Raw genomic sequence first — 72,089 nt, forward strand, 5'->3', positions numbered from 1 at the left:
GCCAGAATGTAGCACATTTTCCTTCTTGAGCAAGAAAGATAAACATTACCAGTCACTGAAAGCAATTCTTTCATAAATCAAAATATTTAAACTAGTAAATTAAACCATTAGACAGCTTTCTCTAAAGGAAAGAGTACATACATTAATTCTTCTTCCTCAATGTAGAGGCAAACAAACAAACAAAAAAAAAGTGTTTCCTTAAACGCTGTGTTGAGATACCAAGATACAATGAAGAAATCTCAGTCATTCAGAGACTTGGATATATGTCTAATAACTCTGTGGCCTCCCACTTCCTTCCAAATTGATACTGAGTACAGATTCTGCTCCCATCATGAAACATAGCATCCATTCGCAGCCAAGGAAGTAGCAGAACCCAGAAGCACTCATTTAAAAGAAAATTAAGATAAAAATAGAAACGAAGAGGAAATGACATTGATTAAAAGAAAGAGAAACCATCCAAAAATTGAAGCCCCTCATTACTATTCTCTCTGTATTAATTTCTGGATTTGTTCTCTAATAATAGCAACTCAGTGGTCTTCTATCCTGTTGCACAGCATCTCCAGTAGACACGCCCCTTCCTCTCAGAGTCTAAATCCTACAGTTCGGTTGATTCTAAACATTGTTGGTGACAGCCTGTTTACTACCCTATAATAACAGATCAGAAGGGCTCTTGTGGCTCCCTCTTAGTTAGCTCAGATTTTTCTGAGTAGAGATCACACTGAGCTAGATTCCATCCAGACTTGTAAGCAATCACCTTCTTTCTCATTTGAATTTCACTATTGAGTTGACTCAGGATATTTGCTGGTCATGATCACCCTTGGCATCCCTGATGTTTCAAGAGGAAATAAATGCTCCTACTGAACTAATTCTGGGAACCATCTGGGAGGGACACTATTTGCACAATACTTTTTGAAATAATGTCATGGCAGGCTTCCCAATTCATAGCCACAACATGAATGAGCAAAACCTTTAAAAAGCCAACAACTGCTTTGAATTAGAACACTTTTGTGGACCCTCAGGGCAGCAAAGCTTTTATTTATAGACTCTAGAGCAGATTCCTCTTACATCATAATCCAGATAGATCTGAAACAAAAGCTTGCCAACTGCGCCCCCCAAATCTCTTGCATCACAAGCACACCTTATTCTTTATTCTATTTCATTTTAATGCTGCCTGTGACCCATTAAACTGATTTCATGGCCCACTAATTGACCAAGACCCACAATCTAAAAAGCACTGCTCTAGAACATGTAGAACTTCTTTGCCTAATCTGGAGTCATTTGGAACGGCCATGTTTTAAAGATTCTAAAGCAATGCTGCACATTAGACCATCTGAGATGCTCTATAACAATTATGATGCCTGAGTCAACTAGAGATTGTTTCAATTGGTACCAAATATCAGTCATTTGTAAGAGCACTCGGGGTAATTTTAATGCATGGGCAGGATGAGGAATCATTGCTTCAGTCTAGAGCAACTAATAAGAAAACAGACAAGTTCCTTTACTGCAATACACTTTTAAAAAGAATCTCTCCTTGTAAAGTTATTTTACATTGTATAAATTTGCCAGTCAACAGGTTGTTTATCACTTTGCTATATTCAGTACAGGATATTTAAGGCACTTCACAATCTTTGTTTTTCCACTTGGGCAGCAGAATTCTTAAAGGCCAGGAAGCCCTCGGACTTGGCCTCTTGCCTTGGACGCAACACCAGGGCGGCCTGTATTATTACAGAGCTGCCTCTGGTCTGTGTGACCTTTCCCCTAGTGAGCTGTATTTCCATGAACAGAAACTAGATGTCTGAGAGCTGACGCATGGAAAGTGACTGCTGCTCCGCAGCAGTGACCCTTCACCTACTTAACTTCCCTTGTTGACTCCCAAGGGCCAGGTGGTGCAGCCCCAGCTGTGGGTATGGGAGTGACCTTTCGCCTACTTAGCTGGGGAGCGGCTCAGCATCTGCTTACAGCTTCTGCAAGACTGGCTGTGTCTTGTTGATGAAAACTGGGTGAGGCAGAGAGTAACTTAATTTTTTTAAAAACAAGAAGTGAACCTATGAATTAGTGCCATAGCTAAAGAAAACAATCCCTTTGTTCTAATACACAATACATTTTGAGGTGCCTATTTGTTGAAAGAAGGTGTGAGACAACCCTACTGTCAAGGGGCGAAAGACAGAACACAGAAGGGGAGCCCCACACCCTTCCTCTTTAGACTCAGCACCAAACTATTAAAACAGATTCCCCTTTCCAATCAAGAATATAAACATGTCACCCAAACTCAGCACTGTCAGATCCTCGAGCTTACTTTCAAAACAAAAAGACTATTGATGGGCACTTAGGTTGCTTCCATATCTCTACTATGTGTGGTGCCAGCTGGATACTAGACTAATTCAGAGGATCACTTTGTAAATTATATAAATATCTAACCACTATACTGTACGACTGAAACTAATGTAAAATAATATCGAATGTCAACTGTAATTGAGAAATAAAAATAATAAAAACATACATTATGAGACTAAGACATGGTCATAGTAAAACACCTGGAAAATACAGAAAATTATAGATAAGAGAATTAAAATGATCCATAATTTCATTACTTAAAAAAATGGAAGGACTAAATGGAAAGGAGTGTGTGTCTGTGTTATTACTGTTAAAGCTGAAAACAGTGTAGTTTTCTCTCTGGTAAAATCTAACCAATGCTCTACATGTGAAAGAACAACAGAAAAACATCAGTATCCCTGAAGAATCAAGTGCCTGATTTGGGCCAGAGAACAAATAGGGATTCTTAGTTCTAAAATGTCAGAAAGTCTAACGTAGAAAAGCCTTTAGAATTTCCAAGCCCTAGAAGAGTGTGGCCAAGATTTCTGTTTAAACTGAGATTTAGAAAACCCGTATTTTCTAGTGGCTATGTGACTTAGGTGACTTAATATTCCTCTGCCTCAGTTTTCCCTCTTGCAATGTTTGCAAGTGCAAACATTGGATTAAATGAATGACATTCATGTTCGCTGTTGACAGTTCCACTAAGAGGCAGTTCTTCCCAATGGAAAGAGGAGGGTGGAGGCCGGGGTGCTCAGCAATCCAGAACTATGAGGCTGCTTAGACGCCCAGCTTGGGAGTGACAAGAGGCTGCACCTCCCAAACCTGATTAACTGAGCCACTGATCTCTAGAGTGCTGTGTTGAGAAGAATCCTGAGGCCAAACGAGACCAAACAGGAAAAGACGTTATCATCTTTTGGTGGTGGTGCCAACCACGCTTGGAGAGGGTGGAGCTAACCACTTGTACAATAAGTACTTGCTTAAATTAGTATTTTAAAGCAAACAGAAAATTTTAGTGTGCTATCTGGGTATCTGACCTTTCACTGCTAAGTGTATAGACAGACAAAATAAGCCAGTACACATGCATCGATTGAATTCACCAGGTAGTAAGGAATGTTTGTATAACTGACTGAATTTTCCCATTTTTAAGTGGATATTCAGTGGGATGTTGATACAGTTTGACCGCCCTCTGCACTGGGTTAAGCAAAGAAAGCACAGAAGGAAGTGACCTCTAAGATTTGTCTTTCAGATGACCTAGTGCTGATTGTGTTCCTTTTATTACCTGGAACACCAGGAAAGGTTGTCTAAGGCAGCTAGTCAGTGCTACACAAACTAAGGCTGGATTTGAGCAAAACTTGGAGTTTTTCAAGTTTTTTATTTGGAGATTTTTATTTGGACTGTGTGTGTGTGTGTGTGTGTGTGTGTGTGTGTGTGTGTGTACCTGGAAGGTAGGGGGAGGGGGGACAGGGAAGCATGGGGAAAAGAGATTTCCTGTTAGAGAATCTCAGAAAATGTAGGCAATGATTACCAATCAGAGAAGAGGTACAAGCCACAGAACAGGAAGCAAAGTTTCAGGTAACGGTAGCTCAAGGTCAGTCCACTGAAGACAAAGAGCAGAAACGATAAGGGAGAGAAAGAGCTGAATGCGGGCTCCCCAGGTCCGGAATCTCCAAGCTTCTTGATATACCCCAGGGGTTAGAAATAGAAGGCAGGAGAGCAACTGACCCAATTCCCTGTCCTAATTCTGGTTTCCAGTTCGGTCAATAGCTTATTTTGAACGGATATCTGCCAAATTCTTCTGCCTGTTCTTTTGCTACATCTATTTTCATTTCAACTCTTTAATAACACTTATTTATTTTCCTTATGATTAAAAGTTACACATTTCATTGTTTAACATTTGGAAAAACACACGAAAAATGCAAATATAAATACTGATAATTCTACCACGTGAAAATAACTAGTATGGACATTCTGAGGTGTTTTCTTTATATATATTTTGCACATATAATATTCAAAGTATTAACCATGTATGTTTCTGCCAACATTTCTTATAAAACCATGATGCCCTCCCTCATTTGGGCAGCTGGATCATGGCTCACAGAAGAAGCCAAAAATACTTATATAAGTTTGGGAAATCTGCTTTACTGAGCAATTGAGATACATGTTTTCTTTTTTCTCAGATCCATAAAACCTATGTATGGTTTTTATGATCCATACACTAACCTCTCTTGGGGTTTATCTGAGCTGTTGTCAAGTTTCGTTTAACTTCTATTCTCTCCCGCATCCCCAAAAACAGAGAATCTTTTCTAGTTTGAGAGGTAATAGTGGAAAGCTTGATGTGATTTATTACATATTTACCGTGCTTCAAATCCCTTCAAGGCCTAGGCCTTTGAAATTCATTTTCTGCATCAAAACCTTAGGAACATAGCAAGAGTAGAAATGGCTGCATGGAAGATTAGGCAGACAGGCCAGAATCAGCCTTCTAGAGTTTCTCCCAGCCCAATGTTTTACAGTCACTACAGAGGGACGGCTATGAAGCCTATGTACCTAAGAGCAGACGGAGGTCACAGAGAGAAAGAAACAGACCCAAGAAAATCTTTTGGATGGAGGATAAGGGATAATGGAGCAGCAATTTATGTTAACGAACAATCTAGGACCAGATTTAATGAGAAACATCTCGGTGGATGCTAGGATGGCTAGATGACACCGAGTACTAGACGTCCACCTGCCTTGATATTTTCGGCCTATATGAGCTCCTGGGGACATGGATGCAATCCTGGGGGAGAGAATGGAAAAAATCTCACATTAACCAAAGGGACTTAGAATAGATATTAAACTGGTTTATGGTAAAGCAAAAGAAAATGTTTCAACACTTGCACATGTGGCGTTTATGGACTGAAATTTGTACTCACTTAGTATGTTCAAAATGGCTTAACTAGGGTTGGTTCACCCAGTGAGTGAGAGACAGAGAGAGAGAGAGACAGAGACAGAGACAGAGAGACAGAGAAACAGAGACAGAGACAGAGGGGGAGAAAGAGAGACAGGGAGTTTTCCCAAGAGCATAACTATGATGTTGGACCATGGAGTCCACACTGGATAAGAGAAGAGAATACTTAAGACGGATGAATGAAGGCAAATGGGAGTCCCAGTGAGTCCGAGGTATTGTACTTGAGATAATAGTTGAGTCAAATACAGTAGGAGCATGCGAAGTGATATGGTGGGAATGGGATGCAAGTATCTGATATTTTGAATGTGGTGGTATTATTTTTGAAGACAAGTTCAAGGGTGTGATCATGGAGATGGCTAGCTGATGTGGATTGTACATAGATATTGATAAGTGAAGAGATTTATGAATTGAAGGGTGAACGTGCAAATGGATGATTCACAGTAGTGTTGAAATCAATAAGAATGATGGCAGGAATCATACTGGCAAGGAAGGAGCCAAATACTTCATAAGGGACAGCGATCAAGAGGTATTGCATAATATCTTGTTTTCAAAGGTCCTGTGATTTTAAAAGAAGAATGAAAGAGTGATGTTTTGACTACAGAGAGGTCACAAATAAGGTGTGAAAGGCAGAGTACACCAATCTCACCTTCAGGCCATGAAATACTCTGAGTTGAGAAGAAAAGCTACCTATACGTAAGAGGTTGTATGAGACATGGTGTCCTCAAGTTACGCTGAGAATATAAACGGAATATTCAGAGAAGAAGTTAGGGCTTTAGGAAGTTTCAAGACAAATGCTGAGTTCCAGGAGGCAAAATGGGAGTGTTTGTAAGAAGGGCAAAAAGAGCGAGAGACTAGGTCAGATTGAGAGAATCCACAAAACAATCTGGAGAAGAAACTAGTCAAAGGTGGATGAACTGAGGGGAATAATTATCAGGTGGTACCTGAGTTAAATCAGGACTTGAAGCAAGCTAGGACTGGGCCAGGAAGGCTGGGAGATGTGACAGTACAGCATGAAGCCCAAAGGGCCATTTAGATGAACTATGTGGAACCAAACGGCCGCTGTTCACTCCTGCACCTAGAAGTGTAATGACAAGCTGAGGGAGAGGGATCCCACTAGAACATAAGGTTTAGGGAAGGCCGGGGTGCTTATTATCTCCTGTAGTGCTATAGTGTGATAAACAGGGGGAAAAAACCTCACAGGGAAAATAAAGATGCCTGTTCATTTATTACTAAGACGGAAGCAGCAGAAGAATATGAAGTAGATAAAGGTGAGAATGAAAGAGGTAATGAAGCAGGGGATCTAGGGTGGGTAGGGAAGAAATGGAAAACAGAAAATGAATGACATCATTAGCAAAAGGGATGGTGAAGGCAGAAGATTTACATGACTGCCACGACAGGATTAAAAAGAGTGAGAGAATGAGCCAAATGGAAAAAGAAGAGACGGTGTGTTCAGATCAGGCAAAGGAAACAACTGATCTTCATGTTTTCAGAGGTGAGGTGGTCCTCACTGATAATCGGCATGTGAAGTGGCCATAGAAAGGGGCAACAGAAATGTAGTAGGTGTCGAGGTCACTGGGATTAAAGAATTCAAGGAACTATGAGGACAGAAAGTTAAATAATTCATCCATCTGATCTTTGAAATTGCCTAGGATTATACTGCTTTCTAGCCCAATTCTACCTTTTAATTTATGACAGTAGGCCAAGATACCCATGGCCAGACCATCACTCACTGCATGGCATTTATATCTAGAAACACCCTCTCCATCTTACCCCCACCCCTCACTGCCCAATCCTTTGCACTCTGGCAAAACAGTCACACAGGACCACCTGAACAGGCAGTAGCATAGTTAGCAACAGCAGTGACCTAGTTCCTAGGTGCCTCAGCACGCTGTTGCTTCATCCTATAATCCCATGCGAGAAGAAAGACATAAGGGCAAGTAAGTGCTGAGAAACATTTCTCAGAGTGGTGTATTTCATACATTTTCATTGGTCAAGAACTATTACTGGCTCTAGTGTATAAAGCACTGAGAACCATACCATGGAGAATATATTGTGGACGTATAAAGTAAGAAGTGAGACTTCCTTCTTCCACATACCTCCAATATTGCACACCTCCACGACTGAGAGTTTGGCATGGTCCGTGTCATGCTTTTAACAATTAAAAAAATATAGAGGATAATTTTCTAACATGTACACTATCAGTCTAGATTCTCTGGTAAGCAAATGCCGAGATCAGAATACAAGAGGGTTTAGGGTTTCCTCGTGTTGTTGTTTGTTTGTTTTATATGTTTGGTAGAAATGAAAGTATACATTCACCCCATCTTTGGCTGTATAACATGTACCTGGAGCCATATTAATCTGCTGTAGCAAAAATACCATGTCGAGCACAACACTTGCCATCATCGCTAACACTTCATTGGTTTGTCGTAGTCTACAGTCATTCTCAAGCCAGTCTTCATAGATGAATTAAGTGAAGATATGATGGAACCACCACTCTCGAGATACTTATAAGGATGAAACTAATCTTCATCATTCTTACCAGGATACCATATTGTTTTACATTTGCTATTCTAGTCGGAGGCAATTTCAGAGGCTTATAGTTGGCTTTCTTCACTATGACAGCTAATGCCATTTGCCAGGTATGTAAATCCCACTTACATACACATTCAAGAAACAGGGAAATGACTTCTATGTAGGACTCTTACAATATAGGACTTCTGTAATGAAAAATGTTTGCTCTGGAACTCCCAGCTGGGTTGCCTGAGGGATGGCCGGTGAAAGCTTAGAGGGGGGAAGAAGTATTGAGTAGGGAAATCTTTTAGATTGTGGTGCATATATGCTGCTTGTGAAAGGAAATGGGACATAGGAAGCAGAATTGAGCAGGGACAGACTCAGACCACCTTGCAAATCTGACAAAGCCTCAGCCAACCAGGAGAGGTCCTCAAAGCAGAGAATTCCCATTAGCAGAGTCTCACATTGAGGAGAAATGGCCAGCCCTAAGCGCTTATTCGTCATTGGAGGCTGCATGTGAAGAGTGTGGCCTCAGTTCAAATACTGCGTGGATCTCAAAGGTGGTGCAGCTGGATGCTGGCAGCTCATTGTATTCCTTACAACTCACAGAAACTATTTTAGTGCATGGGTGTATGATTTATTTATTCATTTCCTCATGAGTAGAAAAGTTGTTTTCAAATTTTTGTTTTTACAGGCAATACTGCAATGGACAATCTTGTACGTATACTTTTATGCTCTCTGTTGGTAAAACTATAAGATAAGTTTATAGCAGTGGAATAGCTGAAATAATGAGGTACCTATCCTTTACATTTTTTAGGTTCTTCCAATTGCTTTCCAAAAAATTTGCCAATTTTATACTCCTGAAAATAGTATAGGAGAGCGTTCATTTCCCTAGGACTTGCCAACACAAGATGCTTTTAGCCTTTTTCGTTATTTGCCGGTCTGATGGTGGAACAATTATATCTCATTATCTTATTACTTCTTATTTTCCTACTCACTCATTAGTTTGAGTATGTTTCCATATGTTTATTATGCATTTGATTTTCTTCTTTAGTTAATATTTCATTTCCTTTGCTCACCTCTCATTTTATAAAAGCAAACATCAAACACAATTGAGAAGAGTGCGAGGCCTGTATTTGGAGCTGAGATAAAAATTCTTTCCACAAAAAGTCAAGATGTGTTAGTTTCAGCATTCACTAGCTTTTTTCTGATGACATTAGAACTACAGATGCAAACAAGAATGAACTATTTTGTTTTGGTGTTGCTTTAAAGAGGGGAAGGATTTTGACCTTGATAAGTGTAAGGAGGCCAAGAATGAAACTAAGGGCTATTCCAGAAAGAAATATTGTGCACAGGACAAAAGTGATATATGGTTGTAGGCTAATAGGAGAGGGGAGCCTTATATAGAGAAACCGGGGAGAGACTCTCCCCCATCTATCTTCACTTCTCAACAACAGCTTAATAGCCTTTGAGTTCTCACTTTCCCTTCACCAATGATGACAGCCACGACTATTTCCCCAGTGGTTTCTCATTAACTCTAAGTGTTCCCAAACAAACTCATTTGTCTTCCTCCCTTCTCATCCTTGCCCACCAAATCTAAGGTAGTTCCAGCCCCCTATAGTCTTCACGTGCATTTTCTTCATAGCCCTTGTCCTAATTTAACGTATATGCTTATCATCCATTTGCTTTTTGTAACAGCTATTTCCCCAGCAAGTCGATACTCTCCATGAGACAGCAGATCATGACTATTTCGTTCCCTGATGAAATAGCCATTTCTTAAACAATTGTTGGTATGCTACATATTTTGTAAATATTTTCTCCAAGTCTGCTAATCATTTTTTAACTTTAAATATTCTATAGTCAAATCTGTTCACCTTTCCATCATGGCTTTTGAAGTTCCTGTGATATATATTTCTAATTGCTTCCTTGGAATATGTTCCTAGAGGTGAAAAAATTGAATAGGCATCTCTTTAGGGATCTTGATGCATTTTGTCAAATTGGACATGCTCACTCCTCTAGCAAAAGTGCAACTTGCATTTTCTAAGCTTTACCAGTGGCCTTATTAGGTTTTGCCAGGCAAGCTGTATAGAATTCATTTAATGTTAAGTAAACATGTCCCTCGAATTTTCAGAAATTGAATGTCTCAAGCAGAGATGCTCTGCACTGAGTACAAGTGGAAAAACTTCGGTACTCCTCCCTGACCACTAGCACCAAATCATTTGATAATCCTCTCATGGTTTATCTTTACGCAAATGAATGCACAGATTTGTCCATACCCATTGCCCCCAAATAATTCTTTTTCTTTATTTCTGTAGCAACTGGATCACTTCCAAGATTTGTGGTCAGCCTGAAAATAAAAGTGTCACTCTCTTTCCAGGTTACTCTCTAATCATGGTACAGATTTTCCCTGATATTCAAAAGTAAAGCGTTCCTATGAATCCTTCATAAGCTGAAGTGGCATAAAGCGAAGAAGCAATTACCATTAATTTATATGGAAAAATCTTTAAGCATTCCCAGACCCAGATAATAACCTACCAGATCATACCAAATAATTGCATCCACTTAATTACATCCAGTTTTACACTAAGCATAACACCTTTACAAGCTTTCTTAGGCTCTTATGGTACCTTAGCACACATCTTACTAACAGATGCACAGAATAAATTGAGACAAAGCACAGATGTTCACAGACACAGTTCAAAGCTATGGCAGCTTGATACTGAGATGCTGAATTTAGTTCCCAGGGAAGGAGCTTGGTGGTGCCACTTGCATTGCTCCAGATATTGTTGCCTCCATAAAGCTTGCTGCAAAACAAACACTGAATGCTGTTTTTGCTTTTCTCCCTTTTCCATAAAAGCAAAAATACTCTTTGGATTTCTTTCAGTTAAGGAAAACAGGTACAGGTCTTTTGTGAAAGGGAAGTGGCATAACAAACTTTCGAAAAGCAAGGGATGCCTGTGATACATAGTGTCTTAGCCAACTGGGTAAAGAGCTTGACCTGGCTGTCCAGTTCAGCTATCATAAATGTTGCCACTTATAACACCAGTTCCCGTTATAGAGAAATGATGTTACAGAATGTAATGCTCTGTGAGAGTAACCTGATAAGTACTTTTGGTTGGGATGACATGGAGAAAAAAGTTTGGTGATCTCAGTTCACGTTTAACCCTTAGCCATCTCTGTGAACATCATAAGATTTCACATGATCCTTAATCATTGCACACACGCAGGCCGATAGTGCTGGCTAAGTCAGGCCAAGTGCTCAATGGGATTTTCCTAAATTAGAACTGCTTGTAACGCATCATTTCCATTGCCTTTCTGGGGCAGATTAAAGAGTACGATTCTTTATAATACATATTTTTTTGCCTATTCCAGATCCCATACACATGGTAAGAAAAAGCAAATACATGTTTTCCCATTACTTCTGTTCTTAGGATCTAATCCAGGAAAAGGAAGAGATTTTTACCTTAAATTTATTTGCTTCATCAGAGAGTTTTATTTAATCTTTTGGCTTCTGGAACACATTAATTTTTTTTCTTTATTGGGCTATGGGAATTTGTAACAAAGGATTCAGAATACAAAAATATAAATCATAGTGGTATCAAGACCCATCTCTAAATAGAGATGAAATTTGGAACTTTCCCTGTGCTTCCCCAACTGCTTAAGTTTGGCAACAAAGCAGGATAGGAATCACAAAGATGCATCAGACATGGTCCCAACCCTGATCTCTTTCAGGGTAGGAGGTTTTCAGAGAAGGACAATATAAGAACATAAGTAGCTATGATATAATGTCATAAGTGACAAAGGCCATATTTGAAAGTCTCAGTGAAGAGAAGCATCAGGAAAGATCTCTTGCAGCACATCGTTTATGCTGAACGTTTAAGGATAGAAAAGAATGCCTTTGGCAAAGATTTATATTAAGGACATTTCACACAGGGGAACTGAGCAAGCAAATTCTGTGATGGAGTGGGAGAAGGTGAGTCAAATTTATCTTTTTTAATTTTGTTTTTAATTAACAGAGTTAAACCTAATGGAGAGAATGTATTACTGGAGAGAAACAAATTGATGGCCTTTTATCGTTGGAAGAAAAAAATTATGTATTTGGGGCAGCTCCGCAAGACTTAGCAGAGAACTTGTGATTCCTAACGTGTGCAATTCTTAACTTGTGCTGTTCCTTTAGGCTGTTTATTCTTCTTGACTGTCCAACGGCAGAGAAGCCCATACTTTTGAACACAGCTGATTGGCTACTGTAAAAGCCCAGCTCTGAGTGAGGACCAATGAGCTCCCGGAAAGCAGATTCTTGGAAATAGTTCCTGGCCGCAATGCGCGACATTGAGACAGCCTCACACTTGTAAAAACGGAAGAATTTGGCTTGGCCTCCAACCCACGCGGTCCCGGGAGCTGTCTCAAGTGACTGATCTGGAGCCCACCTATCTCCAGATGTCCGCATTGACCTCCTCCTATGCTTTTTACTTGTCACGGCCTCGGGCACTTGCGCCAGGCCACTGGGCAGGGTCCGCCGCCGGAGGGCGGGCCCCAAAGTTCTGTATCTGAGCCAATCGGCGCGGTCCCAGGCTCAGGACGCGTCTCCAAGTCCCAGTGACTCCTCCCTGGTGGAGATGGGGGGGGGCGGGGGCTTGCGGGGAAACACATAAAACCGCAGGAGGCAGCTGGTGGTGGCAAGATGAGCACTTGAGCCTCAAGCCACTCATAGCTCTTCTGATTCACTGCTGGACTCCTCTACTTCGAAGCACCCCTGAACTTCAGCCCAGACCCGGGTGTGCGAGCCCTACAGCACACCTGCCCTCCTCGCCCCGGCGCGCCCCGCTCCTCCTCGATCCCAGGTTCTGCTCTTCGCAGCGTTAGTGCTCAAAACAGCCCCAGCTGCTGCCCCGCCGGTGGACATCAAGATGAGGGTGGCCCGCTTCGTGATGCGCAGCGCGGGCTCCCTGATTCCCCGCGAGGTCGAGCATTTCTCGCGCTACAGCCCGTCTCCGCTGTCCATGAAGCAGCTGCTGGACTTTGGTGAGCCGGGACGTAGGGCCCGGGCGGGAGCGCTGGGGCTGGGGCACTGCCTTAATTTTCATTCCCGGTGCAGGGAGGGCTAGGTTCAGTGCTTAAAACTAACCAGAGTATGCTTTCCTGCTAAACCCTGGAGCCTCGATGCCAGCACACTTGGCCTTTTCCTAGATCTACCTTCTTTCTGACAGTCTGTGCCTACAGGTTGAAGTCACTTGCAGCTCTGCTGATACTGGATGGTTTGAGCTCATCTTTCCTCTTTTTTTCTGTGCAAAGCTTCCATCAAAAAACATTTTCGCTTTCAGTCAGCATTTAACAATAAACAAGAAATTTTATCCCCTCGTGGCATAGTACTTCTTGAAGATTTCTAATATAAAAGTAGCCTCAAATTAATTGAGATTTTATCTGTTATCCACCCTCTACAGGATACATCTCTGCGTTTCTAACAAATTTCTTTACCATTATAGTTTTCCATATATTTGCATTTACTGCTGAAAATATTTACGAGCTTTCTGCAGTAACTTTAGAAGGAAAATTTCAAGGATTTAAATGCGCTGTTATTTATCACTAGTCTGGAAACATCACGACTAACACCCACCCTGGTTATCTTCCACTCCAAATTCATATCTAGAACTCTTTGAAAGATGTCTCATTGACATTGTGGTGTTGACTGAACCCTGCACCCTTATGACTACTAAGAGCTGTGGGACATTCTGACTTCTTGGAAATGAATCTTTTTCAAAAAGAAAAAATAGTAAGTCCCATATTGATCACTTAAAAAAAGGCAATGAAGAAGATATTCTTGAATTATCTACAAACAGTAATCCAACTGAGGGCGGAAATAATGTTATAATAATGTGTGTATTCAATATCAGATAGTTAATGCTATTGAAATATATCACTTAGACATGTTTCCAAAAACTAAACAAATTCTATTTATTATAGGTTCAGAAAGCGCATGTGAAAGAACTTCTTTTGCATTTTTGCGACAAGAATTGCCTGTGAGGCTCGCCAATATTCTGAAGGAAATTGATATTCTCCCTGATCAATTAATAAATACTGCTTCAGTGCAGTTAGTTAAAAGCTGGTAAGTAGTGAAGCATTCTGAAATGGCCTCTGATTTTCAGACAGTTATCTGAATATGAATTCTTCTAATATATTACCATCAATATTAGAAAACAGGCGATATGAATAGAAAATACTTTTTAAAGGTGTAAAGAACTTTAGTAATTTAGGGTAAGTTATTTTAAGGGCAGTCGTTAAGCTAGAAATGGACATTTTTACCCTGAAAAAGTAAATACTTTCATGTTATAATTTTTACTGTTAGAAGAAATATGAAAAATAATATAGTTACAATTTTAGTTTTATATTTTTAATAATAAAAGAGTTTGATATGGCTAAGTGAATCCTATCTTAGAAATAGATATAAATGACTATTATTCTGATTTTGTTATATACAAATCAATTAACTGAGAAGGTGCTGGGTTCAAATCCTGCTTTTGTCTCTTCCTAGTTGTGGAATCCTTGGCAAGTATCAGTATCTTAAATTCTCTATTCTTCAATTCCTCCATCTAATACTGAAAAGAATGAAATATATGCCTCAACGGAATATTTGAGTGTAATTAAATTATATGATGTAATCTATTAAAGAGCACTTAGAAAAGTGCCTGGCACACAGCCAGCATTTAGTGTCACTTATTAAAATCTCATTTTATAAATAAGGATACTGAAGCTTCGAGAAAGTAGATAACCCAAAGGAGCAGATTTTCAGAGAACAGAGCCAGGATATGCACTGAAGTGGATATGCACCAGAGCTTCACCCTAATCCATTGACTGTACAGCTTTTTGTTCATTGATTCAAGAAATATATGTATTACATACCCATTAAGTAATTATAATCTGAAACACATATTCAATCCATAGTATTTACTACTGCTTTCAAGACTTATACTCACCTATGAATGAAGTAGGAAAAAATATAAAGCCGTTCTTAAAAAGTTGTTTTTAAATGCTTTTGCTATAAAAAATAAAAACATTTGACAAATGAAACAGAAAACCAAATATCGATCTGAAATAGTTATATAAAAATTAATTTTAAGTTAGAAAGGTAAAGATTAAAGTTGTAGCTTTTTTTTTTTAAGATTGTTTTCCAAATGTTTTGGAGTTTTAATTTTAAACATAATACTTATTTTATGTTTTCAAATCATTTGAAAAAGACATTCTATTTTTAGTCACTTATATCTGACTATTCAATTTTAAAACTTAAAGCACACCTGTTGCTCTATAGGTATATCCAGAGCCTGATGGATTTGGTGGAATTCCACGAGAGAAACCCAGAAGACCAGAAAGTGTTATCAGAGTAAGTTCTATGCATTAGAATAAATATCTAAAACTTTTTCCAGACATAATTCTATATTAAGGGATACATATGCTTATGATACACCTATAATCTAAGGAATATAAGCGAATGAAATTTACTTGAACTTTCACTAACTGTAAATGTATTTTGGCTTAGTTTTGTAGATACTCTCATCGAAGTTAGAAATAGACACCATAATGTTGTCCCTACAATGGCACAAGGAATCATAGAATTTAAAGATGGCTGTACAGTTGACCCAATCACCAACCAAAATCTTCAATATTTCTTGGATCGATTTTACATGAACCGTATTTCTACGCGGATGCTAATGAACCAGCACAGTAAGTTAGTTCATCATGGTCATAATATATAGAGAAGGGTGTAGAATATAAGCCATACTCTAACTAGATGTTTCACTATTTATTGGGTCACATTCTTTATCAATGGTAGTTCTGATCATTATTATTCTGATTTTTATACCAATATTTTTTGTATTTTTCAACAGTTCTTATATTTAGTGACTTACAGACAAGAAACCCAAGCCACATTGGAAGCATTGATCCAAAATGTGATGTAGTAGCAGTGGTCCAAGGTAATTTCTAGATTTTTACATTTCCCTTATTGAGAATATACACTATGCGATTGACATATAGTCAGGGTGACTCTGTGAATAAATTTATATTCAGAGTGTTCCCTTTATATTTTTTAAATAATGTCATGAAGGTAAAGGGTTACACGTACATTTATAATACTATAAAAAATCCAAACCTTTAGCTAATGTGCCATATTCCTATGTTGTATTTGATTTCTGAAGTATGCATGCATATTCTTATTGCTATAGGTATAACTTAAACAGTGTGATAAGTTTTTCTTCTATAAAATATTGAAAGGATATTTTTATGTACGTAAACTTATACTCTAATGCATATTTTAGATTAAGAGTAATGTACAAACTGAAGATCACTTGGTACAACTTTATTTCATTATTATGAAAAAACTTCTATTCCAGATGCCTTTGAGTGTTCGAGGATGCTTTGTGATCAGTATTATTTAACATCTCCAGAATTAAAGCTCACACAAGTGAATGGTAAGCTATAAATAAAATATATTTTAATCTATGAAAAATTGAGTGTTCTCCTGGTATAATTACTTCTTGTAAATACAATGCAATTTTTATGTTTCATTTTCCCCTTCTGAACTTGCCTAGAATTTGTACACTTTTTTTCTTTTAAAGCCAAGTTCTCTTTATCTCAACTGGAAAGTCCAATTGAGCATATTCAGTTGACAATTCATAAAGAACAGTTTGAACAAATAATTTGGAATTTAGAGTAAGTAACTAAGTTACGATATCTTAGATCAAAGAAAGATTGCTGACTACAGAATATGGGGGTAGGGGGAATTGAAGGCAGGGCAGAAGTAGGAGGAACCTCTTGGTAGTGGAGATACCATCCTAAAGAGGTTACCCACAAGATCTGGAAACAAAAATCGCACTATAAGAAATAAGCCAGTTACAGAAGGACAAATACTGCATGATTCCACTTATATAAGGCAGCTAAAATAGTCAAACTCATAGAAGCAGAGAGTAGAATGGTGGTTGCCAGAGTCCGGGGAGAGGGGAAACAAGGAGTCACTATTCAACGGGTATAAAATTTCACTTACACAAGATGAGTAACTTCTAGAGTTCTGCGGTACAGCATCGTGCCTATTGTTAACAATACTGTATTGTACACTTAAATATATAAGAAGGTAGATCTCATGTTGAATGTTCTTACCAAAACTTCCTTTAAATTCCACTATATAAGTATATACCATTTTCGGAAGCAGAGCATATTCTAACAGCCTTGACCTGAAAAAATAGTCTTCCCATTTTGCCTGAAGTGATTGCATGACAAATGCAAGGCACTGTTTTTATCTTATCCCATAGTTGCTTCTTAAGACAGTATACTTTAATTGAAATAATATTTTCCTTTCATTTCAAAGTAAACATCTTTTCCAAGTAATCATTATACATGAACAATGTTTGTTGGTGGCAAGAGTTAAAATCAAGTTCAAACTAAGAGTAGCCTAACTCATGGATTGGAGACGTGCAAATGTAGTTGATTGCTAAACTGAAAATGAGTACAAATAAATATTGAAAAAGATCTCTAAGCATTAACAGCATTGTTGCTTAATACTAGTACATAAACTGTTTGAACTGTTTGATGAAATAAAGAGAGGATCAAGCCAGACCTTGTTATTTTCTGATTCCAACTTTGCCAAGGCCTGGGGCACCAAAGAATAATACTTTTATTTTTCCTTTCAAACAGTACTATGGGTTTTTTGTTTTTGTTTTCTTTAGCCTCATGGTGAAATTTAAGTATATTTAGCCTATTAGATTTAATGTTTAGGTGATAAAAACAAGAATAATCAGATGTGTTGTTTTCCCATGTTTATTGTGTAATTTCTCTGTGCTACCTCAGTTTCAAAATATAAAAATTATAGCTAGTATTAATTTTTATGTTATACTGTAGACACATTTTTCTTCTTTCTTACGATGCATACAATTATAATTCCGAGGTTGTCCAGTACAAAAGTTTTGGAAATAGAGACAAATAATCTATGTAATTAAATTTATAGCACCCCCATTGCACACTTCATCTGGCTCATGGATTTGTAGAGAAAGGCAAAAATTAATCATAATGCACTAGTTAGCAACTGCAGTAGCATTCTGAAAATAAACCAGTTGTGTTTGCTGTTTAAGAGGGAAGGTTCTAGGATAGGATTTTCGAGTGAGTAGGATGAGGAGTATTCCAATCCTGTTTAAGTCCAAAATATTAATGAAATAGATGTGGAAGTTTATTTTAATTCAATATTTGTTTACCAATTCTAATGAGTTGAATTTTTTCTAGAAAAATTTCCAGGGCAACCGATCCACATTGTGTATGTTTCTTCTCACCTTCATCATATGCTTTTTGAACTATTCAAGGTATGACACTTCGCAATAATTGCAATTTTTTTTTTTTAATCTACTGGTTACATTCTGACTAAACAGAAGCCTCACTATCTTCTCCCAAGCATGCTTCTGTGCTCCTAACAGGAGAGTAGAATTTATGTTCGAAAGGGTACATAGAGTACCTTGTAGCATCAATATGTATTTGAGAGTGCACAGTCCGATTCATGATGTCTCAATGCTCTCTATTCCCATTATTTTATCAGATGCCCAACAAAGCACTATTCATTCATTCATTTGTTAGGGAACGTCATGAGTGAATGCTTCAGGAATTGAGGGTTCGTTACTTCCACCCCTACAGGCTGGTTGAATTCCAAATCCAGAGATTCAGGTCCAGAATTACTATCGGTGGCAGAGCCCCAACCTGAGTCTAGAATATACTCAGAGGACAGTCTGTTCCTTCAATGATCTACTTTAACGTGCTTATGAATCACCTGGGTGTTTTGTTAAAAGGCAAATTCTGATTCAGTGGGTCTGGAGTGAGACCCGAGATTCGAATTTCTAATAAGCTAATAGGCGATGCTGCTAGTCCAGTCCACATTCCATGGCGAGACTGCAGGGTAGTGTTTTTCAGACTTCCATGTGTCCATTAGAATCACCTGGAGGGCTTGTTAAAACACAGATTCTTAGGCTCTGCCAAGGAGATTTTGATTTTCTAGGTCTGAGAATTTTCACTTCTAACAAGCTATCAGAAGATGCAGATGTTAGTGGTCTGGGGTAGCCAGGTGTTAAAATCAAATCCTATTCTGTGTCCTAAGACCAAACTATAATTCTGTACTTACACCAAAAGATAGAGAAATGCCTGAAGCTTTGTGATGCTCCCAAGAATCCCTTGGACTGGGGAGGAAGAAGTCTAAAAAAAGTGAAATCTGCTTCTAATTCTGATGTAACTCTTCTCCAAACATACTGTTTCCTAACTTATTCTAATGTTAGTGTAATGAGGTAGTGATTATACTACAAACATCTGATCTGTTTTATTTCACTTAATATTTAATAAAAACCAGAAAGCAGATAACCTACTAGAAGAAGGTTAGAGAGGAAAATGGGTAAAATAAACTAAAACTATATCTGTATGAGATTCATCCAGTTACCTGAAAACTTGTTTGGGTTTCTTCTCTTTTCAAGGACAAAAAATACTTTTTTGTTAATTTGATTTATTTTTAAATTGAGTGGTTCAACATACAGAGTTATTTTGCCATCACTGGTAAAAGTTAAGATGATAATCACATGCAAATTGAAATTTAATTTAGAATTAGGTAGTATCCTTCTAAATAGTAACAACTTTTTTCCCAGCAAATTTTATAAAAGCCAATAAATTGGTTCAATGATTCGCTGTTCATTTGTTATGTGATAGTCTTTGGTGTTTGGATATAAAATGTAATGGAAAGACAGAAAAGAGAGTGTCAGGAAATGGACTATAAAAACCAATTTCTACATTTAAATTAAGCTTACAAATGAGAACTTGACAACTAGCAGAATTGTTTTTCCATTAGACATTACTCCCAGGAGCTACATTACATGGTAAATGAATATTTTTCATTATACATCCTGTATGACACATTCATAAATAACTATTTACAGAGCTGTTTTAACTACTAAATTAAAAATGTATATAAGTATTTTGAATTGCCCTCTGTGCTGCTTTTATTTTAAACATAAAAACTAGTTATTTATTGTCCTTCATTCTTCTGCCATTGAATTCCTTACGGTTTTGTTTTCTTTAGAATGCAATGAGGGCAACAGTTGAACACCAGGAAAACCAGCCTTCCCTTACACCAATTGAGGTGATTGTTGTCTTGGGGAAAGAAGATCTTACAATTAAGGTAACCATTCTTTATTTTTCTTTTGAGTGTCTCTTGAGAGAATTAAAGAGTCAATAATAAGAAAGCTCTCTGAGCTTTGAGCAATAGTTCAAAGTCATATATACCAGGTGACATTTTTCTGTAGACAAATGTACATTGTTTATAATGTGTAGCTCTGATGACTTGTTTGTTTGTTTAGATTTCAGACAGAGGTGGTGGTGTCCCCCTGAGGATCATCGACCGCCTCTTTAGTTATACATATTCCACTGCACCGACGCCTGTGATGGATAATTCCCGGAATGCTCCTTTGGTAAGAAGCATTGTAGGGCTAAGTACACCCCAGCCACCTCGTTCTGAAGCAACAATTGCAAGGAAATATTTAAGCAAGTTATTCAATTTAGTTGAATTGGGCAACATGAGGGATATGAGAAAGAATGATAAAGCAAGCTAAAAATGGTGAAACGATTTAAAGGGTCTCTAATTGGAAGCAGAAGATGTTTACTTAGGTTCTAGGACATCAGTATGAGGGAGGATAATAACTCCCTCCTACATTTTGTATTCCAGTAGTCTTGGTTGTCTCTTTATCAATAACTGATCTTTCCCCTCTAGGCTGGTTTTGGTTATGGCTTGCCGATTTCTCGTCTCTATGCCAAGTACTTTCAGGGAGATCTGAATCTCTACTCTTTATCAGGATATGGAACAGATGCGATCATTTACTTAAAGGTATCCTTTGAATTCAATAGAAAAAATCATATTTCTGAAAAGTTTGCTTCTTTTACAGCCCCGAGTTCTTTGGTCTATGATGAATACCCCAAATTGAGTTAAATGCAAGTCATTCTGCTTTCTCTTTGGTGTGTGTAGGTATACTATTTAATGTGTAACTTACTGAAAAGGAAGTGGAGCCAGGCTGCCTGTGTCACTGAAGCAAAATTGTTGTCCAATAAGTACTTTAGTTTCAGATGCTCATGTGAATTTTTTTAAACACAACTCCTTTGGGGTCCGTGAGAAGAGCCATACTTTTGTTTTACTTAAATTTGTGGGAAATATATGCTAATAATACTCTAGGCTCAAAAACAACTGCTAGCAAGATACTCAAGACTTTAGCTGACCCTGTTAGAAATTCAGGTAAAGGAAAGCTGACTGCTCACAAGTTGTCAGTGGGATGCTTAGCATTTTCTGTTTAAACTTTAAAGCTTTTTCTATTTCTGATAAAGTTTCAATTCGTTAAAGCCACTGTCCTGGTTCTGTTTATCATTTGCCAACTATTTCGACTGAAAATGTATTTACAGATATCAGCAACTAAAATGTTAAGCTTCTCGGTTCCCATTCTGTGCCAAGGAATTATTTGTCAAATGGTCTTTGGCCATCTGAAGTAATTAATGCATTCATTTCTTAAATGAACCAAAGTCTTCAAAGTATTGGGAAAGATTAATAGATTATGTATTTATAGTATCAGATTTTAATAGATTAGTAGTATCAGATTAGGTATCTTACTTTATCACAGACACGAGAGTTTTACTTGGAAAAAATAACTTTCCTATTCAACTCTATCATATCAGTAATATCCAAACAAGGGACATGTGTAAATATTGAACACAAATTCTATTCCCTAACTTATAATTGTAGATATACTATTTCATCTCCTATAGGATAGAGATAATATTTATTTTTTATTTTTCTTTTTTACAGTGCCTAACATACTATGGGCTTTGGTGTGCTCTTATTACTAAATCAATTAAAAGAATGTATTTGAATGTTTGACTACTTAGCTCTAAATTTATATTGAATAATATAATATATTGAATAATCTCTTCAAGTATCAATTATATCATAAATAATTTCTTTGGTTTGACTTTTTTCCTCCTTCTCCTTTCAGGCTTTGTCTTCTGAGTCTATAGAAAAACTCCCAGTCTTTAATAAATCAGCTTTCAAACATTATCAGATGAGCAATGAGGCTGATGACTGGTGTGTCCCAAGTAAGGAACCAAAGAACCTGGCGAATGAAAAAGTGGCCGTGTGAAGAGAGACACTCAGGACACTTTAAGGGATCAAAGTGCGTCTACAGCAGTGCTGCTTCTTGAATGTTTGCATGTGAACTCTCGTTCTCTCAAAAACAAACAACAGCAACAAAAAAAGTCCTTGACAGGACACTGAAAAGAAGAGGAACAAAACTCATTTCCGTGACCCAGGAAAGCACAGTGCAGGACAATAGGAGTTAACAGCTAGCCAGCTCTTTATTCTTTTAGCTTAGAATAATGCTTGGGTTTATATCAAATCCTAAAGAAAATAGAAGCTTCAATATCTTCTTTATCTCTTTATCAACAAGAATGGGAAAGGGAGTGAAGTGAAGATATGGGCTAGCGGTTGCAGTAGACTGATATTTTAGACCTCCGGTTGACGTTATAAGGTATTAGTATTTATTGATTATCGAGTGTCAATTATACCAGTATTTTCCTGCCTTTCAAAAGAGTAAGGCTTAGTTTACACTGTATGATTAGACATGGATGTAAATGTACATTTTGTATGTATCTATGTGCTCTAGAGAGGAAAAACTGGTGACTAAAATAACATTTACTTTGAATGAGAAATGAGTTCAAACGTTTTATTCAAAGTTGCAGCCAAGGCACTGAGCCTATGTAAAAACTCAGAAGAAAGCCTTTTCTGTTAAATGCGGGGCCTTGATTATGCTGCGCTCCCTGTTCCCACTTCACATAATAAGTGAACACTTACTGCCAGGTGCCTAGTCTCTGACGAATTTTAAAATATGCACTGAATTCAGGATGTTGGTGGTTAGAGAGAATGCCAAAGTGATAGCAAAAATATCTTTCACCTTGTTTTGTGAGTAAGTGAAACAGTAGATTGGAAAAGCTAATGTTTGAGCAAGAAATTATACACTCAGAACCTAACTCAGTAGGAAGAGCTGTTCTCTACCCTGCAGTGGCGGTAATACAAAGACATCCATTTTCTAGGTTTAAAAAGATGTATATTTGATATGCTAAATTATACTCTCTACACTCCAGCATTAACATGTCTGTAAAAAATTCTGTTTATCAAATTGCTCGAGAACACTAGAATTTAAATACTTCTTGGAGTAATTTTAACAAGTAGCCTAGGAGTAAGAGGATTTCATGCCAGGATGTTTTCATTTGTGAATCATTGAGATTAAGTGCTAATGAATGAAAACTATAATGCATATGGAACATTTGGGAGTTCAGGTATAATATGCATGTTGACAGGATAGTCGAGTACATTACTCGTAGAGAAGGAATTAAAAAAAAAAAGGAGAGAAGGAAGGAAGGATAGATGGGAGGAAGGAAAGATTGGAGGAGGGAGAGAGAAAAGCAGGGAAGCAGAAGGCAGGGGTCTTGCTATATTCCCCACAAGTTATTTCAAGAAATGATCCACATTTTCATGGATATTTTATTAACAAGAGGACGAATTGGTGTCTTTCAAAACAGTATGACTTCTTTAAACGACTCTCTCACTCATATAAGATATTAGCCTTTAATGAGATAATAAACTCATTTGTGTCAAATTGACATTTAAACTGGGATGTAGGAAAAAAATGACTTTTCTGCATTGGAAAATAATCAGTACTGTTTATGCGTTGAACTTAACATTTTTGTTTAATTTTTTCATGGCCTAGTGTTTTGGTGCTTCTGGGAGTGGCCATAGAAATCTCAAACTATTTGTAAATTTCATTGTCAGATTTTATCATCAGAAGTCCTAGATAGTGACATCTTGATGGTGGGATTCTGGCTTATGCATTTATTGATTATACAAAACGATTTGCAATAGGTTATTTGACTTTTCAGTTTTTATTGAAATTTAAATATTTTTTTCGTGTAAATAATTGTATTTACCAAAGATTTAAAGCAGTCGATTAATTAACCCAACACTGTGAAGTATCTTTAAAACACTAGAGGAAAAGAAATGTTGGTACCTCAATAGCATCAGCTGTGTAAATGGAGTTCTGTAAAATAAAAATAGTCTACATGGGTATTTGTGAAATTTGTGAAAGAGCTTTATGATTCTAGTGAATGGATACTGAACATTCAGACCCACTTAAATTATTAATGTATAAATTGTGTTTTTGCCTCCAGGCTTTGTACAGAGAAACGTGATCATTTTTATAATAAATATTTTATTATAATAGTAGACATAGTCTTTTAAATTTTTTTTCTCAAATTAATGACAAAGTACTAAGAAGAATTTAAGGTAAAAGTTTTCCTCACTTTACATTCAAGCCTAATTTATCTACGTATTGGGTATAACCTTTAAAAAGTGTTGGAAGCAACTTAAAATCTTAATTTTTAAACAAAATTTAAGTACTTTCTGGTGGTCCATAAATTTCTAATCTTCCTATACTCCAATACTACATAGTACAGTGTGTGTTTATCCACATGAATATATTCAGTAATCATTTTTACAATGCACATTCTCAATATTTTTTGGTACTTTTTTTTAAGGTTTCACTTAAGGACTTTATTTACATAACCAATACAATGGAGTACCAAAATAATTACCTAGATAATTTAGGTTCCCAGGCAACTTCTGGATTAAATAATATGAAAAATAATAAAGTAAAAATAGGATAGAAATTAAGTGGTGACATGTTTTATCTTTGCTATCTTAATACTTTCTTTACTAAAGTAATCTTACTTTATGTTCAGACAACATCCTTTTTCCCACCTTCATAATGCCCTTATTGGTAAAATTTTGCAAATAAAAAAAGGAGGAGGAAGGGAGGTTGGAAGGAAAGAAGAAAGGGGAAATTAGAATAAAATTAGTAGAATGAACTTGCCATAACTGAATTCTAACATCTTGTCAGAATATCGTATTTGAATAAAAATATGCCATAAACCTAAGACATTAAATCCTAAACAAACCTGTGCTAAAGCTTTCATCAAGGACTTTTATTTGAATCTTCATTTCTTTTCCTGTCATGGAAGTACTGTACTATGTGTCTATGTGCACGCATGCAAACAAACACACTTTTTACCTTCACGCATGTACACACACATGTAAACGTGTACGTTCACACGAGACTTAGCTGTTAATTTCCTTGGATTAAGCTGCTTGGAAGGTAGGGCGTTCCTGCACTCCATTGGCTCAGAACCTTCATATTTCTATAAAAACTGCAAGACTTCATTCAAATCCCACAAATACATCTTTTTGACAAAGTTAATGTGTGTACCCCAAAGGATACTAATTTTCAAGGTCAAGCAGGCTGAATATTCATCAAAAATATCCATGTACTGGTTTCTCCTAAATCTCAAACTTGGCTAGAAATGGTAGAAGCATTTGATATTAGCTACAATGACATGTGGAAAGAGGTAGAGATCATTGTGAGCTCATAGCTTGGGCATTGACCTTGATAATCTCTTTACATATTTCCTTACTATACTTTCTGGTTCTGTACATACACTTAGTTGTGTAACAATCGTACAAATTACATGGAATCTCCAGGTCACTTTGGTCTGTCCCCCTGAAAGAATTGAAGGACTTTCATAATTTCACAGAAGTTTGTGGAAGAAGTCCCTAAGCCCCTCAACATGAACACTTAGAGCAGTATGCTTCTATCTCCATTAGCATTCCAACTATACATAGCTTTTTTGGATTTTTCACTTTTTACCTTACATCATGGTTACTTAGGCACTCAATAAATAGTCCCTGGATAAATACATGAATAAACACATAAATTTTCTATAGAACAGAATCCTTGCATTTAAAGGCAGATTTGTGTTAAATCAATGAACATCAAATTTTGTAAGATTTTATGCTTTAAATGGTATACAAGGAGTTTTACAATATTGTAGAAACTCTGAAATATTTTTCCAAACCAATTAGATTGCAACTGATCTTTTCTTCTCCATTGGTGGCCTTTGGCCATTGGAAATTATCACATATTTCAAAAGAAATAAAATGATGGGTAAAAGTTATTAGAAGTAAGAAAATTTCTTGAGCAAATAGGTCAGTTTTTCAGATTTTATGACTATTCTTCTTGTTTACCTTGAACTCAGATGAAAAAAATATTACTATTCATATTTCATGGCTGCTTAATGGAAATGAGCAACTGTCTTTTGATGAGATTTTTCAGTTCCTACCCAAGTGCAAATAAACATTAAATGCCACTTAAAACCAAAAGAAATGTCAGTAACCTTGAAAATATGTTGAGTTTATTAAATGATGTGAAAATAATGTGAGCTGTCTTAGCGATAAATCCAGCAACAAAGTAATAAAATTTTTCAACAAATTATGAGACATCATTTTCAGATTTACTGCTATCATTTAATATAATGAAAATAACACAAGATGGGTTATCAAATGATGCAATAGAGCTAGAAATTATTTGTTAGCATACTGTTTTTCATAAATGTAAAAGGATGGTTTAATCTCTCAGCAATAGCCAATTGAATGTTAAAGTCTTGAATTTTTAAATCAATTCCATTAAAACTATTTATTTTAATGTGTTTCTAGCCCCAAAATACACTTCGATACCTGATAGAGTTGCCTTTAACTCAGTCTTTTACATTCATTTTTAAGAATAACAAAATTTGTCTACGGCCATGACACCCTGAACACGCCTGATCTCATCCGATCTCAGAAGTTTAACAGGGTCAGGTCTGGTTAGTACTTGGATAGGAGACCACCTAGGAATTCTGGGTTCTGTAGGCTTTAAAAAATAATAACAAAATAAAATAAAATAATAAAGGATAACAAAATTTGTATGAAATTATAAATTTGTCATCTGAAAGTAAAATAAAAATTTGAAAATGAAAAAGAAAAACCTTATACCACATTTTTAGACTATTCTCTTTACTTGTTTGAGTTTCAGCTTTCTCTTCTACCTAAATGAGATCTAGTTGTTTAAGGAAGGCACTTCTAAAGTTTTTGAATCTGATGATTCTTTACTGAATACCCAGCCTCCAATCTCTCTTCAGTTCAAACTAGGCTTGTCATAATATCACTATCCAGCTCAAAATCTTTTGCTGGCTTCCTGGTGTTTAAGAATCTAATATTTACAGTTTTTGACATCATCAACCTTACAACTTATATCTTTCATTACTGAACCGTTCAGTATGTTGTTTTCTAAGTCTGGAACAAATATGTTTCCTTTTGCTTACTGTACATATGCCTTCTTGAAATGCTCTTCCTCTTTTCTCTGTTTTCTTTTTTTTTTTCCCCTCCCTATACGCTGCTTGGCCTTCTAGACTCAAGTAAAGTTCCACCTCCACGGACTGGGCACCCCACTTCAAAGTGATCTCTCTCCCAACTTCCTACTCTAAACTCTCTCACAGTCAGGGCCATGTTAGTATTTGTCACATAATTCCTAAAGTTGCTAGTTAAATATTATGGAGAGATATAATGTCCAGAAACCCAACTAGATTGTGTTCCCTGCAATCCATGACCATGAATTATATATATTTATATAAAAATCATGATGTTAAGCCTGTCTCTTGTATGGTAGACACTTAACAACATTTCCCGATTAATATATTTTTGATGAGTTAGGAAGACAGAGAGCATCAGTTGAATAATTTCTAAATGAGCAAATTATTCTATAGATCTAAAACTAAAGCAATCTATTTTAATATTTTTTAAATTGCCCTCATCATTTCTTCTCAATCTGGGAAAGAGTCATGTTTATTTTCAAATTAATCATGGCTGTAACAAATACATACAAACTAAATTAAATATTTTCTTTCTGTCTTAAAACTAAGTCTTGCCCTCATGGAGCTTAGAGTCCTAATGAAGGGTTAAAGAGACACAAACATATGAGAGTTGAATCATGACCAAAGATTTTAATAGCAGTTCAAATTAACAATGTAGGAGATGCCATAATTTCTAATATACATAGCCAGGCAAATACACTATCAATAATTGCTGTAGAAATTTAAAGAAAGAAAAGTGACTTCAGGTTGAAGTTAACAGATAGAAAAAGGATGGCTTATGTGGAGAAATGGAAAGAAGATCATGAAGAAAGTGTCTGGGAAGAGGATGGGAAGGGCAAGTTGGAGCTTAGCTGAAGGTAGTTAGAATGTTTGGATGTGGTTATCTAGGGTACCAAAGAACCTTTACTAGGATACTAAAAGGATCAAAACAGTTTGCTAAAATCTTAAGATCATGTACTTCACTGTCAGTTTATTTATAAAATACAGTGCAGCAATCAGCACAATTTTCTGAAATGAGAAATTAATTTAATATTCAAATAACTAAAGAAAGTGGTAAGTTGATTGATGAGTGAAAACAGTGGGTTTTTACCTGAGCGTCACAGTCATCAGTCTGGAGCCAGACTGACTGGGTGTCCATCCCAGCTCTGCCACTTAATAGCCATGGGAAGTTACATAACTTTTCTCTACTTTAGTTTTCTGATCTCCGAAATGGGGATAATATTATAGCATTTTCCTTATAGGGATGCTGAAAAAATTAAAATGAGTCAATATATATAAAGCATGTATAATAGTCCTTGACACATAATAAAATTTATATAGATAGTGGCTATTTTATCAATAATCTTATTTAACTATTAGGTACTGGATCCTTATATTAAGTTTCTATATAAATAAGATGATAAAAATAAAAATAAAGTACCGTTCTTCAGATATGAATTCATACAGTGTGAGCATGAAATATCAATGATAATAACAAATTGCTCTCGCATACCCTATTACTCAATTATGACCCCAGGGTTAGATTTTTAGAGAGTCAAAGTACGGTCTGTGGCCTGAAACTGCTGAGCAAGGCTGAAATCTGGTTAGTCAGAGATCAAACCCAGCCCTTGACCCCTTTGGTAATACTTTCCAAGTAAAATCTGGCTGAATGGTGGTGCCATGTGTTATCTAACGAGATTTATTAACTCTTTTTAGGTCCCTTTGAAGACACTGCACAAGGCTGAACTTCCCTGAACACCAAGGAAAAGCTAGCTCACTACACATTATAAATCAATACACTGATGGCCCAATACAGCACTTTGCCCAAAGTGTGCTCTCAGTACTTGTTTACTGAATGGATGAAAAGAGACTTAAGCCATTAAAGCAACAATTAGGTTTCAGTTGTTTCCTAGGCAGCCTCTTTGCCCTTCTAAATATCATATTTCATCTTGTGAAAGCAGCCTCCAAATGATAACAAAAACAAGCACAAAACATGAATTTTTAAAAGCCTTTGAAAACAGTTTCCTGGCTTGTTGAAAAGTAGAGAATATTTTCTTACTTATTTTTTTTTTTTTAAAGAATGCCTGACAATAGTTCTTTGTTTGTAACTAAAAATATATCTGTATTTTCAGTTGTACAAAGTCAGATGTGATTCTTATTTTAGGGATAAAACTTCCACTGAACTCGAAAAAATGATTTTTTAAATAAAGATAATATGTAGGCTATAATGTTAACTTGATTTTTTTAAACTATAGTTTTCATTGGGCAAAAATATTTATGTCATGTACTAGAATATAAATTGGTTTCACTAGACTTCTCTTTCTGAACCCTTTGAAAATCAAATACTAAGTAGGCAAAAAACAATTCTATAAAACTTATTATGTGGCAGGTATTTTTCTAAGGATTTAACACTAATTAATTCATTTTCCCTTACAAATGAGACATTATATTATCAACTCCTCTGCATAAATGAACCATTATTCTCAAATCTGTGATATAGTTATTCTATCCTGTTGCAGAAAAATCAGACTGGCAAGAAACCAAGGGCCACTTGGAGAGTTGGAGAACTCAGTTTTATTACGCCGGTGGTCCCAGAAGAGCTAGCACTCTGAAGATCTGGGCCCCGAGCTCAGGGGTAACCTTACTTTTATAGAGCTTATCCACACGGTTACAATTGGCATGGGCTGACTGGCTCATGAGATTTTCAGACAGGAATTTAAGCAATACATCTGTTAAGTAGATAGAACAAGCAAAGGCAATACATCTGTTATCTAGATGGACCAAGCAAAGGGGAGTGTGAGTCTTCAGTTGATTTTGAGGTCACCCTGCCCTTTGCCTAGCATATAGGCAAGCATGTCTATAGAAGTAGAACAAAGAGCTGATTACAAGGTTAGCCATTTGAGTAAAAAATTCCTCTGCATCTGTTTTACAAGTGGGACACTGAACCATAAAGAATCTAGGAAGCTGCCTCTATCAAGAGACAGAGCTGAGATTTAGTTCAAGGTACTGTATACTCCAGAACCTTTGCTTTTAGGAAAGGTTCTGGAGTATAGAAACAGTCTTTTGAGGAATGCACTTAGGACAGCAACAAATTGTGGTCATGCAAATGAGTAACTCATAACTCATCTGCAGGGGAGAGGGACACTGCCACTGGCCTCACTGGCACTGAGCCTAACCAACCAGCTTCAGGCCCCTGGATTTTTTCAGATGATATTATCAGAAGGCCCATTTACTTGCAGAGGCATCTGAAGCTTGCATTGTTAGGCCAACCCTCACTTTCTACTGACTGGTACTTAACTATTCTTCAGGCATTGAGGCTGTGGATGGAAAAAAGGGTTCTATGGAAAATAACCTCACTGGGTGATCTGATCAGAAAATTGTAACTGGGTGGATCATGATAGGTAGTCATACTTTAAGTAAAAGTGGTATCTTTGCCTTAGGCAAAACTTATTCATTGTTTCTGAGCATCTCGTTTAATTCTTCTGAAATGTCTCCTTTCGGATCTTTTTTCTGGAGGGCGACCACCTAAGAGAGCACAGAATTTCATTAACTATCCTGCAATCCAGTCCTTGCTTTGCTCTTTCTTACATGTGTAATCTTCCTTACATTCCATTAATTTCAAATGCATAAAGGAAGCTGAAAGACCGTTAATCTTTGGAACATTTGAGATTTTTCTCCCTGGCATATGTCATCAGTTTAGTTCAAATAAACTCTTATGGAAATTATCCAGAAGTTTGGACATTTCTTACATTGATAAGGCAATTCACTAACTTATTCAACAAGCAATCAACAGAACTTTCGTAAGCACCACATGCTGCAGGAATGTAATGAATTGCAAAGATTTCTACATTCAAGGACATTATAGTCTATTTGTGGATGTAGAAATTAAATTTGTAAACATCGATATGTTTTGATATCTATATTTATTCACATTATCCTGGGAGTTAGCTACAAGATTTCTGGGACAAAGAGAAACTCTTTGTACTTACTTATAGTAAAAACTGCATCAGTTCCTTTGGCCCCAATTTTTTCTGCTTCTTGGGTGACGCAATGAGAGCCAGATGTCACCTTATACTTACTGAATTCTATACTACGGGTAAAGAACTCACACCCAAAATCTGAGAGTTAGTATAGAAGAGGGATGGCTGGATCCCTTTCTTCCTTCATGAGACACTGAGAGAAAACATTGTTCCCTAGTATACACAAACTCTCTTTTGGGAGAAAATAGGAAAGATCTTATATTCTTACTCTTTGGAATATAAGACAAGTTCCTCTGAGTTGACAACTCTTGGAAAATCTTCAGGCTTCAGGGTCTTATCATCTCTTGAAACACATACTTCCAGAGAGGCAAATCTCTTACTATCTATTCAATTATCTTTAAATGTAAAGCTCTGTCCTTTAACCCAGGTGCCCACAGAATTTGCCCTGGAAGATCAAACTATGCAGGCACATAAAAATATTCATAATTGTAAAGATAATGACCATGACAAATGAAACATTCAGAATGCTATGGAAGGGTAAAATAAGATTTAATCTGCTCTGTAGTAGGGAGGTGTGCCATAAAAGATATCCCTGAAGAGTGACATCTAACCTGAGGCATGGAGAGGAAATCAGAGTTAGTCAGCAAAATCCAGGGCTAGTGGTGATGGGATAAGTGGAGTGCAGCAGAGAGGGCAGCCTGTGGGATGATTAAGGCAGGTAACTGAATGGTGTTTCAGCGACATGAAAGAAAGGCTGTGTGACTGAAATCTGGAGTAGAAGTGAAACTGGTAGCTAATGAAATCAGAGATGTAAGTAGAAACCAAACCATGAAAGGTTTAGTAAACTTTGCACATTCCTTTTTCATTCATGGCAATAAGAATTCATGAAAAGTTTTTAGATAGAGATAGCGGCATGATTTCTGGTCATTTTAAAAAATCAGTTGGAGCTACATTGTGTAGAATGAATTTGATAGCAAACAGAAAAATCAAGATGGGGGCCATTAGCAGCAGTACATTTGTGGCAGTAAGTATAAAGAAATGCAGTCAGATTTGAGAAATGTATGGGAACTGAAGTAAATAGAGTTTGGTAATTGATTCGATGAGAAAGAAAAAATGGAGTATTGCCATAATCCAAAGTTGAAGTATGTGGCTGGATGGTGGTCCTATTCACTGAGAAGTAGATACCTCGAGGACAGGCAGGTTTCAGGATGGAGGTTATAAAGTTGGTTATTTTCACATTGGCTTGAAGTGCTTATGAAGCATCCAGATGGGCAAATCAAAGAGGCAATTAGATATGTGAAAGGTAAAATTCAGAAGAGAGATCTGACGTAGGATCTGAGTTTGGGAATGGTCGACGTAAAGATGGTAACAGAAGCCCAGGGCAATGGGTCCAAGAAAGACTTTGAGTTGAAAAGAGAAGGAAATATAGGAACCAAAAAAATTTGTATTTAGCAAGTTGAGTGGAGGAATGAGAGGCTATGCAAGAGGTAAGAGAAAAATCAGAAGGATCCACAAGAAGAGAGTGTTTCAAGCAGGAAGGTGGGGTCAGTGATGTGAATCAGATCACCTTTCTTCCCGCAAAAACCCTGCAATTCTTTCCCAATTTTTTGGAATAAAATCAGAACTATTTGCTGCGTTTTCAAGATCTGGTCCTTATCTTCCTCTTCAAATCGATCTCCTACCACTCTCCCCTGACTTTCTACTCCAGCCACACTGGCTTTCTTGCTGTTCCTGTGTTGGCCAAGTTTGTTCCCACCTTTGCATGTTTCTTCAGTCTCTGCTCTTCATGCAGTCCCTTCAAGAGGAAAAGATAACACCACTTTTCCCAGGACAGTGACCAGGCCCAGTTTTGTTCAGATGCTTTCTTCAGAATCAGTCAATGTAAACATGGAGGTGGAAAATTTCCAGTTCAAGGCTGAGCCATGTGCCTACCTACAGGGCTAGAGGAATAAGGTGTGGTAACAGTTGACCCAGTTTGAACCATGTAGACTGAGCAGGATAACATGAAATGGGTAGAAACTTTTTCCAAGAAGGAAAGGATGTTGGCAAACCAAAAGAATGTCACTACAGCAGGAAAGGCTGAGGTCAGAGCAGGGGGCAGGGAGGAGGGTGGGCGCTGGGAGGAGTGGTAGGTGCTAGGGTAACAGAGTAAGTTGTCAGTACATCATATTTTTGGTTGTGAAGCTAATTTGTAGAGAAGGAGAAAGATGAGAGGGTCGGAGATTTGAGGACAGAGAATAGCTTTGAAACAATGGCAGAAAGTAGGAGGGTAAAGTGGTAAGAGAAGATGTAGCAATGTCAGCGGGAAGGAATCTGTCATTGTGTGATTTTTTCCCCAAAATGTATTGAATAGTCTGGATTAAGGGGTCAGCGAACTTTTTTTTTTTTTTAATAAAGGGCCAGATAGCAAATATTTTAGGCTTTGTGGACCACATATGATTTCTCTCACATGTTTTTCTTACTTCTTTTTTAACAGCTCTTTTAAAATGTAAACCATTCTTATCTTCCTAATTGGGCTGTAGTTTTCTAACCTTGGTCTACAGGCAGAGAAAACATGGATGGTTACAATCATCAAAGCTTATGGATCTGTCCAATATGTAAGACGAATATAAAAATAATAAAGTTTAGAGCATTATGAACAAAATAATTAAAAGTTAGAGTCTACTGGACATCGAAGTCCCCAATCATTCATTCCTTATAAATAAATTCATTTAACGTTGGTTAGGTGTCTGTCTTGTGCCAAACACAAAGCTAAGTTTTAGGGATATGATGGTAACCAAAACAGGCCTTCACAGGACTTAGAGTCTAGTGGGCAGAGATTAACTTAAAAATAATACAAATATTAGTATAATTATACTTTGACCAGTGTAGAGTGTATACAAAATTTTCACCACAAGAAATTCAAAGAGTATAACATTCTTCTATTCTTCCAAGTCCAATTTAACCTGCTCTGAGTATCTACACATGTCAGAATCCTACCCTAAATCATTATGACTCCCTCTCCCTTGATGGCTGTAAAACGGTCTAGGAGTCTTTCGAAGTCCAAAACAGTCAACTATGGTTCTTTGGCTTTTGGATTACACAGGTAACTACTGTGTATCTGTTCCCCAAAGCTGAATGATGACTGTAGAAGACAGACAGGGGATAGAAGAGACCTGTGCCTGCTGTGCAAAGCTTGAACCTGTAGATCTTTGTTGATGATCTCATAGAAATTTCCTGTATATAGATACTTGGATCACTGAAGAAATCATCATCTCTACCGAATCTGGCTAAGGAGTCAGCTGTTTCTATCTCAAAAATTTCTGTTTCTTGTTTCAATTCTCTCCACTCTTGTGCAGTGTCAGGGGAGTCCAATCAATAGTCAAATATTTCTTAAACAAAAAACAAGAGGAAGGAACACACTATGCCCACAAATTTTTGATAACTTAGGTGAAATTGACCAATTCCTTGAAAAACAAAAATTACCAAAACTCACATGAGGAGGAATAGATAACCTGGATAGCCTATATCCAATAAAGAAATAGAATTGCTTATCAATAACCTTCCAAAAAGAACGTACCAAGTACAGATGACTGCACTGGTTCGTTCTACCAAACATTTAAGAAAGAAATAACACCAATTGTCAAACACAGCTTTCAGAAGATAGAAGTAGAGGGAACACTTTCAAATTCATTCCGTGAAGGCAGCATTGCCTTATAAACAAAACCAACCAGATAAAGACATTATAAGAAAAGAAAAAAGACTCATATCTTTCATGAGCATAAATGCAAAAATCAACAAAATATTACCAAGCTGAATCCAGTTATGCATAAAAAGAATTACATACCACAGTCAAGTGACATTACTCCAGATATGCAAAGCTGGTACAATATTCAAAAATCAATATATTCTACCATACCAACAAGCTAAAGAAGAATAACTATGTAATCATACTAACTGATGGAAGAACAAAGTTGAAGGTCTCAAACTAACTGATTTCAAGACTCTGAAGACTCTAAAACTATAGTAAACAAGACAGTGAGGTATTGGTGAAAAGAAAGTACAGACATGTAGATCAATGGATCAGAATAGAGAGCCCCCAAAATAGCCTGATTGCCTTTGTCCACCCAGGAGAAGGGATTGGTGGGCATTCATGGCAGCTTGGGTTCTTCATATAAGGATATTTTGTGCTGAGTCTTTGCTGCAGCACTCTACAGAAAAGTGAAAAAGGGGTTGCTAAAATTGAATGTTGATTTATTATGCTTTATTATGGGCCCAGGACTGTGAGAGATATAAAGGAAGCTTAAAAATTATAACATAGCTTATATCAAAAAATGAGAAAGCACAATAATAATAGTACTTAACTAGTACTGGATAGTGTCATGCTAAATAAGTAGTAACAATAAGAAAGCGAACATGTAATGGAGATAGATGTCATCAGGGCAGCTTCCTAGAGGGGAATGGGACTTCCTAGAAGGAAATCGAACTTTAGAGAAGTTTAGAATCTGGCTAGGAGAAAAACATATAAGCAGATTGCAGAAAAGGGAAGAAGAGTAAATAATAGTCCCAGGGCCAGAATATGAAATTTGGGTATGTGTGTGTGTGTGTGTGTGTGTGTGTGTGTGCATGTGTGTTGTGTGTTTGAGTAATGTATATGTAAATCTATATGTGTTAGAGTTGACAGGGAGAGAGAAAGACAGTAAAATAAAGGTACTAAGTTTTATGATGGGGAAATGTGAAATTAAAATTCGGGATGGGTAGGATAGGTAGAGATTATCAAGGATCTTGGAAAGTGTAGACATGATCTGACACACAATAAGAAGTCATAATCTATTGTGATGATCAAAATTTAGAATGATTAAAGTGACATTCTATAAAAATTAGAAATGCACTTATATACAGGATAGTCCAGACTCTAGAGAGAAGACAGGCAGTTTTATAGCTCAATAAAAGTATCTTTGCAAGTCAAAACACTTTTAAGTCTTTATAGAGCTAAAATGAAGAACTCTCAGCAACATATCATTTTCTTTTTTTTCTCCCTAAGAAATGCTGACCTGGCGAGCAAATTGTTTCACCATGTCTTTGTACTTTCTTTTAAAAAGGAATGTGAATATAATGCTTATGTTCTTTTTATTTGAAGAGCTCAGTGTACAGGGACTTTAACTTCTGTCTAGAAATTTTATCGTGGGAAATTTTCCTCTCAACGGGCATACTAGTTTTTACTTGATGCTTCAAAAATTTATTTCCAATTTGTTGGTTTATATCTTAACATGGAAAAATTGATGAGGGATCCCTCCCTAAGAATTCAAATGACTAAAAGCTGAAGCCAACACCTGTAAAATTAGAGGGTTAGAGGATTAATGAAGACTGGGGAATAACTTAGAACATTTTCCCCAATGGACAGAGATTTATCTTGTCACACAGTTTTTATCTGTACTAAAGATAATGCAGGAACAAACATATTTGTTTAGAACTATGGTTTCAAGGGGAACCCAAAAAGAATTTTCTTACAATAAGTGATTAACCTTTACAATTAAAAGAGACTCAAATTTACCCAGGCATGACTCACCGTTTGATGAGATGGACATCAGAAAAACACATTTCACAGGATGAAGCCAGAGGTAATGAAGTCAGTTCAGGAGTAAGGACCCACAGGCAGGAGAAAATACAATTTTGAAATTTTGAGTATGAGATGTTTTCTGTCACTCTGATTTGTATATCTGGCTCCATTCCCACCAAATATATTTTTTGAAGATTAATATTAAAAAATGCTATGACTTTAACTTTATATATATATATATATATATATATATATATATATATATATATATATATATATATATATATCTTAATATGCTACGACTTTAACTCTTAAGCCTTGGGTCCCATGCGTGCTGCTTTGGAACTCCCGTTGAAGACAACCATGAAGGTCTCTCCTCCCCGTGCGTGTTTCCAGGGGCGGCAGTCAAAAAGTACCACAAGCTGGGTGGCTTCAGCCACAGAAATTTATTGTCTCACAGTTATGAAGGCCAGAAGTCTAAAATTAAGGTGTTGAAAAAATTGATTCTTCTGAGAAATGTGAGAGGGAATCTATTCTGTGCCTCTCTCCTAGCTTCTGGAGATTCTTTGGCTGGTAGATGACCTTCTCCCTGTGTCTTCACATTCTCTCCCTGTGTTCACAGTTTCCTCTTTTATATGGACAAGTCATATTGGATTAGGGCCCACTCTAATGACCTCATCTTAACTTGATCATCTGCAAAGATTTCATTTCTAAACAAGTTGACATGCACAGGTACTGGGAGTTAAGACTTCAATATTTTTTGGAGGGGATACTCCGTAACACTCTGTTCAACCCGTAACACCCACCATCTTCTGCCTCACCACTCCCCAGAATGCAACTTTGGCGCCAAGAGAGTTCCGGTGCTTCTTAGGTAGAGCAAATTCAAGTGTGGGAAAGTGTTAGATGGAACAGAAACAGAAAGTTGCTGACAACAAATTCAATTTTTAAAAAAACAGGTGAGTTGAAACTGTTTGGTGGGTATCTATGAACTGTCAAAGCTCACGAGTTTGAAAAGTGTGCACCAAATTTTACCTGAAGTCTACAGACCTAAAATACTATGACTGCTATTTCGATACTTCTCTTGTACTGTTCCCATTTTCTTTGCAAGCCCTAAATGTGACTTTTTAAAAATTCTTTATTTAAAATATATATGAGGAAATTGGTCTTAATTCAACATAAGATTTTGTTTATCTTGAAAAAAAAAAAGTCTGTTGCTTTAAAAGAAAATCTTGTTAAAGCTTTAGCTTTCTTTTTCATCCTCTGCAAGAGAAAGAAAATCACTATATTTATCAAAGCTATGCTTCTAGGAAGATAATGTAATTAAACTTAATTTATAGGAAACACCCAACAGCAAGGAAAACATTGGACTCTTTAACAAGTTTTACAAAACTTCATATATTTACTTAAAGAAAACTCTTCAGAACTTAGTCGACTTTCGTCTTTTTGCCAGAAAAGAAGGCATGAGAGTTGACATTGATCTTGCAAAAAGAGGAACCAAAGACATTTCCTCTTTATCAGCCCACACCCATTTCTCCTCAAAATCTGGCTCAAAATATCACCCTCCACAGAAACCCATACTTCACTCATCATTTCATTACTCCTTATCCAACCTCATTGACAATTGATTGCTGAATGTTTTCTGTGACTATACTAATCTGTGCTTTTCTTCACCTATTTTCCACATACTGTGTATGGCTTCTTCCCCCCCTTCCTCAAGCTGTCTCTTTTTAAAGATATATTTTCTCAGTTGCATTTAATACCAGAGCTCTACAATGAGAAAGTGTCCAGCATGGACGTGATGGTGGAGATGAGATGTACGTCCACTCTCTGGCCCTTTCCTGTGTTCCAGAGAAAACCACAGGCTCCAAATGGCATCACTCGTGCTAAAGGCCACACACAAAACCTGGATTTAATACTTAACCTAACTGTCAACTCCTTACCAGTGTAGAATTTTCTGGTCAACACCAGTGAGGTACTCTGTCACATGGGCCCTCTCCATCACCTCAGGGGAAGAGGAAGCAATCTGAATGGTAAAGACTTCTGCCAGCCCCTTCCCGGCAAATAACGTGACCCGGAAGAAAAAATCCTTTCTTTTCATTTGTTAATAGCTCTTTGCCTGACCCTTTTCCCTATAAAAAACTTTTCATTTTGGACAATCCCTTGGACTATCTCTCTCCTTGGCAAATGAGATGCTGCTTGATTCATGAATCACTTAATAAAGCCAATTAGATCTCCAAATTTACTTGGTTATTTATTTATTATTTATTTATTTATTTATTTTAACAATTGCCACCATCAGCATTTCTTCCAAGCCCACTTTACTAAAGCAGTCCCAGGCTTCCCAGGGCCAATGTGCTGCAACTCCCTCAGGGACTCCTCCCTACAATCAGACTTTCTCTCCTTGTATGTAGTTCTCTTTCCACTGTCCAGCCTCACAAAACAATGGACTTGGTCTGGGTCCCATGCTTGACTACTTGGCTGATAAACAATTTATGCCAAGTCATTAGTAACTAAAGAGGGAATACCTTGGGTGTACTCATATATTTAAAGATATCCTATAAATAGCACCTTAAATCAATATAGACTTACTCTAAAAATGGAATTTAGACACTATAGTAGCTTAATGAAGAAAATCTTTCTGAGCAAGACGATTTTAGTTAGTGGTTCAGTGTCTGTTTTCGACATTGAAGAATTCCAGTACAATATACCATTGATTGTTAAGGACCAGAGCAACAATATTTTTGTTGGTATTGAGGAGTAGCAGTTTGCCACTCTAAAATATGCTTGTTTGGAATATTAATTATTTTAAGCTGGTTATTTTTTAAGAAAGGATAGACTCAGAAAGAACCTTTGGCCCTCCCCCTAACTGCCGAAGAGGATTTAGATAGAGAATCAGCTCCAGGAAGGAAGTTATTGCCATAGATAATGCATTGATCTAAGAATTGTCCCAACCTATAGAGGTTTTTTAATAAGAGTTTATTTGAGCCACACTGATGACATATGCTGGGAAGCAAGATCTCAAATGCTCCAGAGACTAGCAGTTTTGGTTTCTTTTGTGCATTTGAAATTAAGGGGGGAATGTAAGGAAGATTACATGAAGGTGGGAGAAAGCAAGGTGAGTATTGGATTACAGGATAGTTAAGATTATGTATGTTCTCATGCTTTAGAAGGAGAGGTCTGAAAGGAGGCGTTTCAAACATTTGTTAATCTAAATGCACAGCAATGTGGACAGCACTTGCTTAAAGTAAAGATAAGCATTTTACTAAAGAAGTTATAGGTCTGGGGCATGAATACCCACGGTGACCTGCCCGGTTAGGAACTTATGATCAGATCACTCTGTGAGGCTACTTTCCATTGAACCCCTTTTGCTACCATAATAACTGTAGTTAAATATGAACTAAGTGTGGCAGACAGAGAGGAACCTAGCAAGTCTGTTTGTTAGATTCTTCTCTGTGTCCCCATTGTTTCTTGTATGCTTGGCAAGAATTCGTTTACCTAGAAGTTGTTCACCAAATGTTTCCTCCTTCTGATCTATCTGTAAATTGCCTACTTTTCCTTTGAAGTCCAAACCACTCCTTCCTTTCACCTTAGCTCAAGATGGCATACAAGCCTCAATGGCCCGATTTGTCCTAGGCCCCATATTTTTATGAAACTCCCATATGAACACCTGTAATAAATTTGGTTATTTCTGGGGGATGGCTCCATAGTGTAGTGATTAGCACATCTGCTTTGCATGCAGAAGGTCCTGGGTTCGCGCCCCAGGAGGACCCACAGACCATACCCCGGGTGTGCAAGGCCCTGAGTGCACCAGTCCCTGGGTGCACGTTGCGAGCGTGTGGGAGGAGACGCCCCACCTTCAGAGATCCAGTTCTTAAGGGGAAATGGCAACATCCCTGAGTCAGGGGTGGAAGTGAGGGAGGTGGAATTAAAGAGGGGAGGAAAAAAATGTGGTTATTTCTACAATTAATCTATCTCATGTCGATTTGATTATTAGACCAGCCTGAAGAACTGTGAGGGAAAGGAAGGGAAACTTCCCCTCCCCCACAGTGTGATACCATTATTTCAATATTTTAAAAATCTGAAATCTGAAATATTTATTCTTTGTGCAGTACTTAGACAGTTAAACCTCTAACGGAGGCTTTATAATCTCTCAAAGTATCTGTGCTAGTAAATGAAAAAGACTGGAACACTAACCCAGATTTTCCCAAATCAGATTCACTCCAATTCTGCTTGTTAAAGAAGTTGTTTTTTTTTTCTCTTTTCTTTTTAGCGTTCCTGAATATGGAAATAAGGAGAGCATCCCTAAAAGAGCCTGCTAAAGAACAAAGGCTTAGTCTTACCCTCCAGATATCTGCATTTCTAACAGGGTCAGGTTGATAGGGAAAACAATCAGTATCTAGTGGTAGAAACTTCTTCTTATCTGTAGGGTTGATTTGTTTTGTGTGTTTGAACAAAGGCTGTTTTCATAGAAGAAACTGAGAAACAGGCATTTTGCAAATTGACTGCTGGGTCTTCAAAACAAAAACTACCAATAAAAATATTGAAGTCTTCAATAAAAATAAAAATTTCTAAAAGATTGCTTTTATTTTATCACTGAGACATGAGATTTGTAGTTAAAAGATTCAGAGAAAGATATTTGGGTTCAGTTTATATTTATCTCTTCATTATTTCTCTGAGTATAAAATATGCAAAAGCTTTTCTAGTGGCTGGAAAAATTTGCCCAAACACTAGACTCACCATCAAAGATCACACTATTGATATACATTTTTCTTAAGATTGTTATGGCGCGAACAATTCTGAGACCCACGGAGCCAATTGAGATTAATTACGAGCCTTTATTAGCCGGCCGGCGACTGACTCTCTACCACGCAGGGCTAGAGGAGATCAGCCCCGAGCTTTCAGAGCAGGCAGCTGATAAAGCTCAAGACCATATCCTGGTGGTCTCCTGAACAAGCCAGCAGATTACAGAAGTGGAAGTTGGCTTTTAGCATATCTTTGCCCGGAACAACACCCTTAATTATCAAGTAAACGGATTACAGAAGCAGACATTGGCCATCTACATATTTTATGCAATACACTTCCTAAACCACACACAAGCAAGTAGGACAACTTCTGATATCTAAAGATATTTCTTCCCTGTAGCTGACTTAGCTAGTTTGCTCACTTGAAAATTTTCCACCCTTAACAAGATCATACTTGCAAAAAACTCAAATAATTTAATTTGTTTTCAATTTTTAAGATTGATTTTCTTCATTTTATGTGATGTTTAGCTTATTTTGTATATTTATTATTTTTTCCTGCCATTAATTCAAATTAGAATTATAATGTATGTTTAGTATTTATGTTTTTAAAATTTAAGTTTCATTCAGTGTTATGTAACATGCATTCATATATTTTAAATGCAAAACATACCAAATATTTAGTTTCGATAATTTAAAATTTTGAATCCGAACACTGTTTTAAACTATGAGTATTAATATCAGGATAGCAATACATTATGAAATAAATACAAAAATACCAGTATGTCATTCTGCTCCAATAGTGTCATGATTTTCTATGGCTCTTCTTAATAATGCTGCATAAATGACCACCAGCTCTAGTTGGCTTAATATGCGTGTGAATATTCAGTGTGTTTTTTTTTTGATATTCCCTCTCCAATGCGTCTCTTCTTCTTGGGGGTGTCTTCTGACCCTGCAGCCTTGGAAAGGGGAAAACAGGTATTTCTTGAGCATCAGCTGGATGCCTAGCACTGTGCTACATGCTTTTCATAATCATCTCGTTTAATCTTCCCAATTATTCAGTGTAGTATTTGTCAAAATCCCCATTTTACACTTAAGGAAATAAACACTAAGCAGGTTGAATAACACATGAACTATTACATTGCTGGGAGTGTCTGGCTCCTTTGTGTCAAGCTGGGTAACCTCTCCCTTTATTTATTTATTTATTTGTTTGGTTTTAATAATTTTATTTTTCAATTACAGTTGGCATACAATATTATATTAGTTTCTAGTGTATAACATGGTGATTTATACAACATTTATATAGCTTATGAAGTGATCACCCCGACACAACTAGTACCCTCTCCTCTCCCTTCTACTTCATGACACTAGGACTCTTGGTTTCCTCTGTGTACTAAGCCTGCAGCAATTGCTTTGTTTACATACCTACACAAGATTTTTTGTTTTTAAGAACTTAAAGTATTCTTCCAATAATTAAATAGTACTTAATCTTCAATTAAATTGGAGGCGAAAAGAGAAGACCTTTATGATCTTCTTAATCACTATTGGGGGTTGGTGGGGTGGGGTGGTGTCTACAAAATGACAAAAAAAGGCAAACACCTATAAGGGCAAAAGGAGTGTGGTGAAACAGCTCAGAAAAAATTCTGAGAAGCCCTTCATGAGGAAAAAAAGAAACTTGATGACATAATGAACACATTATGCTTTTTCTTAAACCAAAAACACAAACAAAACATCTTATTTGTTCTTCTATATTGTAGTGTATGTATTATCTGAATATTTATTCTCTTTAGATGACTAAGAATAATATCTTCTGTTTGTGTAGCACCAAGTGTTTACAGGCATTTTCAATTTATTGGCATTTTATTGAACACTATGAACCCAGCAGGGTTCAAACTTTATAGGGTTTTTAAAAAACATACTCCATCACATCTCCCCTTCCTGAGACTTTATGGCATCTCCAACAGGTGCCAGTTTTCTGACCTTTTCGGGTTGTAAAAGATATACTCCAGTGCCATCCACTCTAGTTCTTCATCAAATTTAAATGTCTTTCTCCTTCCCTAGACCGAGGGACAAACTGGAGCATGGGCGTGGCAAAGAGATGAGGCTTCTATTAAAGCTCCCCCTACCTGCTGCATCTTCTGGACTCCTTTCTATGACGAGGACAGAGAGACAGAATTCACTAAGGAAGCAGAAATGCTTTTACTTATCAGCTGCTATTGCGATCTCTGACCTCTCCCATGGCAGTCATCCAAATGCCACCCCTCTTGGGAGACAGCTGACGATCCTCTGGAAGGCCTTTTTAGAGGCCTGTTTGCTACGTGGACACCTCTCATAGGAAATCAGCTCTAGTGGACCTTTTCCAATTTCTCTCAGCCCCCATCCAGATATAATCCACCCTACAGACTTGCTGAGATCTCTTCTCTTAGTGAGTCACAGGTTAGGATGGGGTTTTATCACAATAATTTAAGTGTTCTGTGATGTCCACTTGACTTACAGAAGACTCATGTTTTTTTCCTGCTAGATAATGGAGTGTGCCTTATTCCCCAATGGCTCATTTTCTCTACCCTGAGTTCTTTCTTTCCCACTGCTCAAATCGGCACAAAGCACAGTTCAGCAAGGTCATTGCATAAATAGGTAGCCAACTGAAAAATGAAATTCCAGGCTCAACTCCTTGCCACGCCCCCCTCTATCTCTAAAAATAATTTTCTCGGGATTTGCCATTGGCTTAATTTAGAAGGAGCACCCACCAAGAGTGGAGGAAAAGACAGAAACTCCTTCTGAGGCTGAAGATTTACAATCCAATCTTTCCTTCAAGATTAAATTAGTGAGTAGAGAGTGATAACTGGGGCAGCAGAATGAATTTACCTCTTAATAAATCCCAATCATCTATTTGTCCTCGACTTTAGGACTAAGTTGCCAATTCTGAGACAATAAGAAAAGTTCCACTCTGAATCCTGTCACATGTACAGTGTATATGTACCCCACAGCGCTCTGCAAGATAGATATTGTTATACTTAAGAAAGTGAAGCACAAAGAACTATTAATGTTATTTTATAAGGGCAGGAGAATTTCTATTAAGTCATGTCATGTTTGGCCTCTAATAGGGCTTAAGAAATATTTATTGAATAAATAAATAATATGAATGACGAGCCCAAGACCATGCTTTGGAAATGTGAAATAGCATTCAAATTCAATTCTCTTTGACTAACAATATCTCTCTAAAGTGAAGTGTCATCCTCACACTAACGTTGATTATAGCCGCAACCCAACATCATAACGGCTCCTTCAGTCTGACTCAGACATATCTTTCAGTGAAATATCTAATTTCTCTCCCCATATTAGCATCTAGTTCCATGAGGTTGCAAGGAAAACATGTGAAACCAATTATGAGGTCCCAAGCCCAGAATGAGTTTACCCTGCCTGGGCTTGGCTTTCTATATTTTGCAGTTGCATATAGTAGATGAAATCTCTCCATGGCAGAATTTTTAACATTTACACTGATCATTCTCCCCTGAGCTTTTCTATTTTCAGTTGCTTAATAAACAAGAAGGATCTATGTGACATCTCTTAATTACTGTAGGTTCTCAACTTCAGTGCTACGAAGGCTGGTTAGTTACTTATAGGGACTTTAAACTCAACAAGTATTAGATGGATGGATGGATGGATGGATGGATGGATGGATGGATGGATGGATGGATGGTTGGATGGGCTAAATGATTACATTTCAGGTAGTTGACACTATGTGAATGCATCTTGGTTAATGTCAATTTCATAAACCAAAAAAAGCGGTTGAATCTTAGAAACTTAAAGAACTAATGTAAACAGTTTTCAGACAAGAAGCTGTACCCTATACAAATACAGGGAATATATGAAAGACTCACTTAAAATATTTATTTAAAAATTTACGCTTGATTCTTACAAGTATTATTATAGAAGAAGAAATATTTTTAAATATTTGGTTTTAGAGCTGGGCCCAGATGAAGACACCAAAGATTTGGGGAAAGAGTGGAGAAACCTCTAGTACCTCTGAGAGAGGATTAAAGTTTTCTTTCCACTTTGCCTGCACTGTCTGAATTCCAATTAACCTTAACAGGGGTATGCAGACCCCAAATCAAGCAGCTCCCAAATCAAGCAGCCCCAAAATGTAGAGTTACAGGGTTTGCCAAATCTAGAGCAGAGGGCTAACTTGGAAGGGCAGGAACTCAGACTCTGCCTAGACCTGTTTGAAATGGGAAAGCTTAGTGGTTATTTTCCTTGGGTGCTGCCTCTAAGGACCATGGCCTGAGTCTCTGAGATGCAAAACAAATAAACATAGAAGGAACATATTTGCATTTGGATTTAGATAGTTTGATTACTGTTGTCCATAATATGTAGTGTTCTCTAGAAATCATTTAAAAACTAACTGAGGAGTTGAGAAGTGCAAGGAAAAAGTCTGTATGCTCGGTCTGGAAGGCTAGTGGGGTAAGGAGGGGCCATAGCAACCCAGCACCACACAGTGTTCCCTTCTGAGGCTAAGAGAGGCCTTGGTGTCTATTCTTGGCATCAGTCTAACTCTCTCATAAGTTTCTGGCAACCTCCCAGAAAGAACAGCATGTTCCCTGTTCTTTTTTAAAGAGCTTCAAAAACATGTTTGTGTGTGCAGCCCAGTAGGCAGGGCCTGGCTTAGTCACTCCCTATCACCTACTGCCTCTCTCTCTGGAGTGTCAGGAGGAAGTCTTTGGCTTAGTCCTGTTGTGTAAGTCCTCACAAGCTGGGCTGGCTCCAGAGTCCAGACTGGGCCATTGCCGGTGTTTCTGTGATGCCCCTATAATCGATGCAGAGATCAAGTTTTAGGAAACTTGAATGTTCCTGCAGACCATTGTCCAAAAAAATATCTGCTGCAAAGAGTAAATATAGATTGAGTTTCAGCTAACCTCCTGCTATGGTCAGAAAGACCTTCTTTGGAAATTTGCACCTGTTTTCCAGGGTTAGATCTTCTGGCTCAGCTTGATTACTCACTTGTGGGAGCTAAGATAACGCAGATTAACATCAGTTCTGGGTACTGCCAGCTTGAAGGGACTGACTCACTCCCTGCTCCCTACACTACCTTTTCAGGAGAGTGAAATTAGAGCAGCAGAAGAGATTAGTCAGCCTGGTTCAAGAGGCCTTTGTGGGAGCTGCTGAGGTTTCCAGTAAACAGAAAAAGGGTTATCAGAATGACCACGAGCTCCCAGGCCCTTTGGGCATGCAACCTAGGTCAGCTCATCTGGACTCCAATAATCAAAATATTGCAGAAGAGCTTAGTGACAGACTTAGAGATAATAAGATTTCATCATTACAGACCTATTTTTGTGGACAAAGTAGAGACATTTAAAAAATGGGGCCCACCATAGAACCTTCTGAAATTAAACTAGAGCATTTTCTCCATCTTCAAATATATCCAGCACTTTCTCTAAACACTCCTAACACATCTCTCTCAGTATGGACTTGCACTGTGGTTTACTGAATGTGCAGTCTTATACATTCCCCTAACCCCTAATATCTCTCTCCTGAATGTTATAATTTACTGGACTTCTCCATCCTGCTGTCCCATAAGCCCTGCAAACTCAACATTATCAAAATTAATCTTTTCATAAGGACAGTATAGTGTAGTGGTTTCAAAACCCAACAAAACAAAACACAAGGGTTTCTGTATGGGAGAGATTGAGTTTGATTTCTATCTATACCTCTTAATTAGCTGTGTGATCTATGACATGGGCATAACCTCTCTGGTTACAGATTAATTATTAATAAAATAAAAATAACAGTATTTTCCTCATGTGATTGTAGTGAAAATTAAATGGGGTTAACAGTAAAATAATTAGCACCATTATATCTGCCACATTACATTTGCCATAAATAATAGTTAAAAGGATGATGTAACACATTTAATGGTGAGTACAATATTTAATTGGTCAACCTACTATTATCGTAGTCAGAACATAAAATACAGAATTTGAGAAGCCCAGAATTGACCGGCAATTTTGACAGCAACTAGGTGACCTTGGTCAAGACAAATAACTTTTCTGATCCTCATTTCTTCACCTATAAAATAGGGATGGTACTAGTAGCTACAAATTGTTGGCTGCTATGTGTCAGGCATTATGCTCAGCACTTTATAAGCATTACAAATAATTAAACAAAGATTTAATAATCACGTTAGACTAATCATTTATGATAGATGATATAATATTTATTCATTCATTCAATAGTTAGTTTTAAGTGACTACTAAATGCTAGGAGTTGAGATGTAAAATGGAACAAATTGCAAAATATTTGAATAGGCAGTCTACCAAAAAAGACATAGAAATACCCAATAAGCACATGAAAAGCTGTTTAATTTTTTAGTCCTCAGGGAAATGCAAATCAAAACCCAAAAGACATATCACTATGCACCCATCAAAATAGCTAAAAATCAAAAGACTGACACCACTAAATTATTGACAAAAATGTGTGGCAACCACAACTCTCATATATTGCTGATGGAAGGGGAAAAATGTTCAGCAATTTGGAAAACTGCTGAAGATTTGATGTCAACTACCTGGCACTCCTTTATAACATTAAATGTATGCCTAATGATGGACTTTTCTATTCCGTTCCTAGATATTTACCCAAGCAAAATGGAAACACATCCACAACAAGACTTAAGCAAGAATGTTTATAACAAGTTTGTCCATTGTTTTAGTCAGGTCTCCAAAGACACGTAACTGGTAAGCTGTATGTATATTATACATAGAAAGAAAGGTATACATAGAGAGAAAGATTTATTTTTAGGAAAAGGCTCATGAGATTGTAGGGGCTGGCAATTCTGAAATCTACAGGGCAAACTGGAGACCCAGAGAAGAGTTAATGTTTCAGTCATGAGTCTAGAGGAAGTCTGGAGGTGTGACTTGTTCTTCCTTTGGGAACCTCAGTTTTTCTCTCATAGGGCCTTCAACTGATTGGGTGAGGCCCACTCATATTATGGAGAATAATCTGCCTCCATCATATAAGGTATTATGAGTTTGAATCAGCTCAAAGACTATTGATTTAAATGTTAATCACTTCTAAAAAAATATCTTCACAGCACCATCTATATCTTAAAGTATACTAGATGTGCTAATGTGTAGTTCAGAGTGAGAATCAGTGCCTATCAGTGCCACATGAGGGCTGAGACTTTGCTATTATTTACCTTTGAATTCCTAGCTCTGGTACAGGGTTCAGCTCAACAAATATGTGTTGGATAATTCTTTGCTTTCTGAAAGAAAGAAAGAGAGAGGGATAGAGGAAGGGAAGGAGGGAGGGAAGAAAGAAGAAACTTGTGCCATCACCTGCTTTTTAATTCTTGCAGTTTTTGTGAGAACCTTGAGGCTAGATCCCAGAGATTACAAATGGATTGAATCTTGCCTATCAACTCTAAGCACTTGACAGTGGCAGTTTAGACACTGTGTTGAGAAGGATTCTGAGGCTGAGTCTGAGTCCAACAGGAAGGAATACCTTGATTGGTTAGTATTGCCTGTCATAGGTGTGAAAAGTGAGATGCTGCACATTTGCCACCCCAAGAGAGTTTAAATTCAAGCACCATGTAATATCTAAATGTAGAGGCAGTACATGTTAAATGTATCAGTCATCCCTGTCCCAAGGCAGAAAAAAATATTTAAGGATTATTGAAAAATAAAATATCAACACATTGCAAGAGCGCCTATCTTGATTTATTTTGATGTGTCCAGTGTTTACGAATGGCAGATTTCCTCCTATGAGCTGAAACACGCACTGATGGCATATCATTGAACAGATACAGCCATACATTCTACTGACATCTGTTTGCTAGATATGTACATGTCTCAGCTTTTCTGGAATGTGTATACTCTAGAATTCAGCTGGAAAAATCAAGCAAGGTAGGACTAAATAGTAATCACCATTTATTAAAAGTTAGCCATATGCTTGACATTGTACTCAGCATGCTCAAGATATTTATTTACTCTGCCATCAACTTTACGATGAGGCAGTTATTGCCCCTTGTCACACAGGGGGAAACTATCTCAGAGGAACTAAGTGTCAGAGAGGAAGTGGAATTCTGGCATAGCTGACTCTGCTTGTTCATCTGTGTGACCATGAAGGAGACAGTATAGGACCCAGAAAGAAACTAACTACATTTTTTTTTCTTCCAGATTGTGTAACCATAGGATAGAAACCTGTGGTTCTAATATCTCTTCCTGATTCCTGGATCTCTTTCTGATGAAGGTAACAGCAGATCGTTTGAAGGTGAAACCAGGAAGTTGATGAAAGTAGCCCACAGAATACGTTTTTGCCTTCCTTGAGCTTTCCAGCTTAATTCCTTTCAGGACTGCATTTTAGAATTGAGAGCTGCCAGTAGCAGTTCCACAGCTATGATTCATGGCTGGCAGAAAGTTGTCCTATACTATCTCCTTCAGGCTAAACTGCTAAGAGTGGAGAACCATTAATGAAGTCAGCTTGGAACAGTTTGCCTCAGAGTTTGTGCCACAGAAAAATTCTTGCAGTTAAAATGCAATCAAAAACAAGACACTTCTCTGTCCCGTGCACACGAATGTCTTAGAAACTCTATATGTTTACATAATCCTCCACAAAGCAGACATCTGTACCATCTGAGCATTTATTGAGGTTCAACTACATACAAGACACTGCTTTAGATGCTTTAGTGTCATTCATTTAGTTCCTCAAAGACCCTGTAAACCAGATAGTTAATCACTACTATCCAAATAAATAAAATGACATTTGGGTTAAGAAATTGGCCCAAGTTCACATAGACATTAAGTGGCACAATCGGGATTAAAATCCAAACGATCGAATTCCAAATCCATATTTTTCCCCCACGCCACACTGCATTGTTTTGCAGTTTCTCCATGATGTATCTTTATTGGAGTACTAGCCAAAGGTTATTTAGAAACAATTTACTGCTGCTGCCTAAACTTTCCCTAATGGACCATCCTAGGAAGAGGCATATCATTGTCTCTCTGACTTCAGCGGTCTTGGGGTGCCCAAGCCCCTGTAAGACTGCTATTACGTCAATGCTTGTGTAAACAGTTTATCACTTGAACATCGCCCTGGCGAGACTTGTGAGTAGTCTTGGAACTCCAGATTTTGCCTCTGTTCCTTCATCCCCTAATGCCTGGAAGAAAGATTTCTTTTGTAATTGTATTTTGTATTCAGAATTTTTTTTTTTTTTTTTTTTGCACGGAAGAAAAGTTGAGGGCAATGGTAAAGGCCATTATCTGTATTAAGCATCATGAATATACTCTAAAAATTACATAGTACTGTATGAAGTGCATTATGTAGTTGCATCATTTTTACTACTGTAAAAGTTATAGGCTTGGAAAAAGAGTAATTATGATGATGATAATAATAATATTCCATTGGTTCCCCATGGCGCTTCCCAGCCCTGCCCTTATCTTCTATTCTCTACAACAAATGTTCACCTTCTACTTCATCTTCTGCTTCAATCAAGCATGTCTAATTGGTGATGGTGAATATTTGTATATTCTAGCTACAACCTTTCACTGAGGCTACGCATTTACCTTAAATGCCACCCCCTCCACTGTCCTACTCTTACTCAAATTATAACCCAAACCCTACCCTTCTTCAGGTCACAGCTCAAGTCTGCCTGCCTGATCACTGGTCCACAGTGACCTTTATCTTCCTTCAATGCCAATGGCTCTTACCATTACCCAGGCTCTCACTGACTTGGTACTGTCTCAACGTGTGTTTGTGCATCTGTCAAGATCCCTAGAGAAAATGAATTGCATGCTCAATAGGGGTGATTGAAGAGAATTTTATCACAGAGTACTTATAGAAATATAGGTAGCAAGGAATGATAAAATACCTGGGACAAAGGTAACAGGAGGAAGCCTTGACTACCCGTAGGTCTGAGGGAACAAATGGAGGAAGCAGTTACTATAACCCAGGAAGAATAAGCAGCATAGGAGAAGGGCTCCTAATAGGAGCTGTGGCCTTGAGAAAAGAATTCAGACACTATCAAGAGGAGGCCCAGCTGGGAAGTAGCCGAGAAGTATCTCAGTCTCTGTCTCCTGTCCTTCAGTTCCAGCTGATCTTACAAAGACTGAACCCACCAGGGAGCCTGAGGGCAGGAGTTCGGCTGATGCAGCCCATGGAAGTCATCCTGCCAGGATCCAGGGCAGGGGAGAGAGTTTGTGTTTAGAAGGGCAGCTCAAAGTGTATGGTTTGCTTTCTGAATCAAATTAATTGTAATCTCCATTGTTTCCCACCTCTCGTCCACCAAACACTGACTTTCAGGTTTCCCCAAACCTGGAATAGGGCAGTGAGTAAACGTCTTCCCTTGTGACTCTGGGCAGTGTCTGGACTCCTTGACTTTGAAAAGGCCCCCTAGTACTTATCTTCTACTTTGTTCTAAGATTGCCTTGAAAGTTCCATGATGATCATTCTGTTTTGCTGATTCTTCTGTGCTTCATATGCACTGAGAATAAATCCACTAGTGTCTTTAATTTAGGAAGTATATGGTGGCATCATTATTTTATTTCCTTGGCTGGATTAGCATATATTTGCATAGTTGTTATCCATTATCTTTGAGGCATACCTATATCTGAGAAAAACAATTACTCAAAAGAAATTTAAGCACACCTGATCCAGTTGGTGTTGTTAAAAGAAAAAAGAAAGAAATCAACTGCTTCTTGGCAGATGTTTTTGCATATTTCATGCATTGCTTTTCACTGGTGACAGGTGTGACCAAAAATATCAAGAAGGGGAATTATCACTGAAATATAGGTTTTGAAAGTCATTTTTAATCAAAAAATTTATAACAGGTTGACAGAAAAATAGCTCAGTTAGATTGTATCTAATTTAAAAAAATAAACACTGTATACTTTCTTACTTCTTAGTAAAACAAATAAACAAAATCTTTCATCTACTGAAAGTGAATCTTGAAATGACTTGGTATCAATATTTCTTCCTTCCACATTTTGCAGAGAACTACACATTTATTAGTACTGAATAAATTCTTGAAAATGAAAGAATAATTGAATGAAATTCCCCAACCCTCCCTATTCATTCATTCTAATGTGAAATAACCCTCACTGCTAAGAATCTCATTGTTTATACTCCTCTTGCTACAAAGTTAAGCTCTTCCTATTCTGTCTCTCATTGAAGATGGAAACAACTGATCAGCCCTCTCTGTCCACATGATAAATTTTCAAGTGACTCCATAGCCTTCAAGAAATAGTAAAAGGAGTCACTGCATCCTTGATAAGCCCACTTATAAGAGGGCAAATTGCAAAAATTAATCAATTTGCCTGTTTGCTATTTCTTCAACATCAATGTTATTTCCACCTCCATCCTCTATTTCAAAAAGCCCAAGGTCAGGGACCTGGTTTGATTTGTTCTTCTATTGATTCTTAGCTGTTAGCAAAGTACCTGGCACATGACAGGAATTTAACAAATATTTCCAAAAGTGAACAGAAATTGATCGTGTCTCACCTTCAGCTATAGCTTCATGCTACAAATATATTACCCCACGGGTAGAAACCTCTTCCTAAATAATAATGATTATGACGATAACAAGGATAATAATAATAATATAATAATAATAATAATAATAATAATAATAATAAAAATACTTACTGAATGTCATGCTCTGTTCTACGTGCTTTAATATATTAAAAGTTTAACTCTCTAAAGGGGTTCAGGACACACTACCTCCACACATGGCACGTGGCATACTATTTTAAGCTGAAGGAGTATGAGAAAGCAGCAGAAGCAAGAAGATCACTCTGACATCATCCCCTTATCCTCTGGAACAGGTCATAGCACCTTTCTGCCTTCCCTGTACCTGGAGCAAAGGGGCATCTTTATCATCTAAGGCAAAGGGATACCAAGAAAAATCCTAACAAACAGGCCCCAGTTTCCCCCAGTTTACTACAATTACCTCGTACTCCTTAACTTATCCCATTTCTACATCACTGCCCACTCATTATCAAACCTAGCATTAAAAGACTCAAATCTAACTATTTCTTTGAGGTCTTTGTTTCCCTATGAAGACTCCTGTGTCAAATAAAAAATTTATATTAAATAAATTTGTATGCTTTTCTCATTTAAGGTCTTCGTCAGTTTAATTTTCAGACCCGACCAGGGATCCTAAGAGGGTCAAGGAAAATGTTTTTTTTCCCCACACCTCAAAACAATCATATAAAAGTCTTGAGGTAGATACCATTATTATTCCCATTTTACAACTAAAGAAACTGAGGCATGAAGCAAAGGTGTTATTTTCCCTAGATAATAGGTCAAATGAGGTTGGGAGTCAGGATATAAATCCAGATAGACAGGTACTAGAGCAAAAATTCTTAACATCTAACTGTAAAGCATCTGTTTAGACTCCTCAAGAAAGTGACAATGAATTCCTTACAGCTATTAGCTACAGTGTCTGTGCTTCAAGGAAACTGAGTGAATAACTGGATTCTTTTTAAAAAGTTTTGAATGTGTGTCAGTTTAAAACTTTGTGAAGTCTTCACTGTCGGTTGAGTAACAAAAATGTAAGGCTCACTTGTTTTTTTTCCACATTGATAACCCACTGCAACTGATTTGTTGTTTTCTTTATCCCTACAAACAGCTTTTGACTGCCGTGTTTTTTATTAGAGGCCACTGGGTTCAGGACGGCTGGACAAAGTGGCAATGCAACGCTAGATGATTAAAAAATAGAACACAAGTGTGTCTAGATCTTGAGAAGGGGAGAAAACTGAATAGATCGTCTCATATCAAAGATGCTTCCACATATAACTTAGAGGGTTTTTTTTTTTCAGCCATTAAATGACTATAGAAAGTAACAAAGGCATCATGAGGATATGATTTCCTCTGTTGCTATTGCCCAGAATCGTGTGAATGGTGAGAATGGAGGGAAATGAAAAACCCAGGAGGAATGAGATGGTGATAGGCAGAAGAGAATAATGACTCAGTACAATTGCTTTATTGTTATTAAAACGCTCTTGTTCCCACTGCAATAGCCTGCATTCTGTGTTTACCTTTTGCTTTTTTTGAAAATATTATTTATTTTCAGGCACATCTCCTCATTCTCTTTTTCTTTATAAATGTCGAAGAAAGCAATTCAAAGTGTAGAGTTTGTCAGCCTAACTGCCGAAAAGTCGGTTAAGGAAAAGTCTTCTCAGTAAATAAACAACTCGGGAAGATTAAAGACGACAGAAGAGCTTTATTTAAGTTATCTGAATAAAAGTTCAAAGATGGGGAAAAATAACCTTAAATCTATGAATAAACAATTCAAAACAAATAGTCATGTATTATATCCTAGATTAACACAAAATGTTTAAACACAAGCAAGCAGACTGAGAAACAATATTTCCTCATGCATGGAAAATCCTCTCTCTTTGTTCTCAGCATCGATTTTATTGCCTAAATTGTTGCATCATGAATTTTCCTGCCAGAATTTTCCTGAAGGTGGAGGGCAGTATGCACCTCTGCTCAGCTTTCCAGTATGTGTTTTCACAAAGTGATGCAAGCAACCTATTTTGTTGAAAGACCGTGTTTTATATAACAGTTCATACAAATTCGGCATTCTATTCCATAACATAGATCTTGTTTTAATATAAAATCTTTTCCTGAAAATTTCGGGTAAAACTGATACTTCGAAAAGATTATTGTATCCAACTATGATTTTTTCCTACATGGCACCAGGAACACGAGAATCCCAGTTTAGAAACACATTTTAAGTGGAATATTTAAAACTGGACATCATCTCTACTCAAAATTCAGGCATCTAAAGTTAAATAGGCTAGAGAACCACACAAATAAAAGAAACCTATTCACAACTGGCAAATAGATTTGTTTGTGCTTAATTACTTCTGCTCTGACATCTAAAAAACAATACTAATTGATTAGCAAGAACTAAAAAGTGAAGCAAGTTGGCCTCCTAAACCACGAGGTCCAGTGGTTAATCATCTATATTTTTCTTTTTGCAAACCCTAACAAAGCTAACACATATATCTTTCCATTTTTTTAAAAACTTTTACCATTTTCGAAAAGGTCTTTTTATTTGCTCTCTGCAGCCAACCATCGCTAGCAAAGCGCTCATTTTCTTGGTAAAATGCTCTGAAGTGTCGTCAGTCAGTTCGTTACTAGAAAGACCAACGTGATCAACTGAAGTCTTTCCCTTCACACTAAACAGGAAATCATACTAAAAGAAAACAATATCTAGATATGCGGAGAAACTTACTTAAAGTGACAAAATTTCCACTCACAGCAGCAGGAGACCCCTCTACCTCATGCAGTCCCTTCACTCTTTATCTTCATACTTAAAAGAAAACCACACTTCATGTCAGAAATGTGACTTTGAAAGACAAGCACTAAGAACGAGTCTGCACCTGTACTCTTGCCCCTGACAGTTGACATGGCAGCTTCCTGCTTGTATGTCCGGATCCTCTGCTAGATAGTGAGATCCTGGAGTGCAGGAGTCTTTGCTTTGGACTCACTGTTGCATCTCCAGTCTCTGGCTCAATGAGAGTGTGTGGAAATGTCCATTTTTGACTCTTAAGTGGACTGGTCTTAGTTTTTCATTTCTAAGTTGACTCAAAGATCTTGTTTTGACTATGCTCGTGAGCTTTCTTCACTAAAAATATGTCAAGGAGCTCTGTGTGGGGATGGGGGTTTGCAAAACTACCAACGGGAATTTTTGCTAAGTAGGAATGGGGGGAAGATATCAAGATTAAGAGACCAATCACAAAGCTTACTATTTTGCCCACTGAACGGTAATGTAAACTTATCACTGATGGGGAGATTGTCTGTGAGAAACTCTGGGTCCCATTTCAAATGAGATAATATATGAAAATGTTTACAAAAATATAACAGGCACCTAGTAAGAGAACTATACATAACAGTTATTACTGTTATGTCAGTACCTTCTGGACATATTCTTGTCTTTGTGACTACGTTCACATTACTTTGTGTTTATTTCCCCTTACCACAAAACCCTAGAATTATTGGCACAGTGTTTGTGAAGTGTTTTGAAATCCCTGAAGTGTTATAATCAACCCAAGTACCATTTTTTTTTTTTTTTATGCAAACCGTGTCTACCCAAAGAGGTTGTTTAAATATCTGGGATTAGGAACTTCTGTCTCGTAAGGCTTAATAAATGATTCCCTCTGGCTCTAAAAGCAAGTACTTTTTCAGTGACAGTGGGAGGGAAAGCAAAGGAATTGCTCTGTGACATCTGTTGTGTAACGTTCTTCGAATGGCGCATCTCGATAAATGCATGAGAGTCCTTGGAGAGTCACTGCAGACGGTGAAGAGGGAGTGGTAGAAATCCCAGTGTCTCTGAAAAGGCAGAGAAGACTGGTTAAAGTGAGAAAAGCCTCATTGTTTACATCTGTAGAAATCTACAATGATAAATTTAGGCCCAATTTTATACATAATGGCAGCTTTCTAGGATCTCTGACAGTAAGACAAATTAAACTTGAAATTGAGATGGGGAACTGAGGGGATGGTATGTAAGGAGAGAAGAGACAGGAGAAGATAGAATAGTCTACGCTATAATTCAGAACCCAGGAAACGAGATAAGACACACTTATGTGAACTGCCTGGACCAGTGTAAACCAAGGCAGCAATTTTAAATTAATCTAAATATTATTGTAAGTCTTTTATGTGCCTGATGTGACCCATACGTTTAGATATTTTAACAATTAATGAAGCTACAGCAAGTTAAGTAACCTTTAAAAGGTAAGGTAGCTAATAAGTAGCAGAATGAAATTGTACCTAAACCGTTGTCCTCCAAGCCTAATGAGCTTTGCACTCTGTACCTGATATCTCTCCACAGCCTGTAACTGCTAAGACCAAGAACAGGAGGCTCGGCAGAAGAACTGCTTTACAAAGGCAGCAAAGTCCATACGTAGAGTGAGGACTCAGCTTTGTCATCAGCTTTTCTGTGTGACCCATCACAAAGTTTTTAATGCAGTTGACCCTGAACAATACAGGGGTTAGAAGCGCTGACCCCCTGTGCAGTCAAAAATCTGCGTACAACTCTTGACCTCCCCAAAACTTAACTACTTAAAGCCTACTATTTGCTGGAAGCCTTAGTGATAACATAAACAGTCGATTAACGCGTATTCTGTATGTTATATGTATTACATACCACGTTATTACAATACAGTAAACTAGAAAAAAGAAAATATTATTAAGAAAATCATAGGATAAAAAAATGCATTTATAGTACTGTACTGTATTCATTGATCCATAAGTTTATATCATCTGTTTACAAGATGAAAGTAATCTGTGTATAAATGGGCCCTTGCAGTTCAACCTATGCTGTTAAAGGGTCAATTGTACTCAATATTCTGCTAACAGCTTCACGATATTTAAAAGTGAATAAAATAATCTTCATGAAACACTTTAATCTTCTGGTAAAATTGCTATATGAGCAATCCCAAATATTACTGTTGTTTAATTCATCTAAATTGATGGGGAGAAAGTAAAGCTGCCAGCTCTATGTAATTGTTTGACTTGCCCTTAAATGGAGAAATCCCCTAAGATACTTTCAAGCGTTATGTACTTGGTGCGTCTGTATACTCTCATGCCTGCACTTTCATCAAAACCAGATTTTTAAATTAGAATTTTCTGTACTTCCATTGCAGTCTGGAAATATGTTATAGTGAAAACCAGACAAAGAGAATGGATTCTTTACCTCCAAGTCATCATCCGGGATAGCCCTTTTCCACTTCACGTTCCACCTGATGTGTTCATAGGCATTGACTACAACTTCGATTGCTTTGGGACAAGAATGGCAAGCCTGAATCACCTGCAGAGAAAGCACAGGGTTTCATTTGTTTAATGCACATATATGATGTATTAATTCCATTCACAGAGACATCAAGAATGTATGGACCTATTAGGCTCATTAGAGCCCAGAAATGCTTTTGAGAAGTCTCAGTGCCTTTGAGTATTCAAACACACTGCTGGCCCCGATGGGGATTGGGAGGATTAATAAAATCAGACTAATTTCCATCACCATCCAGGAGCAAGTGAAAAAAAGATGCTAACGAAGAAGGTGGGAGCCAGATGAAATGCATGCCCCGACCGTAGAGCCTTCACACTTCTCCAGCAGCTTCATTGTCCACCAGAACACCTCCAGCTTCTCTCTGTAAGATGGCCCTATTTCTAGAAGTTCTTTGAGTGTGGCCTATTTTCATTTCAAAGTGACTCGGCTGGCTCTCCAATTGACCCACAACTAGTCCACAGGGAACCTGAACCTTTATCCCATCATCAGCAAAAGCACTCTTGGATTCCTGCTTAGTCAGCTTTCTTTTCTTTGCTACCAGACAAGCAGCTCCAGCTACAGACTTGCTTCTTTAAACTTTCTTGTCACGAGTTACACATCAGTTCCATCTTTCCCTTGAAACTTCAGAAAACATATCAAGCTCTCTGCAGAATTCTCTAAAAGCCTCTCTCACTGGGCATCAGATAAGGAGGAAGCACCCCCCTCTCACCAACCTTTAGAAGGAAGACATGCGTCTGCATTTAACTTTCTCCAAAGAAATTTTCTTCCTGATTTCCAGTCCTTCTCAAGTTCAACCTATTGTCGTTGGGCAAACTGTCAAAAACTGGTTTTCCCTACCTCCTGCTGTGAGATCTCTGAAGAGTCAGCATTTCTGAATCTACAGAAAGTGTAACTCAGAGGATTCGAGGCTGGGCACATGGTTTAGGTGTCTGCTAGGAAACTGACAGCACAGGTAATTTGTCTCTAGGTATTCCTTACCACCCTTTCTTGCCAACACCTCAGACACAGAAGAGATGTACCTAAAAGTTGCTCTTCTCTTACAATATATTTCCTACTTCTCAACTAGGGTTTCCAGATTTAGCAAATAATAACACAAGTTGCCAGGTTAAATTTGAATTTCAGATAGACAACAAACTATTTTTAGTATGGGTATGTCCCAAATATTGCATGGGACATATTTATACTAAAAATTACCTATAATTTATCTGAAATTTAGATTTAACTGAGCATTCTGTATTTTATCTGGCAATTCTATTCCCAGCCCTTACTCAGAAACAGTTCAGATTAAGTTACAGATACAGGAAATAACTCATTCCTAGTTTAGTAGCCTAACTTCACACTTGGCACTTCAATTTGTACCTGGTATACTCCCATATATCACAGGAAGATAACTTCTCAACTTTCATTAGGGTAAAAAAAAAAATCAAGTAACCTGCAGTCTTTACATGTACAAAATGCAAAGCTTCCACTGCCGTCATGAGGTTTTGCTGACACTGATTACTAAGCTTTCTGCTGACAGAAAACAGGTCTTACAGCGTGAAAGCTCCTTTATCCTGACAACTTCCCAGTTACCTTCACTGGTGTGTTGGGCTTCTTCCGGAACTAAAACCGCTGGACACATCTTCTTCAGGTGTCGGTAATTCTTTCACAAGGCAATAACGACAACAACAACAAGACCCTTAAGAAATAGCAAACTCTGAATCATCACTAGATGCTGACTACAGGACCTCTGACCATCAAAGGAGAAAGGACTGGTATGAACTCAGAAGGGAGAAACTTCTGCTTCTTTTGGTTGGCCTGAGAGACTGAAGATGCCTGTGAACTTCACTTGCTATGTGACTCTTGGGCCTCTATACTCCCTTTATGGAAGAACAATTAAACAAAAAAAGCTCTTTCTACAGTGGTGGCAACTGGAGAGACCCTGAGATACTTTCCCTCATCATTCGACTCCCTAAAAACATAGATTATAAAACAGATTCAAGATAAATCTCTTTGCCACCCTTCCAAAGCAAGTGGCACCTGTAAGCCACTTCAGCAGAGAAATTCTAAAGCTACCTCTGCCCTTTTATACTGATATGTTTGTGTGTAGAAAGGTACTTAATAATCAAAGAGACTTCTTGTACCTTAGGCCTCATATACTGCCTTGTTCAACAGCAGACATCATCATCACTATCCCCAACCCCTCACATACCTTTCCCTTCCCTAGAAAAATGTCTTTCTTGTCCTACAAGAAAACCCAGTCTTGGCTCCCTGGAGTGTCACTTCCTTCTGAATTATGCTGAGAGAGAAAAAAAAAAATCAAATGTCCTTTTGGACCCCAGAAAGCAATTTCAGACCCTATAATTCTTTTTCTCCCCTTATGTAACTTATACATTGGCTTTCGGTGAAATACATCCTCTACAAATGTGCTTTGTATTTGGAAGACAGCATCTTCAGCTCTGACCTTGTTCTTTGTAAATAAGGAAACCGAATTCCCCATCCGTAAGAGAACAAATCACTTTATCTTCTGGATAAATGAGGCAGTCATTTACTTGTCGTAAAGATGACTTTCCTTTAGGAAAAGTCTGGTTGTGGAGTAGTTGCTTTAAATCGCTGTGACGCATCTGCATAGTAAATTGAATAGTTTTTCTTCAGTTTTCCTTTGGAAGGAGACCAGTTCTCTTACTTTGTCCATTGGGCAGCAACAAATGTTGATAATACCAGCCATCCACCATGGCTACTTTCTTTAGCATGTGGCCAAACAGGAGGAACTCAGAGAAGCAAAACAGAACTGAATAGGAACATGCTAACGGTGGGTAAAGTATTCCTTGGAACACATAACTGTCAGCATATTTTACCGCCTAGTGGTGGATAAAGTATTCCTTGGAACACATAATTGTCAGCCTATTTTACCGGCTAGCAGGAAACACTCTTACTGTGGACCAAGAGTACATTCTGGTAGAAGGGAAGGAGAAACTTTTGTTGAGCAGCCCTACTGGGCTCAATGCTTGACATGCCTTATTCACATATTCCTTAAAAGTTTTTTTTTTTTTTTTACTTTCATTTTTCAGATGAGGCAGTTGGGATGTGAGAGATCAAGGAACTTGTTCAAAAATCACACAGTAAATGGCCAATCTAGAACTCATAGCCTGGTTCTTAAGCGACCACCCCTAACCCTCCTCGCTGCTTCCTCTCAGGGGACTGCTTTTGTGGAAAGGACCTGGGACCTTCCTCAGAGTCATAGAACTTCTTACTGGAAAATAGCAATTCTGTTTAAAGGCTCTTAGAGGGGAATGAGGAGAGGTCTTTTCAGTTACTTTTGCAGAGACATTTCACCCACAGTCAATTGGAAATGAGTTTCAGAATAAAACTCAGCAGTTAGTCTCCAGACAGCCTCACACATTGTCTCTCCTGTCTGGAAAGGTCCCTATGGTAAGTAAAACCCAGGAGCACTGACTCTGCCACTCAGCAGATGTAGATAAGAACACTAGTAGAGCCACCACGTGTTTAATGCATCTGGCTTTGCATACCACGGTGGAGATCCCCGCATTTGTCTCTCCGGCCAGGACCTTTCCCAGAACACCGGATTCATGTCAGACTGCCTATTTGATACCTCCGCCCGGATGACTAGTAGGCATGTTAAGCATAACGAAACCCCTGATATTCTCTGTAAAATCAGTGTCACCTGCCTTGTGCCTATCTCAGGAAAGGGCCCCTGATTCTTTCCATTCCTTGGACAAAAATCCTTAAAGTTATCCTTGATTCGTCTCCTCTTACGGCCCATAAATAATCTATCAGCAAAACTCACTGACTCCCTCTTCAGAATATGCCCCAAATCTGACCACTTACCACCTACCATTTCCACTGTCGGTCTAAGCCACCCTCATTTTATGTCTAGATTATTGCAATACCTTTGCCCCACTAGAGTTATTTTCCAAGACTGTCAAAAGTGTCTTTTAGGAATATAAATCAGACTTTTATTTCCCAACTCAAAATCCTTCAGTGACTTCCTCTGTCATTCTGAGTAAAAAACCAAAGATATGACCATGGCCTGCAAGGTTATATATGGTCTGCAAACCACCCTCATATACACCTCTCTGACTTCTCTTTCTCCTTACTCCACTAAGCCACTCTGGCTTCCCGCTCTTCCTCAAATACGCTTAGCTCTCTCCTACCTCAGGATCTTTGCACCTGTTTTTCCTTAATATTAGAATGCTCTCTCCCCCATTCAGATTTTCATTCACATGACTTGTTCCTTCGTGTCCTTATTTTCTCTAATCAACTTTTGTAAAATAGCAAATATACAAACACCAAAAAAAGGACATTCTCTTATTTTATTTACCTTGCTTTACTTTTCTCCACAGCACCTAGCAGATCAGAGTATATTTATTTGTTTATTATGTTTTTTTTCCCGTCTCCCACTAGAGAGTACATTCCCAGAAGGCCTTTGTTGTTGTTGTTGTTCATTGCTCTAGCTCCAGCTAGAACAGTGCCTGGCTCATAGTAGGTGCTCAGTAAATATTTTATAAATAAATAAATGAATGAACTTGACCATTTACTCTCTGTGACTTTAGGAAAATATCTTAATGCTATTATCTTTTAAATGATGATAATGCCAGTGCTTACCTCAGAAGTTATTCTAAAAGCAAAATGAAATAATCTGTATAAAGCCTATTTAGAGCTCAACAAAGTACATTATTGTAACATTATAACTTATTATCCTAGTCCTCCTCATCATAATCATTTGGAATTCTCTATAAAAATTTTATAAATTTCCAGGATATTATGAGTATTACATATAATTCTAAGGAGGAATTTGATAATCTTCCATGAAAACACTGACAGCCAAAAGAAGACCCCTTACTGAGATCACAGGATTCATTGAACTCATCATATTCATATCTAAATGGTCTCTGGGTTATCCATCTGGAATTTGCCCTGACTGAGTGCACACCCCTTAAATTCTTTAGTAGAACTTTTCTTCCAACTGAGCCTCACACTGTCAGGACTTCAGACTAGTCTCTGATATTTTACCAAAGTAAAAGGTAGAATGTAGCTGTGAATTTAGGAAAACTATCTGTGGCCCTCCATTAGTTAGCTGGTGTATACCTGAAACTCCTTTACTTCACATTAATTAATATTTTTGGAGTGAGTAGGATCCTAGGTATGGTGTTATTTGATTTATTTTAAGGTGAAATGCATTTTGGTTTCCAAATTAATCATCATCATCAACCTAATGCAAAACTCTCTTTCATGTGCCTATACACCCTTTATTTTTCTACCTGTCATTTACCACGGCATATTTAACTTATCTTTGTATGTGTTTATCTCTTCTACTAGAGTCTAAGCTACTCAAGGGCAGGTACCACGTCTTAGTCATATCAGTATTGGTAGCATCTGTTCTCTGATAGCCCATTAGAGATTGTCAATAAATACTGTTAAAAATAAAGACTGTGCAGCGTGATATTACAAGAATAGAGACTAGTACCAAATGATCTAAAGTCGAACGTTGGCACTGCCACTGTGTGAGATCAAGCAAGTTACTTAACTGCTGTGTGTCTCGGTTTCTTCCTCTGTAGAATAGGGATAATAATATTATTTACCTCATAGGAATATTACAAGGATTAAATGAATTAAATTAAGAAATATGAAATGCTTATAACAGTGTGCTTCATTAGTAGAATTCCTTACATATAATAAATATAATTATTAGTACTTCATTGACATTAGCTTTCACTAAACTAGAAAATTGAGTCGCACTTTCGCATCATCTAATTCCAAACCAAGCTCACTCATCTTTAGATCAGATATTCTACTCAAGAGATGGCAAGTGTGTGCCTGTCTGACACTATTCACCTCACCTGGTAGTGACTAAAAGTGACCTTCTGACCTTTCTCAATGCAGTCCCTCAGGAAGTCACTCCTAGTTCATTGGTGTTCATGCAGGGCATGGAAAATTATCTGCCACCCACTCTTGTTCTCATTCCCCACTCTCTGCCCCAGATTCCAAACAAATTTGGACCAGGACAAGATAGCTAGAGTTATAAGTGTAAATGGAAGCTCACACAGAGGATCAAAAGCAGTTAGCCCAAAGAGTCAAGCCTCAAACAACTTGAGCTACTTGGAGATTTCAAACCAAGCCACCCTTTGAGTCTCCATTACTCTGCTGTCTATGCAGTTCTCCACTTGGCACCCTGGGACACAGCCTCACCTTGTGGAACTGTGGAGGGTATATTCGAGCAGCCCCATGGTTCAACAGTAGCTGGTAGCAGATCTCAGGCTGGGCGGCAGGTCGCACAGAGGTGACCTTCAGCACATACTGGATGGCTGCACAACCATTGATATCCATGAGATTGGCTTCAGCGCCAGCTTCCAGCATCATGTGCATAAGCACATGGTCACAATTCCAGGCTGCCTTGTGGAGTGGAGATTTAAAGTCATCATCCCTGGCGTTGACCTCAGCATGGTAGTCGAGCAGCATGCGGCAGACGAGGTGGTGTTCCCGGCTGTACTCCTGCTCTTTAAAGCGGAGGGCCCAGTAGGTTGCAATAGCCAAGGGGGTCTCCATGTGCGCGTTCACACTGTCCACTATGGCTCCGTGCTCTACATAGAAGGCCACCAGCTCCGAGAGCCCGAAGTGGGCAGCTGTGTGCAAAGGCGTCTCCTCATCCTGGTTGTTGGTCTTCATGTTCACATTCGCTCCTAAAAAGGGAGATTGAGGAAGTCAATTATTTCAACTTAATTTGCCATTATACCCAAGGTTCATTAAACAAGACTTTCTCCTTTTAACTTCTGATTGTCATACATTATTCTTCTTCCAGTTTCCATTTGTGGTCCCCATTGAAGCCACTCCTTTGAAACAACAGTGCCATCTCCTGGACAATCAGCAAATGTACCGGGGTGGGGAGTGGGTGGGGATAGGGGGCGAGGGGAAGAGCAGGCTGGAAGGCTGCAGCAGTGTTGAATTTTAGTCCTTTCTCCCAGGTGGATCAGAAAATATAAAGTGGTTCTTATAACTAATAGTTTTTATCAATAAAATAGCAAATATCATCGGTTTCTTTGGTCACAAAAATCATGTTTTTCTTCTCTTTCAAAGCAGGAAAACCCGAAAGCAAACTTTAGTGGTATGGAAGTTGCCCAGCCCTCTGAAAATTGACAATATTAGAGCCACACAAGTCTGTGAGGCTCCCTTGGAACACAAACATGGAAAAAGCAAAAATCACAAACACTTTGACCACCAAACTAGACTAAGTATCATGTTTTGCATTGAAAGGGGTGGAAGCTAGTATAATAGAAATAAATACCCATTGAAAGACAATGATTTAGAGACTGTAACAGATTTGATTTACAGTTGACAATGGGTATCAGGAATATAAAATTTTAGTACTTTGAAAACTCCTTAAAAATTAACACACCAAGAAACTGAAGTGAATTTTATATTTCTGATAGGGAATGTTAAGTACTAGAATGGTCAACTTGAGAAGCTGAAATTTTCCTTCTCTGTGGAATTTAATGATGAACAAAATGACCTCTGGGGGTCCTACTCTATTATCAATTCTACTGAAATTTATATAGCTACTTCAGGTATAAATCTGTTAGAGACTCTTTATTATGATAACAATGATGATGATAATTATGATGATGATGATGCCAGTAACAAATATTTATTACTCACTTAACATGTGCAACATTCTGAACTAAATGGTTTTCATACATTGCCTCATCGAATCTTCCTAGTATTCCTTCACAGGACGTGCAATTTTACCCTAATTTCGTAGATGAAATTTGCACTTAGGCTAATAACTATGCCAAGCTAAGAAGTAATAGATCGAAGGTTGGAAAGCAGACGGCCTGGCTTCATAATCTCTTACTACTGTGCTACTCTACCTCATTAGTCTTCTAGAAGAAAATTTTTCTGTGCTTTACTCTCTTTTGATATTTGAAAACCTGAAAGTAGTTCAGAAACCATGTTACGTTTTGTCAATTCAAAAAATCTGTTCACCATGTATTGCTTCTTTATGCCTCCTTTTTATGGTATCCTCTGATCATATGGAACGTATTTGTCAACGGCAGCACTCCTACAAGCATACTCCGTATCCTATACAAAAATCATTCCCACCCCTCAACCCCAGTGAGATCTCCACAAGTACATCGCTCTGTAAACTCTCCGACTTGCAGAAAGCAGGATTATAACGAAAGACCGTCATTCACGGAGCCGGCTGTGCTCGTCAACATTCTGCCCGGGAGAAGTTCCGGGTCAGGTCTCCTTTCAGGTCAGCCCTTCTTTTCCCTGGAGTGAAACACAATGAATAAGAATGTGTCCCCGGAAGCCACAGGCAGGGTCACTTCAAATGCTGGAGAGTTTCCAGTAAGAAAGGGAACCAAAGGGTCAGAATGAAATTTTACAGGCCAACTTGGAACAAGCTACATTCTTTATTTTTTTAATGTACTTGGACATTTACAATTGACTCTTGAACTCTTGATATAACTATATATGCTGCGCAGTTTCCTTTTCCGAATAGGAGATCCTGATTTTTATAGTAGTTGTCTTTCAGCGCTGTTACATATCCAGGGAATACATAAAATAGGATGATTTGACTACTTTTTTATTTTAGATTATGTGATTTATTCAAGAAATTATAGATCATAACATAAATACTGAGGAAATTTTTTAAAATATTTTTTAACACAGAAATACAATGTATTCGTTCCCTAGAGCTGTCGTAATAAAGTACTATAAACCAGATGGCTTAAAACAACAGAAATTTCGTCACAGTTCTGGAGACTGGAAGTTTGAAATTGAGATGGTGGTTGGGTTGGCACCTTTCAAGGGCTTTGAGGGAGAAACTGTCTCATGCCTCTCTCCTAGTTGCTGGTGGTGGTAGGCAATCCTTGGCGTTCCTCAGGTTGGAGATGTGTCACTCCAAGGTCGACCTCCATCTTCACACTGTGTTCTATCTGTGTCTCTGTGCCTTCACATGGCTGTCTTATGTGTCTTTATATAGGACACGGGTCATACTGGTAATAGGGGTCCATCTTGCTCCTACTCATCTTAACTAATTACACCTGCAACAACCTTATTTTCAAACAAGGTCACATACTGAAGTATCGCGGATCAGGACTTCAACATATTTCCTTTTTTGGAGGGGCGAGGGAGAGGATAGAATTCAACTCATACTATATAAGATGCATTACATGATATGTAAAAATATCTATGTGCAGTTTAAAAAATACTATAAAGCCATCAGTCACGTAATCATATCCCAGGTGAAGAAATCAAACATCCCCTGACCCAGAGAAGCCCTCCACTTTCTTATGTATTCTTCTCCACCACAACTCCACCATCCTGCCGATTATTCAGATTATTATAATTATGTCCTTGCGTTTCTTTATAGTTTTACCACCTTTGTATATACCTCTAAACAAGATAGTTTAGTATCATTTACTTTTGAGTTTTATATAAATGAAATAATAAACATGTATTCTTTTATAACTTGCTTCTTTCATTCAACATTATGTTTGTGAAAATAATCTATGTTATGATATTTAGCTCTCCTTTGTTCATTTTATTGTATTCAGCCTCACAGCATAAGTAATCCACAATTCATCCATCCTACTGGTGATTGGCATTTCCGGTTTCAGGCTATTTTATACATTGCTGCCGCGAGCATTCTTATAGATTCTTGTACCCTGGTGCTCATGTGAAGGGGTTTCTCTGGGTTCTACACCTATGAGTGGAATTGCTAGGTAATCGGGTTTACATATCTTCAACCTCCATAGACGGTGTCAAACAGAAGGTGTTGTACCAGATTCCCCTCTCATAAAACATGCTTGAAGGGTCTTATGGTGTCACATTTAAGACAACATTTGGTATTTTCAGGCTATTTAATTTTAGTCAACTTAGTGGGCGTGTAGTGAGATTTCGTTGTGTTTGAAAATTTTGTTTTCTTAATTGACAATTAGATTAGCTGCATTTTAATATTTTTATTGCCCAACATTGCCTTTTTTTTTTAACTATTATAAGCACTTCCATGCTGTTATATAATTATTTTAAATACTACTTTCAAATAACTAATACCATTCCATAGAGGGAGTTTACCCTGTAGTTGCTTGTGAAGATTTTTTCCCAAAGTTTTGATCTTATAACTAATGCTACAATTAATAACATTTGTATGTAAATTTTAGGCTTATTTCCTTGCCACGAATTCCCCTAAAATAGTCATTAAGCTGAAACACAAACTATAGTAAGGGCCTTTTTGAATAATTACCAAAAGTTATATTTATATCTCTCATTGACATGGAAGAGTGCTATTTCACTCACCAGTGTGTTGTTATATTTTAAAAAAATATTTTTTTTTTGCTAATTTGGAAGTAAAAAATGGTCTTTTAAAAAAAATCTGAATTCCAACAGAGACTCATGGACACGGACAACAGTTTAATGGTTACCAGAGGGAAAGGGGGAAGAGGGGAGATAAATACAGTTAAACGGGGTCAAATGTATGGTGATGGAAGGAAATTTAACTTTAGGTGGTGAACAAAATGCAATATACATATGACATATTATTGAACTGTACATTTGAAACCTATACAATTTTATTAACCAATGTTACCCCAATAAATTTAATTTAAAAAATTAAACTTAAAAAAAAGAATTAAAAAATATCTGAATTCATTTGATTGTTAGAATCTGAATACTTTCTCTTTATTATTAACTAGTGGTATTTCTTCTTTGGTTAATTGCCCAAAATTTGTCCTTTTATACATTGAAGCCTTTCTGCTTTGTTTACATTTCTATGAGCCCTTTATTAAACTATAGTATAAGCCTATGCTATCATAATTGCTATAAATTTTTAAGTCGGTTTATTTTGACTTTTCTTAAATACACTGATGTTAACTTTAGAAAGTCAAATTCAAAACAAACGAGTTTTTTTTTTAAGTATTAGAATGACCTGCTCCTCTCAGAGATTGCATAATTATGCAGATAAATCATAATTTAGTTTTTTAATAGATTTGAAAAATGTTTAACATTTGATTTATCTGGAACTTATTTTGGTGTAGACATCAATTTAGGAAGAATTGACATTCTTACAATGTAGAGTCTTTCCAGGCAGAAAATGGGTTTCTTTCTCTAAAAGTTTTTCTCTGTATTCTATAAACTGTAGTCCCCGAAAATATGCAACAAATTCTCATTCTACAGGAGCAGGGTAAATTATTTCTGAGGTTACGTAACTTTTAATAAGAGAAGGCTTTCACAAACCTTCTAATTTATGCAAGACATCTCCAGAAGTAGTCTGGAATGATAGCGAATGGGACAGATAAAAATTTGCACTGCTTGATAAAGACCAAGGACTTTTCAGATTTCATCTGCGGACAAAAGAGACAGAGATTTGCATGCACTTAGAATGGGACAAAGATGGGAGATAGGATGAGAATTTGAACAGAAGAAAATGGGAGCTGGCCATAAGAAGTGGTGCCTCGCCAGCCAGGCCAGGCCCAAGGGAAAAGGTAATCCTGAAACCAGGATTACTGAGGGACATAGGACCAGTCAATATTAAATGTTTTCTGTCCTCCCATAGTGTGTGATAATATCCTTTCACTTCCTCCCAAACAGATAGAATCAATTTCATGAATCCTAGTTATGAGAACTCACATTTCTTTATTTTTTTCCAAATGAAATCGAACTGCCTCCAAACGTCGTCCATGCTTAGGTTGACTGATCATCGGTGCTCAGTCATTGTTGTGGCTCCATCTGCTGGGCTTTTCTACTCTCTACAGGCTACCAGCTGGCCCTCAGAGCCATCCACATCTCCCCCAAGTTCTATCACCTCAAAAGCTCCACGATAGTGGGAGCAGGAAGAGGTCTCTGCTACTGCAGAAACTGTCATCTCTCCATCTTCCCAGATGGTGAGGGACTCTACATCCCCCATTGCATATCTCTGAACCAGCCCCGGCCTTCCTCCCTGTCCAAATGCACTTGATTTCTTGAAGATCTTGGGTGTGAGTGGGGAGATCAGTGGAGAGGTAGAGGATGAGGCCAGACCAGCGCTTCTCAACTCTTTCAGACATGCCTTTCCTATTCTGCAGTAAAATCCATAGGTAATATCATCTACCTTCGCACATGATCTTTTAAAAACAAATATAGTGCTTAGCTAACAAATATAGGCAAACGAAAATAATTTCTAATAATTATCACTGCATAGTTATGATTGCTACAAGTAACATAAATAAATTACATTGATGCAGTGTAAAATTCAATATGTTAATGACTATCCTACATGACATAATGTAGTGATTTGCTTGAGCCATGTGTAAAATCCTAACAGCTACATATTTGAACTTATATAGATATTTTGTATTGTAATTCGAATACTACAAACATCATTGCCATATATATGATACTCTGCAATGAGAAAAAATTTGGTAAATTCTCGGTAAATCCAAGTCTAATTTGCCTTGATTTATACCATAGTTGCATTTCTAGAAATTCCCATATTTATTTACAATTCAAAAGTATTTTGTTTATATTTAAAATGGAGATAGTTTAGAAATCTACTGTTTCTACATCTGAATATTTATTATTACATTAGCATGAAATCTTTGACTTTTTACAAATGATGAAATAATTTAAACATATAGAAAATCTCAGAAAATATTATAACAGACATCTATATACCACTACCCATATTTGACAGATATTATTTTTTGCCATATGTGCTTTAGTTTTCTTTTTTCCAAGATAAGATTTTACAGTAAAAACCTTGCCCTTTTCTCCGTTCTTCCCTTCCTTTCATTCTCCACAGAGATAATTACTAAGTTGATTTTTGCCATTTCTCATAAACCTTTGTTCTTTTATTACTCATATGTTCATCCATAAACAACATATATATGATTATTTTGTGTTCTTAAAAACTATATAAGTGGTATCTCACTTTTACAACCTATTTTGATCAGTCATTATGGTTTTGAATGGAGAGTTGATTTTTTTTTTCCATTTTAACTGCTGAATAGAATTACATTGTAATTAAACTATAGTTTAGCCATTTCTTTACTAAAGATAGTTATTTTAGTTTTTTCATACTAACAAATTGTAATTAAACTATAGTTTAGCCATTTCTTTACTAAAGATAGTTATTTTAGTTTTTTCATACTAACAAATACCTTTTAAATTGTGTAGGCATTTCTTAAAAGAGAGAAATAGAATTACTGGGTAGTAGTCTATGAACATTTTCAATTATATTAAATTATATTCATCAGCGGTTATATCAATTTATATGTCCATCAGTACAGTTTAAAGATTCAACATTATTTCCAATGCTTGGTGCTGCCAAACAGTTAATGTTTGCCAATTAGATGATATGAAAATGGTATTCTGATTGTTTGCATTCCTCTGGTTCCCAGTGAATTTGAGTGTCTTCTCATATGTTTACATGCAATAAGATTTCTACTTGTATGAATTGTCTGTTCATAACCTCTGCCCATATTTCATTGGGTTATTTGTGTTTTTCTCATTTACTTTTTGGGATATAAATAAAATCATTATGGAGAAAATGATAAAAACTTTATTAAAGGCAAAGAACTTAAATTTAAATAAATGGCAAGTTTTGTTATATTCATGGATAGAAAGATTCAATATTGCAAGGATGGCAATTTTTCCGGAATTAATCTATAAATTTAATTCAATTAAAACATTATTTTCACAGAATTTTCAGAAATTAAAGAGCAAATCAATCTAGGGGAAAAAATAGTGAAAAGAATGAGAAGGAAAGAAGAGGTGATGAAGAAGGGGTAGTTAGCCAAGTAAACTGTAATCGAAGCATTGTGGTACCGATGCATGGAGAGACAACTAGACCAAGACATGCACTGGAGAGCCTCGAAACAAACTTACTTACAAAAAGCATCTGTAATGACAGATGGGGCAGTACCATCTGTTTAATAAAAGTACTTAATAAAAGTATTGGAACCAAAGACTGGCAGTGTGGTAA

At 37.4% G+C, this 72,089-nt stretch overlaps 2 protein-coding genes and 1 pseudogene across 2 annotated transcripts in view; 2 read left to right on the top strand and 1 right to left on the bottom strand.

Moving 5' to 3' along the window:
• The first annotated feature begins 12,400 nt into the window (after positions 1-12,400).
• Positions 12,401-24,092, top strand: PDK4 (pyruvate dehydrogenase kinase 4). The gene is made up of 11 exons (XM_039878047.1): positions 12,401-12,790; positions 13,730-13,871; positions 15,072-15,143; positions 15,300-15,484; positions 15,649-15,735; positions 16,153-16,230; positions 18,032-18,108; positions 19,857-19,955; positions 20,134-20,244; positions 20,544-20,657; positions 21,811-24,092. Exons 1-11 carry the CDS (start codon positions 12,676-12,678, stop codon positions 21,952-21,954), a joined length of 1,224 nt encoding a protein of 407 aa, XP_039733981.1. The 5' UTR covers positions 12,401-12,675; the 3' UTR covers positions 21,955-24,092.
• Positions 24,093-26,493: 2,401 nt separating this feature from the next.
• LOC120615245 (uncharacterized) lies at positions 26,494-26,612 on the top strand (annotated as a pseudogene).
• A 28,487-nt stretch (positions 26,613-55,099) lies between these two features.
• The window catches only part of ASB4 (ankyrin repeat and SOCS box containing 4), a 52,481-nt gene continuing 35,491 nt past the window's right edge, over positions 55,100-72,089 (bottom strand). Inside the window, exons 3-5 of the mRNA XM_039878302.1 lie at positions 64,319-64,823; positions 58,037-58,150; positions 55,100-56,673 (exon numbers count right to left, since the gene is read on the bottom strand). Coding sequence (XP_039734236.1) covers positions 56,485-56,673; positions 58,037-58,150; positions 64,319-64,823 — 808 coding nt within the window. The 3' untranslated portion in view covers positions 55,100-56,484. The remainder of the gene's footprint in view (positions 56,674-58,036; positions 58,151-64,318; positions 64,824-72,089) is intronic.

This window comes from Pteropus medius, unplaced genomic scaffold, assembly GCF_902729225.1.
Source record: "Pteropus medius unplaced genomic scaffold, Ma_sr-lr_union100, whole genome shotgun sequence".
Taxonomy (NCBI): Eukaryota; Metazoa; Chordata; class Mammalia; order Chiroptera; family Pteropodidae; genus Pteropus; species Pteropus medius.

Excerpts from the sequence above, each read along its gene's own strand:
- PDK4 (XM_039878047.1), top strand. The coding sequence starts at position 12,676 with ATGAGGGTGGCCCGCTTCGTGATGCGCAGCGCGGGCTCCCTGATTCCC. Across the intron at positions 12,791-13,729 it reads GAAGCAGCTGCTGGACTTTG|GTTCAGAAAGCGCATGTGAA; the intron begins GTGAGCCGGGAC and ends TATTTATTATAG. Across the intron at positions 13,872-15,071 it reads GTGCAGTTAGTTAAAAGCTG|GTATATCCAGAGCCTGATGG; the intron begins GTAAGTAGTGAA and ends GTTGCTCTATAG.